Below are 72,089 nucleotides of genomic sequence, written 5' to 3' on the forward strand. Positions count from 1 at the left end.
AAATCTCGACATGCTCGACATGAAAAACGCACCATACAAGTCTATGGAGATGCATCAAAAACGCATTGCACTCTGAGACACTTGCAAGTGCAATGCAAGTGCAATGCGTTTTTCACGCATCAATTGCCATAGAAAAGATAGAGCTCAGTCCTGAGTCCATTTCACGCACATTTTCTGCGCGTGAAAAACGCATTGAAATTGCATGAAAAACTTGCGTGAAAAACTGAGACACTGAACAAACTCTGACTGAAAACTGATTGCACTCTGATGCAAAATGTGCGTTTTTCACTGACCAAACCCTGATCGCACCCTGATCAGACTCTGACGTGATCTGCAACGCAAGTGTGGAAGGGGCCATACACTTTGCATTTTTTAATACTATTGTTATTACTCATTGGGGGACATGTATCATAGTTTTGTCTCTCTGCAGTGAATTTTTGAGACATTTGGCGGCTCTTTTTTTTGTGCCTTATGTATCCTGTCTTTTTACTTGTGATACATGTTCAGTTTTTCCTATACTGGCAGGCGCAAATTTTGGCTTCTTTTTGAGACTTTTTATTGCAAATGTCTCAAATCCACATGGACACAAGCCACGTTAGGGGGATATATGTAGGAGTGGACACTACTTTTAATTTGGGATTTTAGGCTGTGTCCTGCATTTTTAAGCACTGTAGTTACAACCTAGTGAAATTATGACATATGAGGTTGCGGTCATACATTGCATTTTGATTGCGTTTTGAAACCTATTACAACAGCTGAGGAGAGGTGATTTGCCTAATTACATTGCTGTTAATGTTTGCATTTAAAAAATGCATAGTTAACACGATGTTAGCATTTTGTAAACGCAAATGTAAACAGTAATGCATTTACCTCTCCTCAGCTGTTGTAATAACTTTCGAAATGCAATTAAAGCCCAATTAAAACGCTATGTGTGACCTCACCCCTAGAAGTAACCAATAAATTAAAACAAAATTTAAATCTAAACATTTCTGAATTTTCCAAAAACAGGTTATTGTGCAAATTTTTAAACATTTAAAGCATAAGAAATAATTACAATTTACATATTTAAATAGGGTCCATGAAAAAAAATCCTTCCTTTGCACCTGCCCTGGACCAGTGGCAGATTTTCCCTAAAAAGTTGCAAAAATAAGCAAAAAAAGTGATACATAAGTGAAAAGTCGCACGGAACATCTGGGAAACAAAGATACATAAGGCACTGTACAAGAAGCAGACCAAGGCGTACTTGAAAAACGACGATCCTGCGCATGCGCAGAACAACAGGATCATTGGATGAGGGCGCGCAGCTATGAGCAGCTGCGCGCCGAAGGTGGTGAGTAGGAGGAGAAAAGAGGCTACCGGGGCGTGGAGTGTCCACGCCATGTAACCTCAGATGCGGCTACTCCGCGCCCCAGTAGCCGCATAATAAAATTTGCATAAAAGTCTAATAAAAGTTACTAAAAAAGTGCGGGGATGTGGGTATTAGCCCTTAAAAGGGCTATCCTCACGTCCCATTGATCCACCTACCACCCGATCTACCTTTACAGGTAGATTTGTGGTGGTAGGTTCCCTTTAACAGGGCCGCATCTGCCTTGAGGCAAGATGAAAGTCTCGCCTAAGGCAGCAGATGCCGAACCCTGAGGGAGGCGACAAAATATGGGGCCATAATGTTGGCGATTCGGGTGGCTATTGCCACCCATATCGCCCACATGAAAAATCAATCGTGCCTGTATCTTTAATAGTTAATAGACTAAATAGATGTTGTTTTGCATTCGTAGAGGTGTGTAGTTTCTATAGTGGAGTAATTTATGGGGTTTTAGTTTTATTTAGGCCTTTCAAAGTCACTTGAAAACTGAGTTGCATCTCAAAACGTGAGTTTTGTTGACTTTGATTCAAATGAGAAAAATCACATCTAAAGTTGTAAGCCTCATCAGTTCCTAGAAAAATGAGAGGACACTTAAAAATAATACAGCAAACATTCCAAAAATGTTAGTAATCAAGCTTTTTGGGTGGTTTAACTATTTGCGTGGAAAGCAGAACATTTTAAACTTTTTAATGTTTTTCCAACTTACAAACACAAATTGACATATCTGCTGTTTTCCATATCCTTTGTTCATGTCCCCAAGAAATACACAATGCACAGAATATAGTTGACGTGCTACAATCTGCGCTGGATTCAGCTTCCAGCCGGCTGTGGCCGGCCACGCCTACCCGTCCCTATTCACAGCATTGTGTATGCTGGGCGGATGGTTGTCGGGTCCGGCCGAAAGCTGAGTCCAGATACCGGAGGGCGCCGGAAGGTAAGTAGGACTTGTTATATGGAAATTACAACATAGTAAAATACAAGGTGAGAGTATCAAAACCAATTTTAATAAATAGATACAGCACCAGAACCAAGCATACTAAATAGATGTGTTACCAGAATCAAGCTTACTACATAAACAGCACCAGAGCCAAGATCCCTACAAAGAAACAGGGCTCAGAAATAAAGAGTCAAACAGCCTTAGGCTTCATTCACACTACCGTTGGGGGACGTAAATACGGCCACCATATATACCTCCATCATAGGCCAGCAATGGGCGCATGGAGCGGTATGGTCCTGCAAACGTGCAGCACCATAAAGCTCCGTACTCGGAGCCTTATACTGTACCAGATATTTAACAGTGTCTGATGCCAGATGATAAATCTGGTTTAGTTGAATATAGTCTCCGCCCTCATTGAAGAAGAGTCACAGCACGTAGGATAAACTGTATAATTGTGAGCTCATGGGGATACTAACACCAAAAAATCCGGTGACACACTTTGATTTTTTTTTTTATATTTTATTCTTCTAGCTCATCATCCTGTTAGCTACTTCCAGCTACAATTTATCTCTGCAGATTTGGCAACACTAAAATTGAAGGTTCCTTACTTCATCATCATCTCCTCTATCTTCTTTACACAATTTTAACACTGTTCTTTTGCTCCTCAACATATGACTTATATGCCCTCATAGTAGCCAATATAGTGGCCACAACAGTAGACAATATAGAAATGGTCCATTCCACAGTACCCTAAATATTAAGAGTGCCCCAATTGTAGCCAATATAGTAAAAATGCTCCTAATGTAACCAATATGGCAACAATGTCCCTACAATAGCCAACATAATAATAGTGCCACCACAGTAGCCAACAGTCAGTGCTGCTAGGGTAGCCAACAATCATAGCACCCCTACAGTAGCCAATAGTTGAAGTGTCTCTACAGTATTCTATAGTTGAATTGCTCCCACAGTAACCAATACTCTCAGTGACCCCCAACTTAGCCATGGGGCCCCCAGTAGCTCATAGGCAGGATACCCCACATTTTTCATGAGTTTTGCTTTGTAGCTCTGTGCTTTGGACCAACAGAGGTGTGCTGTGAGGCCGTATGTAAAGCTTTCAGCTCACATGTCCTGCTAAATGTGCCCCTGGCCAAGCCCTTTCCCCCGCACACACACATAGACTCACATACATTTAAAAAATGGCTTGGCTATGTACACTACATAACATAAACACACACTGCAATTATATATCAAAGAATGAGTAATCATAATATATTTCAATATAATTTAATGACCTATTATCACATCAATAAAATGTATTATTTTTCAAAAATTCACATAAAAGTATATAAAATATCATATGTATTGTAAGGCTGAGAGGAAGGATATATATAGTGCAGAACTATAGTGAAACCTTCATTATTTAGTATTTGATAGCAGGATGTAGATAGGTTTTTTTTATTTCATGCAGAAGTTGCATCATATTAACCTTGGAGGCAAATAGCCAATAACAAAACGCCAACACAAAGGATCCAAGGTGTAAATGATAAGAAATTCAATTTAATTTTTTTCTTCACCACCCTTGTACTTAGTGGCTTTGCTATACGATCCCATTGAGTCATTATTGCTTCTCGAGCTCCATCCCATTTGCCTGGACCAGTCAGACGGAAATGATAAGAATTGCATGGTCCAAAAACAACCTTCCATGCTAACACAGGATCTGTCAGAAATAGTTTCCATATGTTCAGACTCACTCCAATATCTGAGGCCAGATCATCCATGTATGAGACGTAATCGGTGCGACGAAAATTATTTTCAGATGCTCCAAACCTTTACAAAAGTAATTAGATGAATATTGTTTGATTTTTATATGATTGTTACAGCCATGATGTTGGATTAATGGTAGTACATCTGAATAATATTTTTTTTTTCTAATGGTGTGCTAACAAATTAAAAGTTATCTAACTTAAAAAATATATATATTTCATTAGAAAATTGGGAGGTGACATTGAGGGCATCCTTTTAGAAACACTAATCTACTTAATAAAAAAAGATAACCCAGACACTGGTGACACTATCACAGAATACATTTGTCTGGGAATTCAAAAATACAAACATTTTCAGGACACTTTCCTATACCTATTTCCTATGTATCCTGGAAACCATCACATGGGCACATGTTCCTGTCACCCACCAATAGTTAGAACCACATTTTAACTCACCATTTTTTTCTGCGCTGTTCATCCCTACGCATTTCTTTTTCCATTTCTTCAGGATCTGGAAGTTTATGTAATCCTTAAAATAAAAGTATTTATATAAATAATTGGTCACATTGGTCAAAATTGGTCAATACCAGTTTGACACCCTTCCTCCATGTATATAGTTTCAAATTTCCTTACCCTTGACAAGTCTTGTTGCCCATCGAGACTGAAGTTCACCGACCACCATAGCTGGCCCAATTGGTAGGACAAATGCAATGAATGCTATTGTGGGTTTTTCAATTCGCAGAGGGATTATTTTTTTATAAAAAGATCCTTTGTTTTCATCCTTTTTAATGATGGATTCATCTAGAAAAGGGAAACTGTAGTCATAGCCTGTGGCCAGTATAACAATGTCAAGATTCTCCACAACGGAACCATCTTCAAAATGGACTGATGTCTCAGTGAACTTTTTTACTTGTTGCTTGATCATGATTGATCCTGACATAATACAACTTGGTAGTTCTTCATTCACTAAAGGTTCTCTCCAAGCCACCCTGAAATTAAAAATCTCTTTAGTAAAAATTACATATGACACATTGACATTTGTGTGTATCCTTATGGATATGTCCATAAGGATATGGACATACATATTGTCCACAGTCTACATGTTTCAACTGGGCATCGGACTCTTGACACCGCAGATATTTGAAAGCATTGTGGCACCTTTGTGAGTGGTGGGTTTTCTGTACTCCTTCCTTTAATGGGATATACAGTATGTACAAAACATTAAAAGCCTTGTTGTACATGGCAAAAAGTGCAAATCTTGTGTGCCCCCCCCCCCAACATTAATTTACCATTGGTTTACCATTTAATGTTACTCATTTTCCACTGCTGCTCATTCTACTATTTATAAATAATGGACAGGAACGGGCAGCACTTTGTCATCAACAAATGTAACTTTATTTATGCTGAACAATGATATCTAGAGCAGGGGCTATGCTTGCGCACCTTGCATTTCATGGCAGCAAGAAACAGAAAAAAACGGTGTAACAAATGCTGATTTTGATAAATTCTTAACAATGGGTGTGTGAAGGGAATTAATCACAACTTGTCGCATCATGATATTCCCCCCACTGGCACATAATCTACCCAATATACTAAGTGAGTCAGGTGCTCCCGCGATCCATGTCACGGGTACACCCATGCTCCGCTGGCTGCCTGTCCCTGTCTCCCAGCCCACACTTACCTCTCTTGACTCCTGGCTGTGCTCCGGGTCCCGGCGTGCAGGCCGCACACTTCCTGCCTCCAGGCCGCGCGCTCCCGCTGCTAGGGCACGTGCGCGCTCTCTTCTCTGAAATTAAAGGGCCAGCGTTCTTACCATTGGCGCTGGTCACTTCCGTGTTTCCTATATAACCCGGCTGCTCCCTTCACTCCCGTCCAGATCTTCACGTCTTCAAGTGAAAGCCTCCTGTGTGTATCCCGAGGTCCCATTCCTGTGTGTTTCCCAAGGTTCCGTGTTCCTGTGCGTTTCCAGATGCCTCCATACTCTGTGGTCCGTGTCCGATGGTCCGTATCCTGTGGTCCGTGTCCTGTGGTCAATATCCTGTGGTCCGCGTCTGGTAGTCCGTATCCTGTGGTCCATATTCTGTGGTCCATATCCTGTGGACCGTTCCCGTACGACTGTGCTCCTGCTGTGCTGTCCAGGGTTCCAGCTCAGTGGTGTCCTCCTGCCTTCTTGTGCTTCTGCCGTGCCTTCCAGGGTTCCAGCCAAGTGGTGTTTTCATGCTGTACCAGTGTTACCAGTTCTCCTCTGCGTTCCTGCTGTCATCTCAGGTTGTGACTGTTTCCTGCATTTGTTGCCTTGGCTGCCACATACCATCCCCCGCAGTGGTCCAGAGGGTCCACAGACTTCCCAAAGAGACTCTCAGACGGTTCGCCCCTCATGAACTGTGACACTTGGTATATTGGCCTATTTGAATTCCAGGTAGAATTCTGTTATAACCTGTGACTGAATTCTGGCAGAACCTACAGCAAATGTGCCTTTAATAAGGTTGTCTACAGTGGGACTTTCAATTCTGTACTGCATTGCACAGTCCAGTGTTTGCTAGAAACAAGCACTGCAGTGACAGATAATCATACAGGAAAACCTACTACTGAGTGCAAGTGACTGGTGTCCCAGTACCCCGCTCCCCCCTCCGTCCCCCTTGGGGAAGCAATAAAGATAACTGTCCACCTTATTATAATCTCTTTCTATGGCTTTAAAAGTTGACCAACAACTTATTAAAGCATTGTAATAAGTGGTATAGAAATATTTTAGGGGCTCTTCACTTACAGCCAAGAAATAAAGTACAATATATTTAAATTTTATTTACCCCTCTGGTTGTATGTTGTACAGGTCATGGTTAAATTGGTCATTCATGTACTTCTTCAGCATCCATCGAGACACAGCTGGTGGCATTATATTGTGGATCCAACTGACAGAACGACGGATGAATCCCAAATCATACGGAAGTCCTTCTTTTCCAAGCCGTTGAAGAACCCATACTCCTGTTTTACAGCTAAGATATACCTGCATACATAAATAGTAGACAATAAGAGATGTATAAACTGAGATAAAAGCTACAGATAATAGTGCAAATCAAACTTTAATCCTAATTGGTCCCTGGCTTCTTATGCCGTGGATGTCAGGGGAGTAACTAAAGGGGTAGCAGACACAGCAACTGCTATAGGGCCCACAATGTCAGGGGGCCCTGGTATCTGGAGTATTGGGTGTGAATATGCTGTATGTGTGTATATGCATATGCAAGCATATGGGATGTGTATATGCTGTATGTCTGTGTATATGATGCATGGGTATATATGGTACCCTAATTACGTATACAGGCAGTCCCCTTAAGGGGATCTTGTGCAAGTGTAATCCCCTTCATGCAGCTTGACTCTCATCCAGCGCAGGCTGCAATATGCTACAAGTGGCTGCCAGGAAAGATTGCAGATATCCAAGGTAACCACAAAATCTTATAAAGATTGCCCCTCAGTACTGTCACTTCTTTGTTAAAGTGCAGCAGCTTCAGTTTTCCTCTGCAAGACACTGCCTCTGTTAATCATTGCAGCATCTTCATTATGCTCGTGAAAGCCGTTGCTATGTGCGATCCCAGGTATCCAAGGACGTGTGCGCGATCTAACTAGCACAGTGTTACTCTCTATGTATACGCTGTCCACAGTATCCTATGTCATACAAAACATAACAAAAAAGTGTCTGGAGTTACTGTACATTTACAGGATATACAGTTCCGACTTAAGTACAAACCTATAGTCCCTATCTCGTACGTAACTCGGGGACTGCCTGTATATGGTATATATGTATATATGCATGTATATGGTATGTCTATTTTAAGGGGTAAAATTAGGACCCTAATGGATATTGTATGCTTGTTATGCCATAGGAAAGCCAAACAACTGTTCATCTATAGGTAATGCTGGGCATGAATATGTTCTTGCATGTGCAGTGTGTGTAGGTGGAAGAACATCAGATCAGGACAGATCCTGGAGTCACTCGTTGCAAAAGTTACAGTAACGAAACAGAGAAAAAAAACGAAATAAAAAATCGGGTGCAGAAACAAGAACACAACCCAGCTATTCCATTATTCACTTGAATACATGGCCATTCAAGTGCACTGCAAGAATGCCTTTCTCTAGGTAAGTATTTAGAGAGTTTTGTTACCGGACTTATTTTCCTACTTTGAACTTAGATTTCCCAAGTCTTAGGAGTTAAGCTGTTCAAGTGAGCCCCTGATGTGTCAAGATTGGAAAACATAGCATCATCATTAACCTGATTCTGGCTGTCCACCCAGGTGGGAGTGAAGGTTCTTTCCTCTAAAGCAGTGTCTTCAGGTGTCACTGCAGCCTTGTGCTGCCGCCTGAAAATCATTTACATTAGTACTCTGCATGTGTTGAGCATATTGAGCCTGTTTCATCCTATATACTGGTGACTTCTTTGGCTCTTGGACTTAGATGATCAGTAGGTTAGTACATGTGATATGAGGAGTAGTGGATTAGTGGATACTTTGGGGCTCATTTACTAAGGGCCGTGCGCTGCACTTTCGGCAGGCTCTGCACCTTATTGGGGGATTGCACGGCTTGGACAGGTATTTAACAGGCATCTGCACTGGGATTGTGTCGCACACGATTGTTTCTTTTTGTGCTTACTTCCATGCAACACAAATTGGAGGCATGCCGTCGGACGATCTGACTGATTCGGACTGAGCGTGGATTTTAACTTTCAAATTGCCTCACAAGACAATGCACTTACATGCACCAGGAAGAAGAAGGTGAACTCCATCGGACCTGAGCAGGGAAGCACATTCATGATATTGGGAGCACGATATTATCGTGGAACAATGCACTTTCATCGAACTTCAGTCGCCGAGTAAGTAAATGAGCCCCATTGTGTAAGCAACATAATGGAGATACATGAACATGCGGCATTAGTGAGGGGAATGAGGGGACTAGTAAAACATTGGTGCATTAGCATGCACACTCTAGTTTAATATAGTGGAGGAAAATATACCTGTGAGGCTTTTGTGCATAACTCAGTAGCGATATCAACTCCAGTGTTGCCCATTCCAATTATTAATACTTGTTGCCCATCAAATCCAATGGGCCTCTTGTATTCTCTGCAATGTAGAACTTTACCTCTAAACATGTCAATACCTTAAATGAAACAAAGCAAAAAGAAAAACTATACAGTACATATTCTCAAGGAATTTATAACATGTATAACATCTCTCTTTTTGCATATTTTTTATTGTTTTTTAAAAAAAATAATTTTATATAATTGACAACCAGATAATAGAGGAAGTGTTTGCCTTAAGTGTCCAAAAACAGGTGGTTCAAGTCACATTCCCACCAGATGTCACCCACAGACCTAAGGGATATTGAGATTGGATGATATTTCTTTACCACCTGCACCTCAACTGTTGGGGTAGATAATAATTTTGGAATATCTGTTTTAGACCTCAAGTTCCTTTTCCCATGCTTTTATTTAACTCGATTAATCTGTGTCATCATTTAGGGAAAAAAGTTATACAATGTTGCTATCATGTGCGTGGATGGGTTAGAAGATACTATGCATTTTTTAAACCAAGTGAGGTCTCCTTGCCTAATCATCTACTCAATACTAAGCTCACAAGAAGAAGCGGCCCACAAATGGATTTGAGCAAGAACCCGGGCCAAACCAAATGGAATTAGAGTTATCTCAAGGGGGCCTGGGCTATGACCCAGGAGTAAAGGTACAACCATGATAATGACAACTAGGATGCGCACAAATTAGATAGATGAAGTAGGTGTTGACACATTTGAGCTTGGCTTGTAAAAGCAATGCATAGCTACCTGGTTAATGGGACCTAGAAGAATAGTTCAGCTAGGGTCACTTTCTGGACCTAACCCTCTGTATTTTTTTTAGATATGATATAAGTGCAGGAGTAGGAACATATTATTGCTTGTACAATTTTTGTTGTACAAAACTGTAGAAAGATTCTGTCAGGAACCTTGCTGCTCGCTGATTGGAGCTGACTGGAAGGGAGCCTACAGTTTGGTAAAATAAAAAGGGATAAAGAAATAACGTCACGTAATGTATTAAGTTATTATAAGTCTGGCGTCTGTCCACAAGGGACCCCCAAAGAATGTTAGAATCTATTTAGATAAAAGTCTAAAAATTGTCATTCACTGACCAGCCCCTCGTCCCCCTGCTTGTGATGTCACAAGGAAGCCTGGCATATGATAATTGCTTTTTATTATTACGAGGTGTAAACCAACCCTGTAAGCTTTTTAGCAGATATTGTGCCCTTTTCCCTCATAATGCCCTGCACATGTACATTCTACACATAATGATTTCAGTTGTAATAATTTTATTTACTACAACTGAACTCCCCATTCCATTAATTTTATGGTGAGCCCTATTGGGGTGTTGATTGCCCTGGCCCCTGGCCTGTGTTTACAGTAGCAGAAAACCTTTTTGAGTCTCTTTCACAACTTGGATCTCATCACTAGAGGTTCTACTTTACCGTATGTATGCCTTTGATTTTACACAGAAGTACTTTCTAAGGATTCTTAATAGAGATGAGCGAACACTAAAATGCTCGGGTACTCGTTATTCGAGACGAACTTTTCCCGATGCTCGAGTGCTCGTCTCGAATAACGAACCCCATTGAAGTCAATGGGAGACTCGAGCATTTTTCAAGGGGACCAAGGCTCTGCACAGGGAAGCTTGGCCAAACACCTGGGAACCTCAGAAAAGGATGGAAACACCACGGAAATGGACAGGAAACAGCAGGGGCAGCATGCATGGATGCCTCTGAGGCTGCCTAATCGCACCATTATGCCAAAATTATGGGCAACAGCATGGCCATGACAGAGTGACAGAATGAAGCTAGATAGCATCTAAAACATCCAATAATTGACCCTGACACTATAGGGGACGGCATGCAGAGGCAGCGGCAGCAGGCTAGAGAGTGGCATGGCGACATACCCTAATTGGACTCAGGCTTCAAACCAATGGGTGTCAGAGAGGAATCAAAGGAGGTGAGCAAGAAGCGCTCAAATAATATCGGTACATGATAAAAGTTTGCCAGTATATTTTGTGGATTTCACAGCAGGGTGGCGACAAAGTTAACATGGAAGCCATGAAAACAACCCAAAATTCTGCCTGACACAGCTCGTTTGATAAGGGGACCATGTATGCTTACAGTTCATGCCAGTCGCTGCACTGGCTGCCAGTCTCCTTTCGAATACAGTTTAAAATAATAATAACCCTCATCCATAAAGCTCTGTATAATGCTGCACCCCCCTACCTCTCCTCTCTTATCTCAGTCTATCGCCCAACCCGTGCTCTTAGATCCGCCAGTGATCTTAGATTAACCTCTACCCTAGTGCGGACCTCCCACTCGCGTCTCCAAGACTTCTCTAGAGCTGCACCAATTCTATGGAATGCTCTGCCCCGGACTATCAGACTAATACCTAACCTCCAAAGTTTCAAACGTGCTCTTAAAACCCATTTCTTTAGGCAAGCCTATAACACTCATTAACTGCATGAAGTTTTAACTCTTCTACTAACCCGTCCTGTGTCGTCCTCCCATCTGTTATCCAGCAACCAACAGGCACCAGACTTCTCTGCAGTCCCATTCACCCTGGACCTGGTATATAAGATGACGGCTGAGTGGTTCAAGCGACAGCAATTCCATTTATTATATTTTTTTCTATTCCCTAAGAAGAATGGCTTGACCATTAAATATTCTTTTACCTCGTGTTACCCCATCATCTTCATAAACCGTAAGCTCTGGCGAGCAGGGACCTCACTCCTGTTGTTCCATACAAATGTTGTGCTCTGTTACATTACATTTGTATTTGTTTCCTATGATTTGTAAAGCGCTACAGAATATGATGACGCTATATAAATAAAGATTATTATTATTATTATTATGGAGGCAGTGAACTAGTAGTAGATTAAAGGTGCTGCAACTATGTTAGTTGGATCTTGGGATGGAGCTGGCGCTCTGCAGCCAGGCGAGCTTTCGCCAATCCAAGCCCCTGTCTCTAGGCTACTCCCCAAACAGCACTTCTAAGAACCTTTTCTATAAGATCAAGTGTAGTAGCGTTCTTATAAGTTTAGGATATGGCGGGTGAGGGGAATGTAAACAGATGCGCAAGAAGCGCTGAAATAATATCCCTAAATGGTAAAAGTTTGCAAGTATATTTTGTGGATTACACAGCAGGGTGGCGACAAAGTTAACAACTTTGATGTGGAATGCCCTGTAATAGCTCTTGGGCGGTGTGCCTTTTACCGCCTAGGCTCAGCAGTTTCAGCACCGCCTGCTGTCGCTTTGCGACGGCACTGCTGCTGTGCCTAGAGCTACCGACTGATGGCACCATGCCCACGGATGGTAATTCGGAGGAGGAGGAGGTGGAGGAGGGGTGGGAGGAGGTATAGTAGGCATTTGAGACCTGGACCGAGGTAGGCCCCGCAATTCTCTGCGTCGGCAGTATATGACCAGCCCCAGGGTCAGACTCGGTCCCAGCCTGCACCAAGTTAAGTGTAGTAGCGTTCTTATAAGTTTGGGATATGGCGGGTGAGGGGAATGTAAACAGATGCGCAAGAAGCGCATGATGCGCATGGAGCTGGCGCTCCGCTGCCAGGCGAGCTTTCGCCAATCCAAGCCCCTGTCTCTAGGCTACTCCCCAAACAGCACTTCTAAGAACCTTTTGTATAAGATCAAGTGTAGTAGCGTTCTTATAAGTTTAGGATATGCCGGGTGAGGGGAATGTAAACAGATGCGCAAGAAGCGCTGAAATAATATCCCTAAATGGTAAAAGTTTGCCAGTATATTTTGTGGATAACACAGCAGGGTGGCGACAAAGTTAACAACTTTGATGTGGAATCCATGAAAACAACCCAAATTTCTGCCTGACACACCTCGTTTGATAAAGGGACGATGTATGGAGGCAGCTATATGGACGACTTTTGGAGGTAGCAATGGAGACAACGTGTGGAGGCTGCTATGGAGACAATTTAATTTGGATAGTGCCTGTATGTGGCAGTCCCAAACATTTTTCAAACCAGAGGAGCAGGTAGGTGGCCCTCCAGTAAAATGGAATAGATTGAGTGCCTGTATGTGGCAGTCCCAAAAATTTTTCAAACCAGAGGAGCAGGTAGGTGGCCCTCCAGTAAAATGGAATAGATTGAGTGCCTGTATGTGGCAGTCCCAAAAATTTTTTAAAACAGAGGACCGGGTAGGTGGCCCTCCAGAAAAATGGAATAGATTGAGTGCCTGTATGTGGCAGTCCCATAAATTTTTCAAACCAGAGGAGCAGGTAGGTGGCCCTCCAGTAAAATGGAATAGATTGAGTGCCTGTATGTGGCAGTCCCAAAAATGTTTCAAACCAGAGGAGCAGGTAGGTGGCCCTGCAGTAAAATGGAATAGATTGAGTGCCTGTATGTGGCAGTCCCAAAAATTTTTCAAACCAGAGGAGCAGGTAGGTGGCCCTCCAGTAAAATGGAATAGATTGAGTGCCTGTATGTGGCAGTCCCAAAAATGTTTCAAACCAGAGGAGCAGGTAGGTGGCCCTGCAGTAAAATGGAATAGATTGAGTGCCTGTATGTGGCAGTCCCAAAAATTTTTCAAACCAGAGGAGCAGGTAGGTGGCCCTCCAGTAAAATGGAATAGATTGAGTGCCTGTATGTGGCAGTCCCAAAAATGTTTCAAACCAGAGGAGCAGGTAGGTGGCCCTGCAGTAAAATGGAATAGATTGAGTGCCTGTATGTGGCAGTCCCAAAAATTTTTCAAACCAGAGGAGCAGGTAGGTGGCCCTTCAGTAAAATGGAATAGATTGAGTGCCTGTATGTGGCACTCACAAAAATTGTTTCAAACAGAGGACCGGGTAGGTGGCCCTCCAGAAAAATTAAATGCATGAAGTACTATAGCAAGAGCCAGTGGGCCCTGTCAAAAAATAGCCATTTTCCTCTGCTTTACTGTACAAAGAGGAGGAGAAGGAGGAAAATGAGGAGGAGGAGGAGTGGATCAATTATTCAGGTTGAGCTTCCTTCACCTGGTGGAGATTGGAAATTCTGAGAAATCCAGCCTTTATTCATTTTAATAAGCGTCAGCCTGTCAGCGCTGTCAGTCGACAGGCGTGTACGCTTATCGGTGATGATGCCACCAGCTGCACTGAAAACCCGCTCGGACAAGACGCTAGCGGCAGGACAGGCAAGAACCTCCAAGGCGTACAGCGCCAGTTCGTGCCACATGTCCAGCTTTGAAACCCAGTAGTTGTAGGGAGCTGTGTGATCATTTAGGACGATGGTATGGTCAGCTACGTACTCCCTCACCATTCTGTAAAGATCAGCCCTACTCTGCCGAGACTGGGGACAGGTGACAGTGTCTTGCTGGGGTGACATAAAGCTGGCAAAAGCCTTGTAAAGCGTACCCTTGCCAGTGCTGGACAAGCTGCCTGCTCGCCTACTCTCCCTCGCTACTTGTCCCGCAGAACTACGCACTCTGCCGCTAGCGATGTCAGAAGGGAAATACTGTTTCAGCTTGTGCACCAGGGCCTGCTGGTATTCATGCATTCTCACACTCCTTTCCTCTGCAGGGATGAGAGTGGGAAGATTTTGCTTGTACCGTGGGTCCAGGAGAGTGAACACCCAGTAATCGGTGCTGGAATAAATTCTTTGAACGCGAGGGTCACGGGATAGGCAGCCTAGCATGAAATCTGCCATATGCGCCAGAGTACCAACGCGTAAGAATTCACTCCCCTCACTGGCCTGACTGTCCATTTCCTCCTCCTCCAACTCCTCCAACTCCTCTTCTTCTGCCCATACACGCTGAACAGTGAAGGACTCAACAATGGTCCCCTCTTGTGTCTCGCCAACATTCTCCTCCTCTTCCTCCTCATCCTCCTCCACCTCCACCTCCTCCGATATGCGCTGAGAAACAGACCTGAGGGTGCTTTGGCTATCAACAAGGGAATATTCTTCCCCTGTCTCTTGTGACGAGCGCAAAGCTTCCGACTTCATGCTGACCAGAGAGTTTTTCAACAGGCCAAGCAGCGGGATGGTAAGGCTGATGATGGCGGCATCGCCACTGACCATCTGTGTTGACTCCTCAAAGTTACTCAGCACCTGACAGATATCAGACATCCACGTCCACTCCTCATTGTAGACTTGAGGAAGCTGACTGACCTGACTACCAGTTCTGGTGGAAGTTGACATCTGGCAGTCTACAATCGCTCTGCGCTGCTGGTAAACTCTGGATAACATGGTCAGTGTTGAATTCCACCTCGTGGGCACGTCGCACAACAGTCGGTGAGCGGGCAGTTGGAGGCGGCGCTGCGCTGCCCTGAGAGTGGCAGCATCTGGGCTGGACTTCCTGAAATGCGCACAGATGCGGCGCACCTTCGTGAGCAAATCAGACAGATTGGGGTATGTCTTGAGGAAACGCTGAACTATCAGATTTAACACATGGGCCAGGCATGGCACATGTGTCAGTCTGCCGAGTTGCAGAGCCGCCACCAGGTTACGGCCGTTGTCACACACAACCATTCCCGGCTTGAGGTTCAGCGGTGCCAGCCACAGATCAGTCTGCGCCGTGATGCCCTGTAATAGTTCTTGGGCGGTGTGCCTTTTGTCGCCTAGGCTCAGCAGTTTGAGCACCGCCTGCTGTCGCTTAGCGACGGCACTGCTGCTGTGCCTAGAGCTACCGACTGATGGCGCCGTGCCCACGGATGGTAGTTCGGAGGAGGAGGTGGAGGAGGGGTGGGAGGAGGAGGAGGCATAGTAGGCCTGAAACACCTGGACCGAGGTAGGCCCCGCAATCCTCGGCGTCGGCAGTATATGAGCAGCCCCAGGGTCAGACTCGGTCCCAGCCTCCACCAAGTTAACCCAATGTGCCGTCAGCGATATATAGTGGCCCTGCCCGGCAGCACTCGTCCACGTGTCCGTGGTCAGGTGGACCTTGTCAGAAACGGCGTTGGTCAGGGCACGGATGATGTTGTCTGACACGTGCTGGTGCAGGGCTGGGACGGCACATCGGGAAAAGTAGTGGCGGCTGGGGACCGAATACCGAGGGGCGGCCGCCGCCATGAGGTTGCGAAAGGCCTCGGTCTCTACTAGCCTATAGGGCAGCATCTCCAGGCTAAGCAATCTGGAGATGTGCACATTAAGGGCTTGGGCGTGCGGGTGGGTTGCACTATATTTGCGTTTCCGCTCCAGCGTCTGGGGTATGGAGAGCTGAACGCTGGTGGATGCTGTGGAGGATCGTGGAGGCGACGATGGGGTTTTTGTGGCAGGGTCCTGGGCAGGGGGCTGACTAGCAGCTGACACAGGGGAAGGAGCAGTGGTGTGCACGGCCGGAGGTGAACGGGCTTGTTGCCACTGAGTGGGGTGTTTAGCATTCATATGCCTGCGCATACTGGTGGTAGTTAAGCTAGTAGTGGTGGAACCCCTGCTGAGCCTGGTTTGGCAAATGTTGCACACCACAGTCCGTCGGTCATCCGGTGTTTCCTTAAAGAACCTCCAGACTTCTGAAGATCTAGCCCTCGCCGCAAGAGCCCTCGCCACGGGAGCTTCACTAGTTGACACATTTGGCGCTGATGCACCAGCTCTGGCCCTGCCTCTCCGTCTGGCCCCACCACTGCCTCTTCCAACCTGTTCTGGTCGAGGACTCTCCTCCGTCTCAGAAGCACTGTGTTCACCCGGCCTCTCAACCCAGCTTGGGTCTGTCACCTCATCATCCTCCGATCCCTCAGTCTGCTCCCCCCTCGGACTTCCTGCCCTGACAACAACTTCCCCACTGTCTGACAACCGTGTCTCCTCATCATCGGACACCTCTTTACACACTTCCACTACGTCAAGAAGGTCATCATCACCCACAGACTGTGACTGGTGGAAAACCTGGGCATCGGAAAATTGCTCAGCAGCAACCGGACAAGTGGTTTGTGACTGTGGGAAGGGTCCAGAAAACAGTTCCTCAGAGTATGCCGGTTCAAATGCCAAATTTTCCTGGGAGGGGGCAGACTGGGGGGGAGGAGGCTGAGGTGCAGGAGCTGGAGGAGTGGCGATTTCGGTGACATGGGTGGACTGCGTGGAAGACTGACTGGTGGTGGACAAATTGCTCGAAGCATTGTCAGCAATCCACGACATCACCTGTTCGCACTGTTCTGGCCTCAACAGTGCTCTACCATGAGTCCCAGTAACTTCAGACATGAACCTAGGGAGTGTAGCTCTGCGGCGTTCCCCTGCTCCCTCATCAGCAGGTGGTGTCTCACCCCGCCCAGGACCACGGCCTCTGACCCCTGCAGTAGTTGGACGCCCACGTCCCCGCCCTCGTCCTCTACCCCTAGCCCTCGGGTTAAACATTTTTAAAATGAGAGTTATAACTTTATTTTTTTTTTAACTTTTTTTTGTTTTTTTTTGTGTTTTTTGTTTTTTTTTGTGTTTTTTGTTTTTTTTTGAGTTTTTAAAACCAAACAATGCTATCCTATTGCTATGGCTATTTTCTAGCCAAGTATCAAAGCACACTACTATGCCAGATGAGATGACACTGAGTTAGTGCCTAATTGAAATCCAACCCCTACTAAATTTTCCCACTTCGGTCTTTGCTATGGATATGTGCGTCACTAAGCGCAGAACACAGCGGTCGCAAGTCTCACTACAAATTGCTCAGAATTGGCTAGTACATGCACTGCAGAAAGTACAGCCACCAGCAGATCAACCAGAAATCAAATATATAGAACGCTACTGTAGGCGTAAGTAAGCTCTTTGTATTCTCCTATGGCTATTTTCTAGCCAAGTATCAAAGCACACTACTATGCCAGATGAGATGACACTGAGTTAGTGCCTAATTGAAATCCAACCCCTACTAAATTTTCCCACTTCGGTCTTTGCTATGGATATGTGCGTCACTAAGCGCAGAACACAGCGGTCGCAAGTCTCACTACAAATTGCTCAGAATTGGCTAGTACATGCACTGCAGAAAGTACAGCCATCAGCAGATCAACCAGAAATCAAATATATAGAACGCTACTGTAGGCGTAAGTAAGCTCTTTGTATTCTCCTATGGCTATTTTCTAGCCAAGTATCAAAGCACACTACTATGCCAGATGAGATGACACTGAGTTAGTGCCTAATTGAAATCCAACCCCTACTAAATTTTCCCACTTCGGTCTTTGCTATGGATATGTGCGTCACTAAGCGCAGAACACAGCGGTCGCAAGTCTCACTACAAATTGCTCAGAATTGGCTAGTACATGCACTGCAGAAAGTACAGCCACCAGCAGATCAACCAGAAATCAAATATATAGAACGCTACTGTAGGCGTAAGTAAGCTCTTTGTATTCTCCTATGGCTATTTTCTAGCCAAGTATCAAAGCACACTACTATGCCAGATGAGATGACACTGAGTTAGTGCCTAATTGAAATCCAACCCCTACTAAATTTTCCCACTTCGGTCTTTGCTATGGATATGTGCGTCACTAAGCGCAGAACACAGCGGTCGCAAGTCTCACTACAAATTGCTCAGAATTGGCTAGTACATGCACTGCAGAAAGTACAGCCACCAGCAGATCAACCAGAAATCAAATATATAGAACGCTACTGTAGGCGTAAGTAAGCTCTTTGTATTCTCCTATGGCTATTTTCTAGCCAAGTATCAAAGCACACTACTATGCCAGATGAGATGACACTGAGTTAGTGCCTAATTGAAATCCAACCCCTACTAAATTTTCCCACTTCGGTCTTTGCTATGGATATGTGCGTCACTAAGCGCAGAACACAGCGGTCGCAAGTCTCACTACAAATTGCTCAGAATTGGCTAGTACATGCACTGCAGAAAGTAGAGCCACCAGCAGATCAACCAGAAATCAAATATATAGAACGCTACTGTAGGCGTAAGTAAGCTCTTTGTATTCTCCTATGGCTATTTTCTAGCCAAGTATCAAAGCACACTACTATGCCAGATGAGATGACACTGAGTTAGTGCCTAATTGAAATCCAACCCCTACTAAATTTTCCCACTTCGGTCTTTGCTATGGATATGTGTGCCACTAAGAGCTAAACACAACGGTAGCAAGTCCCCCTGCTAATTCCTCACAAAATGGTACTAGATGCAAATTAAAATAAAAAAAGTAGAACGTTATTGTAGCCCTAAGAAGGGCTGTTGGGTTCTTTGAGAATCACTCCTGCCTAACAGTAAGCTAATAGAACACCCTAACGCTTTCCCTGACCAGCAGCAGCTCTCTCCCTAGCGGCATCCAGACACAGAATGATCCGAGCAGCGCGGGCAGCGGCTAGTCTATCCCAGGGTCACCTGATCTGGCCAGCCAACCACTGCTATCGACGTGTAAGGGTACCACGTCATGCTGGGTGGAGTGCAGAGTCTCCTGGCTTGTGATTGGCTCTGTTTCTGGCCGCCAAAAAGCAAAACGGCGGGAGCTGCCATTTTCTCGAGCGGGCGAAGTATTCGTCCGAGCAACGAGCAGTTTCGAGTACCCTAATGCTCGACCGAGCATCAAGCTCGGACGAGCATGTTCGCTCATCTCTAATTCTTAACCATCAGTAAAAAAATTTTTTAACTGCACTATTTCGAGATGCATTGAAGGGTCAGTCTAGGGAAAAGACACCTGTTATACAATGATATACATATCAGATTTCAAACCTTAATGCAAGCCCAACACTACATGATTACTTTAGACTAGACAGCACATTTTAATTCAGACCCAAAAATTAAATACAAACCCTGGTTTAAACCACATTAAACCTTTTATCCCACAACCTTATGCTTAGTGTTCCCTCAACTTCTGGGCCAGTTCCTCTATAGCTCAGTGTAAGTCATCACCAGGTTCTGATATTGAACCAGTTTTGATATACAGTGTGAAGCTGACATGAACCCAGTCAATAGGCAAAGGCTAAGATGGACTACTCTTATTCACTGTTACAGTGGTGTCTTTGTAACCTAGCAGAAGGAAGACAGGTCACATGTAGTCAAATATTTATAGGTCAGAATCTACCCACATATTTACCTATGCAATTTTACTGTTTGATATCTCCATGAACTTCTTCTTACTTAAAATAATTTCATTGGTTTCCTTCAATAGCCCATGTGTTGGAATATGAGGATAGAATCAAAGGGACTTGGAGGCATTGTATGGATGTGTAATTTAGAAGGACTGTGTGCAAGCAGTTGGTGAAATGTGTAAGAATGGGACTGGTGTACACATATCATTGGGAGTTAAATCTAAATATTCAGAGGTTTCCTGCACTAGATAATAAATTCATCCTTTACCATAACTAACCAATTTCAACATTAATAAAAAGAAAAGATGACATAAAAGCAATTATTTTACCTGGAATGTTTTCCAAGTCCATTGCAGGTTTTGCATGCTGTCCAGTGCAAACCATAACTGCATCAAAGATGTCTGTCTTCTTTACTCCATTACTCTCTGTAGTTACCAACCACTGTCCATTAACTGGGAAGTCAGTATGTTTCTCCAATCGGCAAACACTTGTCTAAGTCAAAGACACAGACTAATAGGTTATTTATCTCTGTAATCTATTCTTCTCAATATAGGACAACTGACATCCTCAAAATCATAGCTAATGGTTTATTGGCTTTTAAATAATTTAGCTCACTTCCCGTGCTATAATAAAACCAGTTTTACCGATTTTACATTTTATTTCTGTCAGCAGTTAATACTTCCCCCCTCAAAAACCTCAACTTCAACACACACTTGGCTACATTGACTAAAATAACAGCATTTTGTGGTAGCAATTTATATTCTTCATAGAATATCAGGCCCTTTCCTGATTTTTCATGTCCATTTTTCACTCCCCACCTTCAAAATTCTATAACTTTTTTATTTTTACACGTAAAGAGCTGTGTGACGGCTTGTTTTCTGCGTAACAAATTGCACTTCATAGTGATGGTATTAAATATTCCATGCCATGTACTCGGAAGCGGGAAAAAAATTCCAAATGCAATGAAAATGGTGAAAAAACGCATTTGCGCCATTTTCTTGTGGGCTTGGATATTACGTCTTTCACTGAGCGCCCCAAATGACATGTCTACTTTATTCTTTGGAGAATGCAGCGCGACCCGAATACACGGCGGGTGGTCGCGAACCGGTTAAATATATAAAATCAGTGATGTTTTAGGGATTAATAGCCTTTTAATTTATTGAAACAATTAATGACATCATGGCAGTCTAAGAATTGATGAATATAAAGGTATATGTATTATGAGTGGCAATCGTCAGATATATATCTGCAGCCAATGTTTTAGTCCAATAGTTACTCCAGGAGGTGGATTAAGACTGCTATGCGCCCTGGGCTGTATGAGCATTATAGCCCCTACAAGTCTGGAAACACTTCCAACATATGGTACTAGAATCAACTTCTTGGGTTATGGAGGTTGTATCCCTTCTGCCTGCTTTCAATCTGGGATTTCAGGACCTGATGTACAAGGATTTCAACGGTGAAGACCCTTCTCAGTATAAATTTGGTGGATGGTTATGGCCCCAAGTTACTGCTCAAACGGCTGTGGAAACACAAGTAACAAAACATTCTCTGTCTTGTTCTATTCCTTGAATTTCAAGGCTGCTATTCTTGATTATTGATTCTCCGATTTTGAAACACTGGCCTCATATGTACTTACATTTCTTAATGTAGTGCCAGGGTTTTTGTACATAGAGGCGGTCCTCTACTTAAGGACACCCAACTTACAGATGACCCCTAGTTAAAGACGGACCCCTCTGTCCACTTTGACCTCTGGTGAAGCTCTCTGGATGCTTTACTATAATCCCAGACTGCAATGATCAGCTCTAAGGTGTCTGTAATAAGGCTTTATTGATAATACTTGGTCACATTACAGCAAAGTTGAAAGTCCAATTGTCACTGGGGCAAAAATGTTTTTGCCTGGAACTATTATTATAAAATATACAGATTTGACAAATTCAACTTAAGAATAAACCAATGGAACCTATCTTGTACATAACCCGGACTGCCTGTTTTCTTAAATTATCTCTACCAATGAGCACTGAAAAATTATTGGAGCGCCAATTAATCTTTCTAACTACATGTTAACCAGTAGCTTCGTCTATGATCACCAATTAATACTATTACATGGGATTACATTTTTTTCTTGTGTGATTTGTAAAAATAAAAGCTACATAAAAATCAAAGCCATTTTACTACCTATATGCAATGTCATGTAATTTATTTAAATAAAGATACACATACATTTTAAACATTTTACAAAGTACTGTATATACTCGAGTATAAGCTGACCCGAATATAAGCCTAGACCCATAATTTTACCACCAAAACTGGAAAACTTATTGACTCGAGTATAAGCTGAGGGTGGGAAATGCATTGGTCACAGCCCCCCAGTATATAGCCTGCCAGCCCCTGTAGTATATAGCCAGCCAGTCCCCTGTAGTATATAGCCGGCCAACCCCCTGTAGTATATAGCCTGACAGCACCCTGTAGTATATAGCCTGTCAGCTCCTCTAGTATATAGCCTTTCAGCCCCTCTAGTATATAGCCTGTCAGCCCCTCTAGTATATAGCCTGCCAGCCCCTCTTTTATATAGCCTGCCAGCCCCCTGTAGTATATAGCCTTCCAGCCCCTGTAGTACATCGACTGCCACCCCCTGTAGAATATAGCCTGCCAGCCCCCTGTAGTATATAGCCTGCAGCCCCCCCCCTCCCAGTATTTAGCCTGCAACCCCTGCCCCCAATATAATTGCTGTAGGAAAAGAAAAAAAGTGTACTCTAAGTCAAGAAAAAAACGAAATGTGTACTCACCCTCCAATGCCCCCTGGCAGGTTCTCATCTATCCATCGTGGCTCTGGCATCGATTCCATGTCCCGGCGGTCCGTTGCAGGCATCGCAATGGGCCGCGGGGACACGGACCCGATGCCAGAGCCACAATGGATAGAAGAGGAACTGCCAAGGGGGCATGATTGTAAGTAAACAGGACCACACCAGGTGAAGGATAGGTGGCTCTCTTTATACTTGTAAACCTTCCCCTGTCGACCAGTGGGTTCTCTGGTTAGCTGAGAAAACCCGTTTCATGAATAACATTGCATTCCACACATTATTTGGGCTAGTGTTAGCATCTAAAATAGAAGTATGTCTCACCTTTAATTTGATGTATTTTACCAGTTTGAAATGATCTGCATAAAGTCTGATGTATTCAAAGTATTTGTGGTTTGGCAAGAAGTTTGGAAAATCCTCCGGCATTGGAAAATCACTATGACACATGATTTCTTTGGAAGCATTGGTAACTAAAGATTTGTAGATACTGCCTCTTCCATCTTCTACTTCATCCTAAAATAGGTACATTTTACTAAACATAGTTAGAATACTCAAAATTTCAAAAAGGCTCAACCACTGTAGCTACAGGTAAATACCATACAAATCAAAATAGATGGGGGGACGGCGCAGGGGAACAAAGGTGAGAAAGTCCAAAAAACACCTAAAAGTCCAACAGGAAATAAGCATCAAATGGTCACCGCATCTACGTCCTTGCCAGCTCTACATTTAATCCCAAGTGCATAAAATGCACGGGGATAAAACCAGATTCCACAGTACCTTTCACCGATGAAAGAAATATATACTCGGCGTCCTCTCCAAGTTGGCGTTTCTCCGACTTTGCTGGATGAGACACTCGGGTAGTGGCTGATTCCAGGTGCGTAGGTTCAGTCTTCCAACTAGAAACTCGTACCACCTTACTGTTGGTTCCGCTAGTCTCTGGGTTACTCCAGTTCACTCGCCAAAGGGAAGAGCCCCGGAAGAAGCCGTGGAGGCGAAACTCTGAGTCGGGCAAGGAGGACCGAACGTGCGTTTTAATTTTACTGAAGGCCTTTTTTTTATTTCATGTTTTGTGAGTATATCGAATAAATTATTCAAATATTCAATAGAAAAACCTGTCTGCACTATCGCGTCTTGCTTTCTCTTCCCTTTGGCGAGTGAACTGGAGTAACCCTGAAACTAGCGGAACCAACAGTAAGGTGGTACAAGTTTCTAGTTGGAAGACTGAACCTACGCACCTGGAATCAGCCACTACCCGAGTGTCTCATCCAGCAAAGTCGAAGAAACGCCAACTTGGAGAGGACGCGGAGTATATATTTCTTTCATCGGTGAAAGGTACCGTGGAATCTGGTTTTATCCCCGTGCATTCTATGTACTTGGGATTAAATGTAGAGCTGCCAAGGACGTAGATGCGGTGACCATTTGATACTAAACATAGTAAGCCTTTTACCAGAATCATCCAGATATTCTCATTAAAATGGGTCTTTCCATGATAAATTATTACAATCTCTGTTGTATAAAACAAAACATTAATTGTTCAGAAAATGTCATGATCCCTTTCTCCACTCTAGTTCCACCTATAGCCATATCTTCTATATCAGAGCTATAATGGGATTGAGCCAGTACAGAAGGACAAACAGGGTTGTCCGAGGATGTAAAAAAATTGTATATGGCCGGGAGGGCTTAAAAAATAATAAACCACTTATACTCACCTCCTCTTGTACTCCCATTCTCCCACAGCGCTGCCTGTCTCCGGAGGGTCTATGTTTGTAAATCAGCACGGCCCAGCATTTCTACTGTACATCTCAGCAGTGTCTACTAGCATTATCAGAGGTTTCCGATAACTCTAGCAGTGTAACATTGCTGTACCTGTTGTAGCACTAGGAGCTGCTACTCTAGTGCCATTTTTACAGGTGACAGCTCCTCTTTAAGAGCTTGTACACTCACTGTGAATCTCCAGAGGCCTCCAATATCATCACTTCTCTCAAAGCAGGTTGGCTCAAGACCTTCCTCTAGACAAGCTTTAATAGATGCCAAACCACAAATCCCTGCTCCAATCATAGCCACAGTCTTAACCATGGTTTTATCTGAAACACAAAGAAAATAAATTAAAAATCAATAGGATACTTGTCTAAAAGAATAAATGAGTTTCCCATGTTTTTTTAATATACAAAAAAAAAATAAAAAGTAAAAAAATATTTTTGTGCAAATTCAATAAAACATATCAAACTTTATCAATTTGGTTTTGTTGTAAAAGCAAAATTAACAAAACTGACCTAAAATGTAAGAATTTGCTTGGGGCTTTTTGAATGTCATTTTCTCCCCACATCTTCTCTGAGACCAGATGAGCATTTTGCCTCAGGAGAAAGATGACAGAGCTTTGAGGGGAGTGGCAGAATGTTGGATAATAATGTGGGTGATTCGAGCAACCGGATGTATTTAAGACACAGTTGCCATTGATATGCAGATTGGTAAAGGGCAGAGCTTTTTGCAACCCAGCAGAAGAACTGGAAGAAGAGGAGAGCAGATGAGACCTTGGAGTGTGACTGGAGGTAAATAAATGGCCTGTATATAAATTGCATAGTGTTGTACATAAAATAATTAAGTACAGAAAAATACAGAAAGTTTGATGTGGGCAAGTAAACCAAAGCCGAGGATACTGACCCTCCATTACAAAGAATGCATAACAAATTATATATTCAAGGATGACAACTGGGAGAAAACACAGTTAAACAAAACAAACCATTGATTCCCTAGCTAACCTTCAAATAAGGCAATCTCAAAGCAGGTAAGGTGCACCATATTAGAGGTTATGTAAATAATGACAATTACCTTGCAATTCTCCTGGAATCTAGTTTCCCTGTAGTACAAGACATTTTGCTTTGACATAAAATCAGCCATTTGGCCCAGGTACTTGTGTAATGTAACAATGTGCCTGATCCTAAGGAAATTGGTGTTCCATTGTAGAGTTATGTTAGATTTCCCGGATAATGGCCTTAATGTTGAGAATGTCCAATGATTTCCAAGATCTAGCTATGTTCACCTTAGCAGTATACCTTTTCTTACATGGTCTAACCCAAGATTAAGTCGCGCTACATGAGGACCTCATGGGGGAGGGTACAGTAGTATCTTAGTAAGGAGATTGTAGACAGCGGTCCCCAAGGGAGCAATATTAACACATGTCCAGCTTACATGCAGGAGCGACCCCTTTCCAGTAGAACACCTCCCACCTTTGGGTGAGCAATTTGGAAATATTTTAGAAAGTCTGTCGGGGGTTAGTTACCACCTATATAAAAGTTTTGGGGCAGTCTGAAGGTGGTTAACACACCTGGACGCCTTTGAGCTGATGGAGAGCGCTAAACTCCACTGTGAGTCTGTGAAATATTGTTGTGACTCATTTTCCCCTTTTTCTCTGTAAGGTGCTACCGGAGGGTTGAGTAGATCTGGGAAGTAAGAAATAATTGATATATTGTGTCATTGGCTTGAGAAAGCGCTGTCTGACACAAAATGACACGTTGCTGTTGTGGTACACACCTCCCTGTGTGTCCTGCTATCAAATAAAGATTTTTACTGTCCTGGTGAGTGCCGCTGTTTTCTTCTTTGGATTGGACTGTGTTTCTTTACTCACTATAGCTGAGCACTACCAGGGGTGTACACTACCATCCGCCCCTACCACTCTGCCCCTCGATGGACTGTATTGACCTAGACGTTGGCAGTGCTTGTGCTATTCTTCTTTTTTTGTGAATAATTGATATTTTGTGTGGGTGGCCGGTAGAGGGGGCCTATGCTAAGCCAGCTTTCAGGCTGGCGTCAGCTTCTAATGCTGAATGAAACTCCTGGCTGGGCAAGAATAGAAGAGACTGCTATGTCTTGTACCATTTCCCTGGGGTCTGACTGCTGGCCTCCATCTGCACCTGAGGGGTCTCAGCGCTCCGACTACGTGTGACAGTGGCAATGGTTTCTGCCACCGCAGGTAGCGCCCATTTCCTCTCCACTTCTGATCCAGTCTCCAAGGCAATCATACTGGCCCTGTCCTGAGACAGCCCGGTTGGGTTTAGATTCAGCACGGAGTCCGCACCTGCAAACCTTTTACCCACAGCTGTCTCTCCCTACACTAGGGGTCCCAGAGGACAACAGGTATCGATAGGCTGACAGGCCACTCCCTATATTGGCCTTCCCCTCTGCTTGGATTATCCTCTCCCCAAATACAAAGTGGAAACCATGACCCTACCCACCCCCACATTCCTGGCAGTCGGTATGTCACATACATCAGTATTATCATTGACAATATCAACATCACTGTCATAACAAACACTCACATTATCAGCTACAGCGGCAGGCTGCTTATTGCTGGTTGTGGGCTCAGTCCTTGCATATTCTGGGGTTACAGTCTGTTCCCAGCAGGACACTCACAGGAATATCAGAGGATACCCCCAGCACCCTTATGCCCCTCACTACCCCCCAGTCCAAACACACCTTGGCAATGGGCAGTGCCGGCTCTGTTCCTCCAATTCACAGTAAGGGTTTTCCCGGGTATCAAATCCTGTGGGTACACCAGTTCTGGTCAAACAAGGGTTAACTTAGCCCCAGTGTCTCTCAGTCCCATGGCCACGGTCTGGCCTATGGTGACGGGCTGCAAGTTATCATGGGACCTCCCACCACCCCACCCACACACAAAACAGGGGATGGTTTTAGAGACATTAATGGGCCCTTGTGGTGCTGGGGACAATTGTCAGTGTCCCGGCTGTTTACACAGATGACATCCGCAGGGTTCACCAACCGGCATGGAGAGGGAAGGATGGAAAGACGCCTCCTTGGACTTAGGGGCAGGGATAGTGCTTGTCTTACCCCCTCTCCAGCCTGCAGGTCTCCTGGCCTCCAGAGTCCGATTGTTGCTGTACTCAACGGCCAGGCCAGCTTTTTTCCAAAGCCTCCTTTGGTTTCCGGTCACGAATGTGCTTCTGTAATTCCTCCAGGCAATTCCACAAAAACTGCTCGATGGTGATTTGCTCCTTCAGCTACTGGAACTCCGGAGCTTCTTCCGTTCGGTCTCAGGGGTCAGGTTGTACTGACGGACCAGAGCCTGCTTGATGTCCTCATAGGTCAGGGTGGTCTCACTAGTCAAATAGCCAAATATCTCCAGGGCCTTCCCTCTAAGACGAACCCATTGGTCTGCAGGTACATTGTTAACAAGTTTTTTCAAAAGCCAGCAAAAAAGTGTCCAAGTCAGTACCTTGGAAAATTGTCCAGCAGGGGAAAGTCTTCAGTCCGCAGCTTTGGTACGTGGGTCTTGTATGCAGCATGGTTGCCCTCCTGTAAACTGGTCAATGCAGCTTGAAAGATGGCCACCGAGCCCATCAGACCATGTGGGTGGGCGGGCAGTGGGCGGTCCAATGTGAGACTGACCACTGGCGACTAGCTCCTTGGGGAGTCTGGGCAGAGCTCCCCCTTGCCTTGAACAATAGCCCCCCCCCACCTTCTCCTGGTCCAACTGCTGTACTGCATCGTCTTCAGTAATATCCACAGCTGTGGCAGCATTCTTCCTGCCTTTGTTCCTTCTAGCTATTGTCATAGCTGTTCGTAACTAACAAAGAACTGCAACTTGATGTACTTCACACCTTACTGTAATTGCACTCTGCCTGTGTATAGTGCTGAATTGGTCTTAAGATCCCATCACAAACGCTGCTGTTGGTAATCTTTAGTGTCTGAAAGTATGGATGACACACTCAAATACACTATTATCTCGATTATCCCACCGCTTGCCACCAATGTGTATGCAAGGTCACTTAGTTATGCTTTTATAGACACTCCCAGAATGGACAGGTTCTGAGAGGCGCAGGAAGTGATTTAAAGTTGTCCACACAACTTCCGGATATGGCACAACAATAAATCACAGCCCTGAATGGCTATAAGATCCCTCTCACTAGTCTCACTGGATATTATCAGTCCTGGTGAAGCTGCCACCACTTCTCCCTTAAAATAAGCCCGGTCCGTAACAGGATTTTATAGGGTGAGGAACCAACCCGGTAGCATGTATATGCGAGACTCGGGGATTCGTGGATTGAGATAAAAGAGCAACACAGGTTAAATTTTATATTTAATTGCCTTAATGGCACACTAGACAAAACAATATATACAGTTGGGATATATATGGTTACACAGAATACAAAATACAAGGTAGCACTACAAATAACAGCAGTTCAATAAGTTAGTTACCTGTGTGTGGCTAATGGAACCTGATAGACTCCACCTTAAGATCCTTCTCTGCTTTGATGGTAAAATGGTTCCCAGACAAAGACGATGTTGGCTGAGAGATACCTGAATATATCAGGTGTGGACACAACTCTGCCAACCCAACAGGAGGAGTCATGGGTCCCTCCTACCTGGTACTATAACCAGAGCCCTGGAAAAGCCATAGCTTCTCAAGGTGAAGTCGTAGGGTCATGATTCTTGAATCATTGGATCTGGATGAATCCCTGGATCGCATTGATACCAAACCCAACCCATTTGCTATGGTCCTATCCAGAGATATTGATATCTCTGGAACAGAGTATTCTAGAGCGCCCAAAATTGAATTATTATGATCTCCTGAAAATAACAAATACAAAAATGTATTTGTTCTACTGGTGAGATGGACCATAACTTCATAACTGTCCCTATTCAACTTGGTGGTTTTGGAGTTTATGGCTCTTTGTTTGAGACTTGGGGGGGATATGCCTGCAGTCGATCTGACTGCAGAAGGCTATTGAAGTATGGACACATGCTGTGGTAACGTGAACAGCCTAGCTCAATAAGGCCAATTAAGCTGGGGCTGGGGGAAGGTGGTGTGTGCAAACTAGAAGGCTTCCCCTCCCTCTGTCATGTTTATCACAATGGGATATTAATTTTGATTCCAATTGATCATTCTTATGTTTTATCCTTCATAGCACATTCCACTTTGTAATGAATGGACAATTGCAAAGCGAATAACAACGCGAATCAGGAGTAAGCGAAAACAACGTGAAACGCACGTTAGGGAGATATTGACCACAGCCCAGGACCCAGGAGTCTTTCTTGAATGGGTAACTAATCTATATGTTGATGTATACTGAGCACGATTTCAACATGGCCATGGTGCCATAATGATTTTTATGTTGAAAGAGTAATCTTTACCCATTAGTATTTATATATATTTTGCACTTGCACTTTTTTCTGCAATATATTCCCTGGGTTTCAATCAGGCTATACGGCAATATAGTCTATCTTGGAGTACGATCACTGATGTTTTTTAATATGTGTGTTATTCATATGTATTTTTTTGTCTTGCAATATTGGTGGCAATTTCCACCAATATTATTTAAGCCTGACTCTTTCTGCACTCCCTATCGGATCTGTGTGCCTATGCCTTAGAGAAAGCTCCCAAGTGAGTCTCCTGCGTTCCTGTGTCACCAGCATCTCCATCGTTCCCGTGTCTCCAGCGTTCCTGTGTGTTCCCATGTCCTGCGTTCCTGTGTCCCGTGTGCCTATGTTCCCGTATCCATCTGCTTGGACCTCCCATTGCTAACCCCGGATTGGACTTGATGTTGCATCTTTGCTGCCTGTCCTGACCCTGTGCATGGACCCTACCATGAGACTGTCTCTTGCTAACGTACCTTGACCTCGGCTGCCACCGGGAGCTAGTCGCCCCTGTGGAATGACCTGGTGGTACCCTGCCGCAGCAAGTCCATCCTGCATTGCGGCGGGCTCTGGTGAAGACCAGGTGCCACTTAGACTCAGGTCCCTGGTGTCGGCTAGTACCACCTCCCGTGGTTTTCCAGAGGGTGCACTGATCCTGAATCCTGACAGCTATTTGCTATTAAAATAATCATATACATGGCCACAATTTCTCTATGCTTTTTTCCCTCTAGATATGTTACAACTGGTATTATCTAGGAGAACATAAGAAGTAGTGTCCATAGGTCCCCGCATCATTGTTGTATATATGATGAATATGGTGGTCTTGTCATTGTATCATGTATCACCTTTATGAGTTTTATGTGGCTATTGTTTTAGCTTTAGTTCTTCTCTAAGTAGTATTTTCTATTACATGCTGTGTATATTCTATAATAAAATTTGACCTTTTTTATGATATATGGGTCATTGCTTTCTGGTTTGTTGGCTTTTGGTTGATGTGTTACCAAGGTGCCAGGCCTTGGTGATGTAAAAACCCAGTAGCTGTATGCCAGTCATGTTAAGTTACTGAGCAGTTTTCCTGCAGAAGTCACCTTTCTACATTGGCACATCAGAAGAATATTGCAGCAGATCATCTCCTGTAAGTGCTGGTGTTGGGCTGTGTTATCTGATCTCAGGTGTTTAACTCCTTATACAACACGGCATGGACATGTATCCTGCGTGAATTACCCGCCCGGTGAGCTTACCTGGAAAACCGATCTATAATGCTGCAGACCTGTGGTCCGCCATATGCCCCAAGGCTGCTGTCTCTTGTGCACGCCGGGTTCTGACTCCTGACAGGACCTGGCTGTAACTAACGGAGCATACTCATCATGATGTTATTTACATTATACACTGTAATACATGTGTATTGCAGTTTAATCCCTTAACTACCTGTCCCTCTTTTGTTTTTTCTTTTCCATTTTCACTCCTCACCTTCAAATACCTATAACTTTTTTTATTTTTAAACATAAAGAGCTCTGTGATGGCTTGTTTTCTGCGTAACAAATTGCACTTCATAGTGATATAATTAAATATCCCATGTCATGTACTGGGAAGCAAGAAAAAATTCCAAGTGCATCAAAATGGTGAAAAAACGCATTTGCGCCATATTCTTGTGGGCTTGGATTTTACGTCTGTCACTGTGCGCCCCAATTGACATGTCTCAATAAGCAGCAAAGATTTACTGATATGGAGAGGACTCAGCCCGTGTACTATTACGGCGCACATCGTTAAAGGGATTAAGGGCTTGAACAAGTGCTCGGACAAATGCTTGTTCAAGCCAAGTGTGGAATAAGTTAAAAAAAGTAAAAATCATTTTATAATAAAAAATAAATAAATACATAAAATTAAAGTCCCCCTAGTTAAATTAAAAACCAAATAAAGTATATAAAATACAAAAAAACATGCATATTTGGTATCAGCACATCTATATCAATCTGTACAATAAAAATAAAGCACTGTTGAACCCACATGAAGAACAGTGTAAAAAAAAACCCACAAAAAATGTCCTGTAATATACAATTTGTTATCAAATACCCCCACAAAAAACGTTCTAAAAAACGATCAAAAGAAGTTATGTCTCCCAAAATGGTAGCACTAAAAAAAACAAATATAGCCCTAAACCAGCTCTGTCAGCAAAAAACACACAAAAGTTATGCCTATGAAGCTATGAAAAGTTGTTGATACAAAAACAAATGTGATTTTTTTTTCTAATATTGGTTTTGCTCATATATGAAAGATATATGAAAGATGGTTTAAGCAAAGATAAGAAAAACTATAAAAATGAGGTATCTCCGTACTAAAAATGAAAAAAAAAATTTATGTTACGGCGAGCTGCCAAATAAAGGGCTAAAAATCCAAATCCAAAATTGATGATTTTCTTTGAGAAATAGTTAATAAAATCTCATGAATAAGCTATAGACCCCCAAAATTAATTAACTATACAGTTTATCTCAGCGCGCAAATAAGACCTGATATGCTTATATTATAAAAAATAAAAATGTGATAGCCCGTATAATGTGACAATACATATCTGCTGTGAATGGCGCTGCTTCCATTCTATGCCCGGTCAGGTGCCAATACACCAGTTCACCATCACATATTGCGCATCGGTACTCAGGAGAAATTTTCTCAGAGTAAACTTTGCAGAGCATTTCATCATTTATGATGAAATTACATCCAAAATGAATGTAATGAAGATACATAAAAAAGCATGTTTTCATAAAGCAGACATTCCCGAAATGTTAGTTATCAAGCTATTTGGTTGGTCTAACTAAATGCCTAGAAAGAAGAACATTTAAAACTGTGTAAATTAAGAATTTTTCTGATTTTGTTTTCCAAATTTTCATTTTTCTCAGGACAAAGCACAAAACATATCACTTAAATTGTTTAACTAACATGAAGTACAATGTGTCATGTGGGAGGACGTGGGATACTTATATTCCAGGTAATAACAACCATCTGAGAACATATTTGTTGGATAAGCATATAATATTACTTAACCTTTCATGTATTTTCTGAAATAAATTGCTGGCTTTTGTATCAGATCTTAACATACAATACTTTACATTAGATCCATAATTGGGCAGTAGAAAGCAATCAATTGGCCATATTTCAGAACCAGAATTATTGTTAGCGGTCATACACCGTCCTGGTAATACCCATGCCCCTCGGATGTTTGTTATGCCCCTCCAGCACAGTCTGATATTTCTGGAAATGTCTGTTTCAAATTTTAATGTGATTTAATAAAATTATGATTTTTTTAGTAAGCACTAGTTGTGGAACTCTGGCCTTCTTTCTTCAGGTTTTATTTCAATGTTGCCAGAGGAACATTGAGAAGCAATTAAGTCCCCTCTTATAAATACATGTTCTACTATTGTTATTGGGTCTAACTAATTGCCTAGAAAACAGAACATTTAAAATTTTCATTTTTTTCAGGACAAAGCACAAAAGTTATCCAGCTAACATGAAGTACAATGTGTCACAAGAAAACAATTTCAAAATCACCTGGATATGTTAAAGCTATAATCAATTATCCTGACACATGTCAGATTCTAAAAATCAAGTCTGGACATAAAGCTAAAAACTAGTGTCGGCGATAAGAGGTTAAGAAACAATAAACCTCCATTTACTTTTGAACCCTTAACTGTGTATGTGCTGAAACCACAGCCTTTGAGAAACCTGAAACCTTTGAGCTACAACCCCACAATATATATACAGTTATGTATATATGGTAAAACACATAACATCTGGAATATCTGTATGTACATGTATAAAGTTTACTGTATTATAATTATTTATACAGTTATATCTATATACAGAAAGAACACACAATACAACCTGCTTCCTTGGGCTAAGTGCTCTTCATCCAGGAGGTGTCAGGAAGCAAGATAGAGATTTCTAGTTTCACCAGCCTTAATATATCTGTGGGCAGCCCCTGCCCTTCCCTGACTCCGCCCTAAGACCACTCAGGATGGACCCCAGTGTGTGCAGAGAACCTCACACCTGGTTATTTCTGCTGAAGGACTTTGCTTTACTAATGACCAAAAGACCTCTGTAACTACTTACATCTCGGAAAATAAAAGTTAGGAATAATGTTCTAAAAATCTAAATAAGTTTTATCTCTAAAACTGAAATCTACAACTCATGACACAATAACTCCTCTTAAGGCTACATTAATGTGATAACATGGGACATTTAAAACAAAAAAAGTCTCCACTAGTATTAAACAAGGCTGTCCAATGTTGCTGAAATGTTTGAAGTTTCTTTGCATACAGAACACTCTTGATTGAGTCATTTGAATCGAGATATTTTCTTACATTGAGAAATCAACAATTGTATTTTGTAATGTGAGATGCAGCAGTTCAGCAGTCACACTTCCAGTTTATTAGTTATTGGATACAAGCTTAATAGAAAAAAGTTACAGTAAAACTAAAAATGACACCAAATATCAAACACTTGCATTTTGATAATATAACATGAAGTATCCTACAACTATAGTAAGCAATTAGACATGATGGAAGTTATTACTGTTTCAGTATACAATTACTACTTGCTTTTGGCAGTACAAAACATAATAATATATGTATATCTAATACAGAATTTTTATAGTACACATACTCACCTGAAGGCACAATAACATGGAATATTCCTGTAAGCCCTTTCTTCTTCTGTTTATTCTTAATGGTTTACATCAAGTTAAAAGGGGTTATCCAGGTTTAAAATTTTTTTTATGGCCGGGCTGGGGATGGCTAGTTAAACATAATAAACATGTACTTACCTCCTCCGGCGCCGCCGATGTCCCGCGCTGCGGTCCCTTCGATCCGTGCCCCTGTTTGTTTACAGGGGCACGGAAGCCGCGCACAGGGAGCTTCCGGTCCACGATGTGGATGGCTCTTCCCATCCGTCCCTATCTCTCAGCGTTGTAAGCGGAAGCTCCCTGTGCGCCCTTGTACTGAAACCGGCGCACGGAGAAGACGGGCCGCGGCGCGGGACATCGGCAGCACCGGAGGAGGTAAGTACATGTTTATTGTGTTTAAATAGCCCTCCCCAGCCTGGCCATAAGAAATTTTTTAAACCCGGATAACCCCTTTAAATTAAGTCAAAACGGGTTACATAACAATGTTATGGCTGAATGAATTTAGAAAACATGAGAATTAAATAAATATAATTCAGATTTTTTTTTTTTGGCAAGTCAGTCACTTTTAGTTAGCATCAAGGGTGTAACTGAAAACTGCTAAAGCCCTTGTGCTCCTGGCAAGGAGGCTACTAGCTCTATGTGGTTTCTGCAGAGATGTCCCATGTGACCTGGTAATCATGCATACTGCAACAATGGTATCATTCAAACTTCCACATGCACACATGTGAAGAAGGAGATGAGAGCTCCTCATCCCTCCCCTCCCTGTAGGAGTTGAGCGGCCATGCCACAAATCCAGGCAGGAATAGGACCCGTTTATTATTTACAGGGCGAGTGCCCAGCTTGGCCATGGGGGAGGGGAGAAACCGTGTGCTCACCACACCATGACCGGGTGTAGTAGACCTCTGTCTCTGTAATCAAGCTGCATTTTGACAGTAGTCATACAAGTGGGAAAATGATGCATTATTAATCAACACCGTCTTTATATAAATATTACTTGGCAACCGATTTTGAGAAAAAAGTGGAACAAGCTGGACTCCCTATTCAGTCCAGAAGCATCAATATATAATCAAAAACACGAACCACTTGTAATAGTTTTCTTTAAAATTTCTTTGCTTTATATAATTCTTGACAAAGTGATTACAAAAAGATACAATCTATAGAAACAACTAGTTATTGTCAACAACTTCTTGGGGATATACCTCCAAATGCAGTCCTTAGATTTCTTTATGATGGTTGCATAAATGCAATTCCACTTTCGAGATTCACTGTACCGTGGCTTGTAGAGACATCTCACAGGTATTCTTTAGCAGAACATTGGGTCATTTCATTAGTCACTCCTTAGCAGAGACGGCGCTCGCATGATTCTTGTGACGTTTCGGAGGTCACGCCTCCTTCCTCAGACAGTCTGAGGAAGGAGGCGTGACCTCCGAAACGTCACAAGAATCATGCGAGCGCCGTCTCTGCTAAGGAGTGACTAATGAAATGACCCAATGTTCTGCTAAAGAATACCTGTGAGATGTCTCTACAAGCCACGGTACAGTGAATCTCGAAAGTGGAATTGCATTTATGCAACCATCATAAAGAAATCTAAGGACTGCATTTGGAGGTATATCCCCAAGAAGTTGTTGACAATAACTAGTTGTTTCTATAGATTGTATCTTTTTGTAATCACTTTGTCAAGAATTATATAAAGCAAAGAAATTTTAAAGAAAACTATTACAAGTGGTTCGTGTTTTTGATTATTTATTAATCAACACCATCACCTTAATTAACCAAACTTTTCAATTTGAAAATTGTTCTTTGATGATTTTGCATGTTTTACCACCTAGAAAAAATGGAGAATAATTTTTATCGTAATTACACTTCAAATGTAAGAGACAGTCTTAAAAAATCCAGAAAATTATACTATTTTATATTATATTTTTTTAACAATTAACTTTCATTTTATTACATAAAATAAGTATTTTATCACCTACCAATAAGCAGAATTTCTGTCTCTCACAGACCCAAGTTTATCTTATAGAAGCTCCTACTACTCTGCACTAATTAGCTGCAGTAATTGCACCTATTTAAACTTATAACCTGTATAAATTACACCTGTCCACACACTCAATCAGTCACGCACCAACTTCCACTGACCAATACCAAAGACCTCTTTAAGGACACCAGGGTCAAAATTGTAGACCTGCACAAGGCTTGGATGGGCTACAGGACAATAGGCAAGCAGATTAGTAAGAAGGCAACTGTTGGCAAAGTTATTAGAAAATAGAAGAAGCACAGGATGATTGTCAATCTTCCTTGCTCTGGGGCTCCCTGGAAGATGTCACTTCAAAGTCTCAAAGATTACTGTTAGTGACATATTATCTCATTGGAATTAAGGCCTTCAGGGCATGCAATGTTCCCCTGCTTATAAAAAAGCACGTTCATAAATGAAGTTTTCCAATAACCATTTAAATAATCCAGAGGAGGCATAAAGGAAGCTCCAGAGGAGGCATAGAAGAAGCTCAAGTGGTCAGTTGAGACCAAAAATAACTTGCTATGTTTGGAGTAAGTAAGATGGATGGGGACAACCCCTATAACACAACCATGAAGCAATGGGGTACAAACATCATACTTACAGGGTGATTTTCTGCAAAGTGGACAGGACAATTGAACTGTATTGAAGAGAGGATGGATGGGATCATGTATGAGATTTTTGACCAACAACTACCTTCCTTTTGAAAGAGCATAAAAGGTGGGTCATCCAGCATGACAATGAGCCAAAACTCATAATTAGGGCAACTAAGGAGTGGCTATGTAAGTAGCATTTCAAGCTCCTGAAGAGGCCTACCTAAGCTGCAGACCTGACCCCAATCAAAGGTATTTAACCGGAACTGAAAAACAGTATTTCCATCCTTGAAACCTGAAATAATTAAAGATCTCTATAGAGGAGTGGGACAAAATCCCTACCACAGTGTGTGTAAACTTGGTCAAGAACAACAGACATATCTGACATATATAATTGTAAACAAAGGTTTCTGTACCAAATTAGTCATGTGACTTAGAGCTTAGCGTCCGATATATCGGACGCAGCGCTGATGCTGGTTCAGCTCACCCCCCGCGCCTTCTTCAGGGGGCGAGATCGTTACTCGCAACTCTTGGGTCTATGCAAGTGCATGGGCTGACACTGCTAATACCCTGCACTACATCAGTATTGCAGAGTATTATCATGAACAAGCAAGCAGATGATTTCTTGTTCACTTCCCATGGTGGAAATAGTAAAAAAGTAAAAAAAAAAAGGTTATTCAATAAAAAATAAAGTAATAAAATCAAATAAAAATGCCCATAATCCCCATAACATATAAAGAGACATATAATGCTAAAAAAAGTCTATATCATAACACAAACCCCACATATATAGTATCACCGCATCAGTTACAACCCGTAGAATAAAAGTAAATAATTATTAAACCTGCATGATGAACGCCGTTAAAAAAAACTTTTAAAAACCCACCAAAAATTATGATTTTTTACCTATTGAATCCCACAAAAAATGCAATAAAAAGTGATCAAAAAAACATATGTACAACAAAATGATACTGTTGCAAAGTACAACATGTCCCACAAAAAAGAAGCCATCAACCAACTCCATAGCCAAAAAAGTAAAAATGTTATGCCACTTGGAAGACGGCAATGCAAAAATGATAGATTTTTCCCCACATTAGGTTTTATTTGACAAATTTAGTAAAACATAAAAAGAAAAAATATTCATGTATGGGATCCCCGTAATCGTATTGACTAGAGATGAGCGAACATACTCGTCCGAGCTTGATGCTCATTCGAGCATTAGCGTACTCGAAACTGCTCGTTGCTCGGACGAATACTTCGCCCGCTCGAGAAAATGGCAGCTCCCGCCGTTTCGCTTTTTGGCGGCCAGAAACAGAGCCAATCACAAGCCAGGAGACTCTGCACTCCACCCAGCATGACGTGGTACCCGTACACGTCGATAGCAGTGGTTGGCTGGCCAGATCAGGTGACCCTGGGATAGACTAGCCGCTGCCCGCGCTGCTCGGATCATTCTGTGTCTGGATGCCGCTAGGGAGAGAGCTGCTGCTGGTCAGGGAAAGCGTTAGGGTGTTCTATTAGAATGGTGTTAGGCAGGAGTGATTCAACAAGAACCCAACAGCCCTTCTTAGGGCTACAATAACGTTATACTTTTTTTTTTTTGTTTGCTTGTGGCTGGGCTTGCTGGCACTAGTAGTGCAGCTAGTACTATATTGTGAGGAATTTGCAGGGGGACTTGCTACCGTTGTGTTTAGCTCTTAGTGACACACATATCCACCTCAAACACCAAAGTGGGAAAATTTATTAGGGGTTTAATTTCAATTAGGCACAGTCTGCCATTTACTTTTTATTTTACGTTTATTTTTTTAATAACTCAGTGTCATCTCATCTGGCATAGCAGTGTGCTTTCATACTTGGCTAGAAAATAGCCATAGGAGAATCCAAACGGCTTACTTACGCCTACAGTAGCGTTATATATATTTGATTTCAGGTTGATCTGCTGGTGGCTGTACTTGCTGCAGTGCATCTACTAGCAAATTGTGAGCAATTTGTAGTGAGACTTGCGACCACTGTGTTTTGCGCTTAGTGACGCACATATCCATCGCAAAGACCGAAGTGGGAAAATTTATTAGGGGTTGGATTTCAATTAGGCACAGTCTGCCATTTCCTTTTTTATTTTACATTTATTTTTTTAATAACTCAGCATCATCTCATCTGGCATAGCAGTGTGCTTTCATACTTGGCTAGAAAATAGCCATCGGAGAATCCAAACGGCTTACTTACGCCTACAGTAGCGTTATATATATTTGATTTCTGGTTGATCTGCTGGTGGCTGTCCTTGCTGCAGTGCATCTACTAGCAAATTGTGAGCAATTTGTAGTGAGACTTGCGACCACTGTGTTTTGCGCTTAGTGACGCACATATCCATCGCAAAGACCGAAGTGGGAAAATTTATTAGGGGTTGGATTTCAATTAGGCACAGTCTGCCATTTCCTTTTTTATTTTACGTTTATTTTTTTAATAACTCAGCGTCATCTCATCTGGCATAGCAGTGTGCTTTCATACTTGGCTAGAAAATAGCCATCGGAGAATCCAAACGGCTTACTTACGCCTACAGTAGCGTTATATATATTTGATTTCTGGTTGATCTGCTGGTGGCTGTCCTTGCTGCAGTGCATCTACTAGCAAATTGTGAGCAATTTGTAGTGAGACTTGCGACCACTGTGTTTTGCGCTTAGTGACGCACATATCCATCGCAAAGACCGTAGTGGGAAAATTTATTAGGGGTTGGATTTCAATTAGGCACAGTCTGCCATTTCCTTTTTTATTTTACGTTTATTTTTTTAATAACTCAGCGTCATCTCATCTGGCATAGCAGTGTGCTTTCATACTTGGCTAGAAAATAGCCATCAGAGAATCCAAACGGCTTACTTACGCCTACAGTAGCGTTATATATATTTGATTTCTGGTTGATCTGCTGGTGGCTGTCCTTGCTGCAGTGCATCTACTAGCAAATTGTGAGCAATTTGTAGTGAGACTTGCGACCGCTGTGTTTTGCGCTTAGTGACGCACATATCCATCGCAAAGACCGAAGTGGGAAAATTTATTAGGGGTTGGATTTCAATTAGGCACAGTCTGCCATTTCCTTTTTTATTTTACGTTTATTTTTTTAATAACTCAGCGTCATCTCATTTGGCATAGCAGTGTGCTTTCATACTTGGCTAGAAAATAGCCATAGCAATAGGATAGCATCGTTTGGTTTTAAAAACTAAAAAACACAAAAAAAAACAAAAAACACAAAAAAAAGTTAAAAAAAAATTAAAGTTATAACTCTCATTTTCAAAATGTTTAACCCGAGGGCTAGGGGTAGAGGACGAGGGCGGGGACGTGGGCGTCCAACTACTGCAGGGGTCAGAGGCCGTGGTCCTGGGCGGGGTGAGACACCACCTGCTTATGAGGGAGCAGGGGAACGCCGCAGAGCTACACTCCCTAGGTTCATGTCTGAAGTTACTGGGACTCGTGGTAGAGCACTGTTGAGGCCAGAACAGTGCGAACAGGTGATGTCGTGGATTGCCGACAATTTTTCGAGCAATTTGTCCACCAGTCAGTCTTCCACGCAGTCCACCCATGTCACCGAAATCGGCACTCCTCCAGCTCCTGCACCTCAGCCTCCTCCCCCCCAGTCTGCCCCCTCCCAGGAAAATTTGGCATTTGAACCGGCATACTCTGAGGAACTGTTTTCTGGACCCTTCCCACAGTCACAAACCACTTGTCCGGTTGCTGCTGAGCAATTTTCCGATGCCCAGGTTTTCCACCAGTCGCAGTCTGTGGGTGATGATGACCTTCTTGACGTAGTGGAAGAAGTGTGTAAAGAGGTGTCCGACGATGAGGAGACACGGTTGTCAGACAGTGGGGAAGTTGTTGTCAGGGCAGGAAGTCCGAGGGGGGAGCAGACTGAGGGATCGGAGGATGATGAGGTGACAGACCCAAGCTGGGTTGATAGGCCGGGTGAACACAGTGCTTCTGAGACAGGGGAGAGTCCTCGACCAGAACAGGTTGGAAGAGGCAGTGGTGGGGCCAGACGGAGAGGCAGGGCCAGAGCTGGTGCATCAGCGCCAAATGTGTCAACTAGTGAAGCTCCCGTGGCGAGGGCTCCTGCGGCAAGGGCTAGATTTTCAGAAGTCTGGAGGTTCTTTAAGGAAACACCGGATGACCGACGGACTGTGGTGTGCAACATTTGCCAAACCAGGATCAGCAGGGGTTCCACCACTAATAGCTTAACTACCACCAGTATGCGCAGGCATATGAATGCTAAACCTCCGGCCGTGCACACCACTGCTCCTTCCCCTGTGTCAGCTGATAGTCAGCCCCCTGCCCAGGACCCTGCCACAAAAACCCCATCGTCGCCTCCACGATCCTCCACAGCATCCACCAGCGTTCAGCTCTCCATACCCCAGACGCTGGAGCGGAAACGCAAATATAGTGCAACCCACCCGCACGCCCAAGCCCTTAATGTCCACATCTCCAGATTGCTTAGCCTGGAGATGCTGCCCTATAGGCTAGTAGAGACCGAGGCCTTTCGCAGCCTCATGGCGGCGGCCGCCCCTCGGTATTCGGTCCCCAGCCGCCACTACTTTCCCCGATGTGCCGTCCCAGCCCTGCACCAGCACGTGTCAGACAACATCATCCGTGCCCTGACCAACGCCGTTTCTGACAAGGTCCACCTGACCACGGACACGTGGACGAGTGCTGCCGGGCAGGGCCACTATATATATCGCTGACGGCACATTGGGTTAACTTGGTGGAGGCTGGGACCGAGTCTGACCCTGCGGCTGGTCATATACTGCCGACGCCGAGGATTGCGGGGCCTACCTCGGTCCAGGTGTTTCAGGCCTACTATGCCTCCTCCTCCTCCCACCCCTCCTCCACCTCCTCCTCTGAACTACCATCCGTGGGCATGGCGCCATCAGTCGGTAGCTCTAGGCACAGCAGCAGTGCCGTCGCTAAGCGACAGCAGGCGGTGCTCAAACTTCTGAGCCTAGGCGATAAAAGGCACACCGCCCAAGAACTATTACAGGGCATCACGGCGCAGACTGATCTGTGGCTGGCACCGCTGAACCTGAAGCCAGGCATGGTTGTGTGTGACAACGGCCGTAACCTGGTGGCGGCTCTGCAACTCGGCAGACTGACATATGTGTTAAATCTGATAGTTCAGCGTTTCCTCAAGACATACCCCAATCTGTCTGATTTGCTCACGAAGGTGCGCCGCATCTGTGCGCATTTCAGGAAGTCCAGCACAGATGCTGCCACTCTCAGGGCAGCGCAGCGCCGCCTCCAACTGCCCGCTCACCGACTGTTGTGCGACGTGCCCACAAGGTGGAATTCAACACTGACCATGTTATCCAGAGTTTACCAGCAGCGCCGAGCGATTGTAGACTGCCAGATGTCAACTTCCACCAGAACTGGTAGTCAGGTCAGTCAGCTTCCTCAAGTCTACAATGAGGAGTGGACGTGGATGTCTGATATCTGTCAGGTGCTGAGTAACTTTGAGGAGTCAACACAGATGGTCAGTGGCGATGCCGCCATCATCAGCCTCACCATCCCGCTGCTTGGCCTGTTGAAAAACTCTCTGATCAGCGTGAAGTCGGAAGCTTTGCGCTCGTCACAAGAGACGGGGGAAGAAGATTCCCTTGTTGATAGCCAAAGCACCCTTAGGTCTGTTTCTCAGCGCATATCGGAGGAGGTGGAGGAGGATGAGGAGGAAGAGGAGGAGAATGTTGGCGAGACACAAGAGGGGACCATTGTTGAGTCCTTCACTGTTCAGCGTGTATGGGCAGAAGAAGAGGAGTTGGAGGAGTTGGAGGAGGAGGAAATGGACAGTCAGGCCAGTGAGGGGAGTGAATTCTTACGCGTTGGTACTCTGGCGCATATGGCAGATTTCATGCTAAGCTGCCTATCCCGTGACCCTCGCGTTCAAAGAATTTATTCCAGCACCGATTACTGGGTGTTCACTCTCCTGGACCCACGGTACAAGCAAAATCTTTCCACTCTCATCCCTGGAGAGGAAAGGAGTGTGAGAATGCATGAATACCAGCAGGCCCTGGTGCACAAGCTGAAACAGTATTTCCCTTCTGACAGCGCTAGCGGCAGAGTGCGTAGTTCTGCGGGACAAGTAGCGAGGGAGAGTAGGCGAGCAGGCAGCTTGTCCAGCACTGGCAAGGGTACGCTTTACAAGGCTTTTGCCAGCTTTATGTCACCCCAGCAAGACACTGTCACCTGTCCCCAGTCTCGGCAGAGTAGGGCTGATCTTTACAGAAAGATGGTGAGGGAGTACGTAGCTGACCATACCATCGTCCTAAATGATCACACAGCTCCCTACAACTACTGGGTTTCAAAGCTGGACATGTGGCACGAACTGGCGCTGTACGCCTTGGAGGTTCTTGCCTGCCCTGCCGCTAGCGTCTTGTCCGAGCGGGTTTTCAGTGCAGCTGGTGGCATCATCACCGATAAGCGTACACGCCTGTCGACTGACAGCGCTGAAAGGCTGACGCTTATTAAGATGAATAAAGCCTGGATTTCTCATAATTTCCAATCTCCACCAGGTGAAGGAAGCTCAACCTGAATAATTTATCCACTCCTCCTCCTCCTCATTTTCCTCCTTCTCCTCCTCTTTGTACAGTAAAGCAGAGGAAACTGGCTATTTTTTGACAGGGCCCACTGGCTCTAGCTATAGTACTTTATGCATTTAATTTTTCTGGAGGGCCACCGACCCGGTCCTCTGTTTTAAACAATTTTTGGGAGTGCCACATACAGGCACTCAATCTATTCAATTTTTCTGGAGGGCCACCTACCTGCTCCTCTGGTTTGAAAACTTTTTTGGACTGCCACATACAGGCACTCAATCTATTTCATTTTTCTGGAGGGCCACCTACCTGCTCCTCTGGTTTGAAAACTTTTTTGGACTGCCACATACAGGCACTCAATCTATTCAATTTTTCTGGAGGGCCACCTACCTGCTCCTCTGGTTTGAAAACTTTTTTGGACTGCCACATACAGGCACTCAATCTATTCAATTTTTCTGGAGGGCCACCTACCTGCTCCTCTGGTTTGAAAACTTTTTTGGACTGCCACATACAGGCACTCAATCTATTCCATTTTTCTGGAGGGCCACCTACCTGCTCCTCTGGTTTGAAAACTTTTTTGGACTGCCACATACAGGCACTCAATCTATTCCATTTTTCTGGAGGGCCACCTACCTGCTCCTCTGGTTTGAAAACTTTTTTGGACTGCCACATACAGGCACTCAATCTATTTCATTTTTCTGGAGGGCCACCTACCTGCTCCTCTGGTTTGAAAACTTTTTTGGACTGCCACATACAGGCACTATCCAAATTAAATTGTCTTCATAGCAGCCTCCACACGTTGTCTCCATTGCTACCTCCAAAAGTCGTCCATATAGCTGCCTCCATACATCGTCCCTTTATCAAACGAGGTGTGTCAGGCAGAAATTTGGTTGTTTTCATGGATTCCACATCAAAGTTGTTAACTTTGTCGCCACCCAGCTGTGTTATCCACAAAATATACTGCAATATCAGCTCGCCAGTCACCAGAACTGGGTAGAAAGAGCCACAAAGACTTAAATCAAATCCATATGTTTCATTGGTTCAAATGTAAACATAAGCAAGATATTGATTACTGACATTTTATCAGGGACCAGCAATAGAGTAATTAAATTGGATCTCACCAGTCTTGTGTGCGATGGTTCTTGATCCAAGGAGATATTCCAGGAACATCGGGCCTAGTAATCCCTACACTTGTGTAATCGCCTGGTGTCCCCGTTGCTCCTGTCCTAACAAGGACAGTCCCAAAGCTGTCCCTAATAGCAGCTATTAATCCCTACTTACTTACTGAGTTTTATATGCTCCCTACGCGTTTCATGTATCATAGGATACAATCATCAGGGGATAGATAAATTCATTGGTCCCCATCTGCTGCTGTATCTGTTAATGTTGTGCTGAGCTAGACAGGGATCAGAGAGGGAAGAAGCACGAGCGTGGCTCGTGTGCTTGATTTGCAAGAATATAGAAAGGCAGTGGCTCCTATATTCACTAGCGGTCCAGTGTGGTAACTAGACTGTGTGGCGTGAGCTGATATTGCACTTTACCTTTTGAGAATATTTTTACTTGATAAAGAATAAAAGTTATATTTTAATGTACACATCCTGCTAATAAGTAATTTCTGTATTGTGGATGAATTATTGGTTTGGTGATTGCATCCTGACTGGGACATTACCAGTTCAGATCTCACCTGTCTTCTATCTTACAAAATATACTGGCAAACTTTTATCATTTACCGATATTATTTCAGCGCTTCTTGCGCATCTGTTTACATTCCCCTCACCCGCCATATCCTAAACTTATAAGAACGCTACTACACTTGATCTTATACAAAAGGTTCTTAGAAGTGCTGTTTGGGGAGTAGCCTAGAGACACGGGCTTGGATTGGCGAAAGCTCGCCTGGCAGCGGAGCGCCAGCTCCATGCCAAGATCCAACTAACATAGTTTTAACTGCAGCACCTTTAATCTACTACTAGTTCACTGCCTCCATACATGGTCCCCTTATCAAACGAGCTGTGTCAGGCAGAATTTTGGGTTGTTTTCTTGGCTTCCATGTTAACTTTGTCGCCACCCTGCTGTGTAATCCACAAAATATACTGGCAAACTTTTATCATGTACCGATATTATTTGAGCGCTTCTTGCTCACCTCCTTTGGTTCCTCTCTGCCACCCATTGGTTTGAAGCCTGAGTCTATTTAGGGTATGTCGCCATGCCACTCTCTAGCCTGCCGCTGCTGCCGCTGCCTCTGCATGCCGTCCCCTATAGTATCAGGGTCAATTATTGGATGTTTTAGATGCTATCTAGCTTCATTCTGTCACTCTGTCATGGCCATGCTGTTGCCCATAGTTTTGGCATAATGGTGCGATTAAGCAGCCTCAGAGGCATCCATGCATGCTGCCCCTGCTGTTTCCTGTCCATTTCCGTGGTGTTTCCATCCTTTTCTGAGGTTCCCAGGTGTTTGGCCAAGCTTCCCTGTGCAGAGCCTTGGTCCCCTTGAAAAATGCTCGAGTCTCCCATTGACTTCAATGGGGCTCATTATTCGAGACGAGCACTCGAGCATCGGGAAAAGTTCGTCTCGAATAACGAGTACCCGAGCATTTTAGTGCTCGCTCATCTCTAGTATTGACCCATAAAATAAAGATAACACGATTATTAGGCTATACGGTGAACACGAAATAAAAAGAAAAAATCCAGTACAGAATTGCTGCCCCCATAAAAATATTCCTAAATTTTAAACAATAGGGGATACCAACCCCAAAATGGTAACACTGGAATGGCATCTCATCCCGCAAAAAAAAAAATGCTGTCACATGGCCCCAATAACGAAAAAATGAAAAATGAAAATTTTATAGCCTACAAAAGGGGCCAATGAGGAAATTAAAATCCTGGCATCTGCAGGACGCTCCTTCTGTTCTGCGCCTTGCCGTGCACCCATAAAACAAGTAACGGCCACATGTGGGGGGTCCCTGTACTCGGGAGAAACTTCATAACAAATTGTAAGATGAGTTTTCTCTTTTTATCTTTTGGAAATGTGTAAATTTTAGGGGTAAATGAACGTCTAACTGACACAATTTGACCATTCTAAATTTCACCTCCATTTTTATGTAATTACTATGAAGATCTCAAGGGGTTAACAATCTTCCTAAAAGCTGTTTCTGATAGCTTGAGGGGTGCAGATTTGAAAATGGATTGGTTATAAAGGGGGGGGGGGGTTGATGTTAAATATGTAAAATTTCATTCAAAACTGTATTTATCCCCAAAATGGTCAATATTGAAAATACAGAAAACCGATATTCGATTTGTAAGCCGCGTGACATCAAAATAAATTATACAGACATTTCAAAAATGCAATGCCTGAAAACGCAATGATTTTGAATTTTAAAAAATGGCAAATTTTTCAAAAATTTCATCTTTTTTTCTTTTTTTTTTTGTAAATAAAGGCAAAACTCATCAGCCAAAATTTACCACTAAAATGAAGTACAACATGTGGGGAAAAAACAATCTCAGAATCGCTTTGATAAGTGTTCAAAAGTTATAGCCATATAAAGCGACACAAGTCAGAATCCAAAAAATTGGACTGAGCCTTAAACTGTAAAATGGCTGCGTTCGTAAGGAGTTAAGTTCTGTTTTATTATTGTATAAAATACTTCTTTCATACAATTAAATAAAAATTTACTATTTAAAAATTATACAGTGGAGTTTTTTTCAGTTTCTGTCTCTCACAGTTGAAGTGTACCTAGCAAAAAATTACAGACCTCACCATTATTTGAAGGTGGAAAAATTTGCCTGGCATCAAATACCTATTTGAGTAACTTTCATTTACATCAATCTCTTGATTTGGAAAAGAAAATATGACATAATAGAGTTCATACTCTGATGTTAGGTACAAAAATCAGATTTTTCATCCAATTGTTTTGGGTTATCTGGGTAAGTCTTTGCTGCATAAGGAAAATATAAATATCATATTTTGTGAGTTAAAAGGCCACTCACATACAGACTACTTACACATTGCACTTTAAATAACAGTTAACTCTTTCCTCCTGCTGCCACACAACCCAAATTGTGGAAATAGTTTTTCACTATTTGTTATTTTACTATTTTTTCCTAAATTTCTGTCCTTATGACTATATTTATATTATTTGCTGATCCCATTAGGGCGAGGTTAAAAGGGCCAAGAAAAATATTTTGACCAACAACAATTAAAGTCTATGTGCGCCTAAAAACTGCTATATCTTAAGACTGGCACATTACATGCCGCCAGACATTCTTGGACCTTATCTTGCAGTGCTCCAAATTTGGTTGATAAACCCTCTTCAAGATAAAAAGATAAAAAAGTAGTTCAAACTGTTTGAAGCAAATATTAAGAAACTGTAGTTTCTTTCTCTGTATATTTGTCACAAGTAAATCAGCTGCTTTTCCTCAGTTCTGTAAAAAATATTTGGCTAAAATCCTTAATTTTTCCTTATTTGAATGACTTAAATAATCAAAGTCTACCTTTAATGATCTAAAACATGAACCTATGGAAAACCCAGGCACGTGACAATGTTGTGTGCATTGAATCAGCATAATGGCACAGGGACACCACACTTTAACATAGGGAAGTGCGACTTCTCTTGGACTTTGCATGATAAATGTGGCACACGGTCCGACTGTGCACCGGAACGCCCCATTCAGTGACTAAATATGTAAACACAATCCTAACTCCCTTTACCAACTACAGATCCCCTTTAACCCCTTAAGGACGCAGCCATTTTACAGCTTAAGGCTCAGCCCCATTTTTTGGATTCTGACTTGTGTCGCTTTATATGGTTATAACTTTTGAACACTGTTACTTATCAAAGCCATTGCCGTCTTCCAAGTGGCTCAACATTTTAAATTTTTTGGCTACGGAGCTGGTTGATGACTTGTTTTTTGCAGGACATGTTGTACTTTTCAACTTTATCATTCTGAAGTACATTTGTTTTTTGATCACTTTTTATTGCATTTTTTGTGGGATTGAATAGGTAAAAATCATAATTTCTGGAGGGATTTTAGCAGTTTTTTTTACGGCGTTCATCATATGGGTTCAATAATGATTTACTTTTATTCTACGGGTTGTTACAGATGCGGTGATACTATATATGTGGGGTTTGTGTTATGATTTAGACTTTTTGTGTTATATGTCTCTGTATATGTTATGGGACTTATGGGCATTTTTATTGATTTATTACTTTATTTTTAGTGAAAAACATTTTTTTAAAACTTTTTTACTTGTTCCACCATGCAACATGAACAAGCAACCATCTGATTGCTTGTTCATGATAATACTCTGCAATACTGATGCATTACTGACACTCTGCCTGTAAGATGAAGTCACTGCGCTCTGTGGAAAATATATCTGTCACAGAGCACTAAGGGGTTAAAATATTCATGAGCAGTGGTAAAATGAAAGCTGAGTAGTAATTGGTTGCCACAGGCAACTAAGCACATTCTTACTCTAGGCAACTAGGCAGCTTGATAACGTTGCCCCAAAAGGGCAAAAGAGGTGCTGAATAGAAAAGATTGATGTAAACAATGTTCGATATAATGTGGTGTAGTGTTAGATAACTATGGAGAACAACTTTTTAGAAATATTTCTTGGATCTTAGTAGCTGCTCATAGGACACAAAGCCAGGCAGTAACTACACAAGACACTCACCTATTTTAGCCCTCCCACCATGGAGGAGGCAGGAAAGACTTAGAGCAAGGCCTCTTCCACACTAGCGTTGCGTTTCACGTCAGGGTGCAATGCGTGAAAAACTGACGTTTTTGGCTGCATTTTTGTTCCATTTTTCCTTGGAGTAATTAGCGTTTTTGCGTTTTTCACGCGCGTGTTGTTAGCGTTTTTTTTGCGTTTTCGGCGCATTTTTACGCGCGAGTCAATGGGAGAATCGAGCATTTTTCAAAGGGACCATGGTTTGGGATTAAAATGGGTTATTTAATTAAAAAATAATGTCTTCTGATAAGTTGCAAACATCTGCAATCTATTCTTCACTGTTCCCCGTGTATATTATCTCCCGACAAGTTAGCAGATGTGAAGAACAGTGAAGAATAGAATAAAAACAGTGAACACAGTGAACACAGTGAACACAGGATCATTTAAGAGAAAAACACAGTGCAGAACACAGTGCAGAACAGATTACAGATGTTCGGCACATCTGCTTACTTGTCGGGAGATACGCGCGGAACGGTGCGCCCAAAATAGCATGTGAAGAACAATATATATGTGTGTGAAGAACAAATTGCAGATGTTCAAATACATCTGCAATGTGTTCTTCACACATATATATTGTTCTTCACATGCTATTTTGGGCGCACAGTTCCGCCCGTATCTCCCAATGGGGGCGTGAAAAACGCGCGTGAAACGCAAAAATAGAGCATGCTGCGATTTTGATGCGCGTGCAAACGAACGCAAGCACGCGCGTGAAAAACAACGCTAATGAAGAAAGAGCCATTGAATACAATGGGACAGAGTGCAATGCAAGTTCTGCGCGTCAAATGCACGCGCAGAACTCGCGCGTGAAAAACGCCAGTGTAGAAGGGGCTTCAGACTACATCCCTTCCCACATCACTCACACCAAAGATAACTATGTACCTGCACTCACAAGCAAGATAGGAACAGTTAATACTTTCAGTGAAAGAGCTTTTAATGAGGTTGTCTAGCAGTGGGGCTTTCTGCACTGGATTGTACAGTCCAGTGTTTGGTAGAAACAAGCAGTGACAGATAATCATACGTGAACACCTGCTACTGGGTGCAAGTGATCAGGAATTATTGTGACTCCTGGTCCCCCTACTGGCTGGGCCTACAACCGGAGTCCCAGTATCCCCCTGTTGTCAGCAATTTAGCTAACTATCCACCTTATTATAGTCATAATACAACAGTTTTTCTATTACATTATATTTTTTCATGATAATACATATCTAAGTTAGGTTGACAGTTTTTTTTAAATAGTAGACAATTAAAATAAATGTATATATTATTTAGAATATTTTAAAAATCGCATATAGAACAAAAATACTTCTTAATGCAGTCTTAACAAATATTAAAGAAATTTCAAATATACTTATTTATATATGTTACCCAGGGCCGCATCTGCCATGAGGCGAGATGAAAATCTCGCTTCAGGCGGCAGAATGCGGGTCCCTGTAAAGGGCGGCGAAATTCGCCGCTCTAAAGTGGGCGATTCGGGCGTCCATTAACGCCCGAATCGCCCACCAGCTAAATAAATCGCGCCTGTCTCTTTAAGACACAGGCGCGATTTATATGCGGAGCGACGCAGCGCCTTTCCGGCAGCTGCGTTGCTCCGTTCTAAGCAGTGACACAGGCGCCATGACGTCATGGCGCGGCGCCTGTGTCACTGTGCGGAGCCGCGTCTCACAGGAGAGCCGCTCGAACACCGGAGCCGCGCCGAGGGAGCAGCTGCCTGCAGGTGAGTATGATTTTTATTATTTTTCATGTATTTAATTAATTGTGGCTAATAATTAATACTGCGGGGGGGGGGGGCTATATATATCATATGGGGCCAGAATTATTTTAAACTGGGGTTTATTTGGGGCTATAATTATTTCTTTATTACTGGGGGGGATGCAATATATATTTATATTATTTGGGGCTATACCGTAATTATTTTATACTGGGGGGATTGCTATATATATATTATTTGGGGCTATGATCGTTTAATACTAGGGGGATGCTATAGATATTATATGGGGCCAGAATTATTTTATACTAGGGGTGGGGGTGGGGGTGGGGGTTCTGTATATTTTATTTGGGGATTTGGAGCTATAATTATTTTATACTGGGGGGGATGCTATAGATATTATTTGGGGCTATAATTATTTTATACTGGGGGGATGCTATAGATATTATTTGGGGCTATAATTATTTTATACTGGGGGGGATGCTATAGATATTATTTGGGGCTATAATTATTTTATACTGGGGGGGATGCTATAGATATTATTTGGGGCTATAATTATTTTATACTGGGGGGATGCTATAGATATTATTTGGGGCTATAATTATTTTATACTGGGGGGGGGATGCTATAGATATTATTTGGGGCTATAATTATTTTATACTGGGGGGGGGATGCTATAGATATTATTTGGGGCTATAATTATTTTATACTGGGGGGGTGATGCTATAGATATTATTTGGGGCTATAATTATTTTATACTGGGGGGGGATGCTATAGATATTATTTGGGGCTATAATTATTTTATACTGGGGGGATGCTATAGATATTATTTGGGGCTATAATTATTTTATACTGGGGGGGGATGCTATATATATTATTTGGGGCTATAATTATTTTATACTGGGGGGATGCTATAGATATTATTTGGGGCTATAATTATTTTATACTGGGGGGATGCTATAGATATTATTTGGGGCTATGCTTATTTTATACTGGGGGGATGCTATAGATATTATTTGGGTCTATAATTATTTTATACTGGGGGGGATTCTGTATATATTATATGGGGCCAGAATCATTTTATACTGGGGGGTGCTGTATATATTATATATCACTATATCACTAAGCTGGGGGGATGTATATGGGATACAGTATATTACTAAGCTGGGGGGGGGGGCTGTATATCGGGTACTGTATATTACTAAGCTGGGGGGGGGGCTGTATATCGGGTACAGTATATTACTAAGCTGCGGGGGCTATATATGGGATACAGTATATTACTAAGCTGGGGGGATGTATATGGGATACAGTATATTACTAAGCTGGGGATGTATATGGGGTACAGTATATTACTAAGCTGCGGGGGCTATATATGGGATACAGTATATTACTAAGCTGGGGGGATGTATATGGGATACAGTATATTACTAAGCTGGGGATGTATATGGGATACAGTATATTACTAAGCTGGGGGGATGTATATGGGATACAGTATATTACTATGCTGGGGGGGGCTGCATATCGGGTACAGTATATTACTTAGCTGCAGGGGCTGTATATGGGATACAGTATATTATATGTATATAGATTTTATCCCTATATAATGAAGGGATGTGTTATATGTGGGGTAGAGTGCGGTCAGTTGTGTTGTGAGGGGTATATATTATTAAGGAGCGCAGTGTTGTTTTCCAGGTGACTTTATACTGTAAGTGACTGTGATATTTTTAGGGGCGCCGGGTGGAGATGCTGCACGGAGCTGAAGATATCTGCCAGTGAATTCACCTTTGATACGTCATGGATTGGAGAACCTGGAATAAAGTCGTCCTGATGGAAGAGATTGAAATCTATAAGGTACTAGATGTCACTAATGTCTCTCAGATCCTGTAGTCAGTCACACAGTGTCAGGGAGCTGCCTGTAGGGTTGTTAATTGTTAGTAAAGTTTTCAGCATTTACTTAACAGGTAGCGGGGGGGGGGGGGGGCAGCATTTTAATATTCGCCTCAGGCAGCAAATATGCTAGAATCGGCCCTGATGTTACCCATATATGCTCTTCATGTACAGGACATTATATTTAACTTTATTTTACCCCTTTGCTTGTATGTTGTACAGGTCATGGTTAAATTGGTCATTCATGTATTTTTTTACAACCCATCGAGGCAGAGCTGGTGGCATTATATTGTTGATGCAGTTGAGGTAAAAACTCCTGTTTTACATCTAAGATACACCTGTATATAATAAATAGTAGACAATAAGAGATGTACAAACAAAGATAAAATCTACAGATAATAGTGCAACATCAAACTTTTAATCCCAACTGGCTTCTTATACCATGGATGTAGTATGCTTAAATGCAGGATTTTGAACCTGCTGTTACGACACAGGAGAGCCAAACAACTGTAGATAATGCTGGGCATGAATATGCTCCTGCATGTGCAGTGTGCGCAGGTGGAAGAACATCAGATTCGAACAGATCCTGGAGTCACTTGTTGCAAGTTGCGTGACCAAGCAACAACATTGCAAGCACAGTACTGAAACAAATGCACATAGAAAAACCATCTGGTGCATGCAAAGAATACAACCCAGCTATTCCCCTATTCACTTGAATACATGTCTATTCAAGGGCACTGCAAGCTTTCCTTGCCTTAGGTTAGTACTTGTCCTAGGTTAGTGTTTTGTGACCAGACTTATTTTCCTACTTTGAACTTATATATCCCAAGTCTTAGGAGTTAAGCTGTGCCTTGTCTGTGTTACTCACTCCTCAGAGCTTGGCCCCCACCTTTGTGCTCCTGTACAGCTCCACATCCTGCTCCTTCTCAGAGGTCACAGCCTTGTCAGCCTGACATCAGTGGGGGAGGGACAAAAAGGGACAAGCTGTACAGGTGCACAAAGATGGAGGCAGCCTGCAGCTCAGATAAATCACAAGTTGTTTTTTGAAATGCATCCAAACCAAAGCCCAGCCTCTGTGACTACCCCAGGATTTCGTCAGGATGCAAGAGAAAGTTATAACACACAATTATATTGTAATGCAAATACTTAGAAACGGCAGAGAGTCATTTTTGCACTGCAGGTGTCAAGGGCTTTTACAATCTGTCTTTAGTGAAAATGAGGTCCCTGGTGACAGGTTCCCTTTAAAAGCCATACAACTGATAACCATTAAAACAATTAATGACATCATGGCAGTTCAAGAATTGATGAATATAAAGGTGTATGTATTGTAAGTGGCAATAGTCAGATGTGCATCTACAGCCAATGTTTCAGTCCTATAGTAACTCCTGTTCATGGTAAAAGCTGTGGAAAAACAAGGAACAGAACATTCTCTGCCATGTTTTGTTCCTTGTATTTGATGAGTGTAATTATTTAACGGTTTCTGGATCATATTGAAACATTGGCCTCACATGTACATTGGATGTTTAGATTTCTTCCTAGAGTGCCAGGGTTTTCTATATATGATTTAATTATCTCTACCATTGAGCACTGAAAAAATAGCAACATATAACTACTTGAATGATCACTAATACATATTACTGAGTGGGATTACATTTTTTCTTGTGTGATTTGCTAAAATATAATCTACATAAAAATTAAAGCAATTTTACTACTGAAATCCAATGTAATGTAATTTATTTAAATAAAAGTATACATAAGTTTTAAACATTTTACAAAGTTAATAACAAACCATATGGTTATATCTCTTACTGTATCTCCATTAACTTTTTTTGCTTCCGCATGCAGGCCAATGTATTACATTGCAAAACATGCATTGCCCTTATCCTAAAACAACAAAATACTGTACCTAGTATCTAGAGAACCACTAGTCATACTTCACTATTAGGACATTAACTCTTTGTTTACCTGCTGGAACAGAGCCCGGAGTCTCTCATCTTCCCCCAGCAGTGAGGTGTAACATTGTCACTAGAGATGAGCGAGCACTAAAATGCTCGGGTACTCGTTATTCGAGACGAACTTTTCCCGATGCTCGAGTGCTCGTTTCGAGTAACGAGCCCCATTGAAGTCAATGGGAGACTCGAGCATTTTTCAAGGGGACCAAGGCTCTGCACAGGGAAGCTTGGCCAAACACCTGGGAACCTCAGAAAAGGATGGAAACACCACGGAAATGGACAGGAAACAGCAGGGGCAGCATGCATGGATGCCTCTGAGGCTGCTTAATCGCACCATTATGCCAAAATTATGGGCAACAGCATGGCCATGACAGAGTGACAGAATGAAGCTAGATAGCATGTAAAACATCCAATAATTGACCCTGACACTATAGGGGACGGCATGCAGAGGCAGCGGCAGCAGCGGCAGGCTAGAGAGTGGCATGGCGACATACCCTAAATGGACTCAGGCTTCAAACCAATGGGTGGCAGAGAGGAACCAAAGTAGGTGAGCAAGAAGCGCTCAAATAATATCGGTACATGATAAAAGTTTGCCAGTATATTTTGTGGATTACACAGCAGGGTGGCGACAAAGTTAACATGGAAGCCATGAAAACAACCCAAAATTCTGCCTGACACAGCTCGTTTGATAAGGGGACCATGTATGGAGGCAGTGAACTAGTAGTAGATTAAAGGTGCTGCAGTTCAAACTATGTTAGTTGGATCTTGGCATGGAGCTGGCGCTCCGCTGCCAGGCGAGCTTTCGCCAATCCAAGCCCCTGTCTCTAGGCTACTCCCCAAACAGCACTTCTAAGAACCTTTTGTATAAGATCAAGTGTAGTAGCGTTCTTATAAGTTTGGGATATGGCGGGTGAGGGGAATGTAAACATCTGCGCAAGAAGCGCTGAAATAATATCCGTAAATGAAAAAAGTTTTCCAGTATATTTTGTGGCTTACACAGCACGGTGGCGACAAAGTTAACAAGTTTGATGTGGAATGCCCTAAAATAGCTCTTGGGCGGTGTGCCTTTTATCACCTAGGCTCAGCAGTTTGAGCACCGCCTGCTGTCGCTTAGCGACGGGACTGCTGATGTGCCTAGAGCTACCGACTGATGGTGCCATGCCCACGGATGGTAATTCGGAGGAGGAGGAGGTGGAGGAGGGGTGGGAGGAGGAGGAGGCATAGTAGGCCTGAAACACCTGGACCGAGGTAGGCCCCGCAATCCTCTGCGTCGGCAGTATATGACCAGCCCCAGGGTCAGACTCGGTCCCAGCCTGCACAAAGTTAAGTGTAGTAGCGTTCTTATAAGTTTGGAATATGGCGGGTGAGGGGAATGTAAACAGATGGGCAAGAAGCGCTGAAATAATATCCGTAAATGGTAAAAGTTTGCCAGTATATTTTGAGGATTACACAGCAGGGTGGCGACAAAGTTAACAAGTTTGTTGTGGAAGCCATGAAAACAACCCAAAATTCTGCCTGACACAGCACGTTTGATAAGGCGGCCATGTATGGAGGCAGTGAACTAGTAGTAGATTAAAGGTGCTGCAGGTAAAACTATGTTAGTTGGTTCTTGGCATGGAGCTGGCGCTCCGCTGCCAGGCGAGCTTTCGCCAATCCAAGCCCCTGTCTCTAGGCTACTCCCCAAACAGCACTTCTAAGAACCTTTTGTATAAGATCAAGTGTAGTAGCGTTCTTATAAGTTTAGGATATGGCGGGTGAGGGGAATGTAAACATCTGCGCAAGAAGCGCTGAAATAATATCCGTAAATGGTAAAAGTTTGCCAGTGTATTTTGTGGATAACACAGCAGGGTGGCGACAAAGTTAACAACTTTGATGTGGAATCCATGAAAACAACCCAAATTTCGGCCTAAAACACCTCGTTTGATAAAGGGACGATGTATGGAGGCAGCTATATGGACGACTTTTGGAGGTAGCAATGGAGACAACGTGTGGAGGCTGCTATGGAGACAATTCAATTTGGATAGTGCCTGTATGTGGCAGTCCAAAAAAGTTTTCAAACCAGAGGAGCAGGTAGGTGGCCCTCCATAAAAATGGAATAGATTGAGTGCCTGTATGTGGCAGTCCAAAAATGTTTTCAAACCAGAGGAGCAGGTAGGTGGCCCTCCAGAAAAATGGAATAGATTGAGTGCCTGTATGTGGCAGTCCAAAAAAGTTTTCAAACCAGAGGAGCAGGTAGGTGGCCCTCCAGAAAAATGGAATAGATTGAGTGCCTGTATGTGGCAGTCCAAAAAAGTTTTCAAACCAGAGGAGCAGGTAGGTGGCCCTCCAGAAAAATTGAATAGATTGAGTGCCTGTATGTGGCACTCCCAAAAATTGTTTAAAACAGAGGACCGGGTCGGTGGCCCTCCATAAAAATTAAATGCATAAAGTACTATAGCTAGAGCCAGTGGGCCCTGTCAAAAAATAGCCAGTTTCCTCTGCTTTACTGTACAAAGAGGAGGAGAAGGAGGAAAATGAGGAGGAGGAGGAGTGGATAAATTATTCAGGTTGAGCTTCCTTCACCTGGTGGAGATTGGAAATTAGGAGAAATCCAGGCTTTATTCATCTTGATAAGCGTCAGCCTGTCAGCGCTGTCAGTCGACAGGCGTGTACGCTTATCGGTGATGATGCCACCAGCTGCACTGAAAACCCGCTCGGAGAAGACGCTAGCGGCAGGGCAGGCAGGAACCTCCAAGGCGTACAGCGCCAGTTCGTGCCACATGTCCAGCTTTGAAACCCAATAGTTGTAGGGAGCTGTGTGATCATTTAGGACGATGGTATGGTCAGCTACGTACTCCCTCACCATCTTTCTGTAAAGATCAGCCCTACTCTGCCGAGACTGGGGACAGGTGACAGTGTCTTGCTGGTGTGACATAACGCTGGCAAAAGCCTTGTAAAGCGTACCCTTGCCAGTGCTGGACAAGCTGCCTGCTCGCCTACTCTCCCTCGCTACTTGTCCCGCAGAACTACGCACTCTGCCGCTAGCGCTGTCAGAAGGGAAATACTGTTTCAGCTTGTGCACCAGGGCCTGCTGGTATTCATGCATTCTCACACTCCTTTCCTCTCCAGGGATGAGAGTGGAAAGATTTTGCTTGTACCGTGGGTCCAGGAGAGTGAACACCCAGTAATCGGTGCTGGAATAAATTCTTTGAATGCGAGGGTCACGGGATAGGCAGCCTAGCATGAAATCTGCCATATGCGCCAGAGTACCAACGCGTAAGAATTCACTCCCCTCACTGGCCTGACTGTCCATTTCCTCCTCCTCCAACTCCTCTTCTTCTGCCCATACACGCTGAACAGTGAAGGACTCAACAATGGTCCCCTCTTGTGTCTCGCCAACATTCTCCTCCTCTTCCTCCTCATCCTCCTCCACCTCCACCTCCTCCGATATGCGCTGAGAAACAGACCTAAGGGTGCTTTGGCTATCAACAAGGGAATCTTCTTCCCCCGTCTCTTGTGAGGAGCGCAAAGCTTCCGACTTCATGCTGACCAGAGAGTTTTTCAACAGGCCAAGCAGCGGGATGGTGAGGCTGATGATGGCGGCATCGCCACTGACCATGTGTGTTGACTCCTCAAAGTTACTCAGCACCTGACAGATATCAGACATCCACGTCCACTCCTCATTGTAGACTTGAGGAAGCTGACTGACCTGACTACCAGTTCTGGTGGAAGTTGACATCTGGCAGTCTACAATCGCTCGGCGCTGCTGGTAAACTCTGGATAACATGGTCAGTGTTGAATTCCACCTCGTGGGCACGTCGCACAACAGTCGGTGAGCGGGCAGTTGGAGGCGGCGCTGCGCTGCCCTGAGAGTGGCAGCATCTGTGCTGGACTTCCTGAAATGCGCACAGATGCGGCGCACCTTCGTGAGCAAATCAGACAGATTGGGTATGTCTTGAGGAAACGCTGAACTATCAGATTTAACACATGGGCCAGGCATGGCACATGTGTCAGTCTGCCGAGTTGCAGAGCCGCCACCAGGTTACGGCCGTTGTCACACACAACCATGCCTGGCTTCAGGTTCAGCGGTGCCAGCCACAGATCAGTCTGCGCCGTGATGCCCTGTAATAGTTCTTGGGCGGTGTGCCTTTTATCGCCAAGGCTCAGCAGTTTGAGCACCGCCTGCTGTCGCTTAGCGACGGCACTGCTGCTGTGCCTAGAGCTACCGACTGATGGCGCCATGCCCACGGATGGTCGTTCGGAGGAGGAGGTGGAGGAGGGGTGGGAGGAGGAGGAGGCATAGTAGGCCTGAAAGACCTGGACCGAGGTAGGCCCCGCAATCCTCGGCGTCGGCAGTATATGACCAGCCGCAGGGTCAGACTCGGTCCCAGCCTCCACCAAGTTAACCCAATGTGCCGTCAGCGATATATAGTGGCCCTGCCCGGCAGCACTCGTCCACGTGTCCGTGGTCAGGTGGACCTTGTCAGAAACGGCGTTGGTCAGGGCACGGATTATGTTGTCTGACACGTGTTGGTGCAGGGCTGGGACGGCACATCGGGAAAAGTAGTGGCGGCTGGGGACCGAATACCGAGGGGCGGCCGCCGCCATGAGGCTGCGAAAGGCCTCGGTCTCTACTAGCCTATAGGGCAGCATCTCCAGGCTTAGCAATCTGGAGATGTGCACATTAAGGGCTTGGGCGTGCGGGTGGGTTGCACTATATTTGCGTTTCCGCTCCAGCGTCTGGGGTATGGAGAGCTGAACGCTGGTGGATGCTGTGGAGGATCGTGGAGGCGACGATGGGGTTTTTGTGGCAGGGTCCTGGGCAGGGGGCTGACTATCAGCTGACACAGGGGAAGGAGCAGTGGTGTGCACGGCCGGAGGTGAACGCGCTTGTTGCCACTGAGTGGGGTGTTTAGCATTCATATGCCTGCGCATACTGGTGGTAGTTAAGCTATTAGTGGTGGAACCCCTGCTGATCCTGGTTTGGCAAATGTGGCACACCACAGTCCGCCGGTCATCCGGTGTTTCCTTAAAGAACCTCCAGACTTCTGAAAATCTAGCCCTCGCCGCAGGAGCCCTCGCCACGGGAGCTTCACTAGTTGACACATTTGGCGCTGATGCACCAGCTCTGGCCCTGCCTCTCCGTCTGGCCCCACCACTGCCTCTTCCAACCTGTTCTGGTCGAGGACTCTCCTCCGTCTCAGAAGCACTGTGTTCACCCGGCCTTTCAACCCAGCTTGGGTCTGTCACCTCATCATCCTCCGATCCCTCAGTCTGCTCCCCCCTCGGACTTTCTGCCCTGACAACAACTTCCCCACTGTCTGACAACCGTGTCTCCTCATCGTCGGACACCTCTTTACACACTTCTTCCAGTACGTCAACAAGGTCATCATCACCCACAGACTGCGACTGGTGGAAAACCTGGGCATCGGAAAATTGCTCATCAGCAACCGGACAAGTGGTTTGTGACTGTGGGAAGGGTCCAGAAAACAGTTCCTCAGAGTATGCCGGTTCTAATGGCAAATTTTGCTGGGAGGGGGCAGACTGGGGGGGAGGAGGCTGAGGTGCAGGAGCTGGAGGAGTGCCGATTTCGGTGACATGGGTGGACTGCGTGGAAGACTGACTGGTGGACAAATTGCTCGAAGCATTGTCGGCAATCCACGACATCACCTGTTCGCACTGTTCTGGCCTCAACAGTGCTCTACCACGAGTCCCAGTAACTTCAGACATGAACCTAGGGAATGTAGCTCTGCGGCGTTCCCCTGCTCCCTCATCAGCAGGTGGTGTCTCACCCCGCCCAGGACCACGGCCTCTGACCCCTGCAGTAGTTGGACGCCCACGTCCCCGCCCTCGTCCTCTACACCTAGCCCTCGGGTTAAACATTTTGAAAATGAGAGTTATAACTTTAATTTTTTTTTTAACTTTTTTTTGTGTTTTTTTTTTTTTGTGTGTTTTTTAGTTTTTAAAACCAAACGATGCTATCCTATTGCTATGGCTATTTTCTAGCCAAGTATGAAAGCACACTGCTATGCCAGATGAGATGACACTGAGTTATTAAAAAAATAAACGTAAAATAAAAAAGGAAATGGCAGACTGTGCCTAATTGAAATACAACCCCGGGCCCTAATAAATTTTCCCACTTCGGTCTTTGCGATGGATATGTGCGTCACTAAGCGCAAAACACAGTGGTCGCAAGTCTCACTCCAAATTGCTCACAATTTGCTAGTAGATGCACTGCAGCAACTACAGCCACCAGCAGATCAACCAGAAATCAAATATATATAACGCTACTGTAGGCGTAAGTAAGCCGTTTGGATTCTCCTATGGCTATTTTCTAGCCAAGTATTAAAGCACACTACTATGCCAGATGAGATGACGCTGAGTTATGAAAAAAATAAATGTAAAATAAAAAAGGAAATGGCAGACTGTGCCTAATTGAAATACAACCCCGGGCCCTAATAAATTTTCCCACTTCGGTCTTTGCGATGGATATGTGCGTCACTAAGCGCAAAACACAGTGGTCGCAAGTCTCACTCCAAATTGCTCACAATTTGCTAGTAGATGCACTGCAGCAACTACAGCCACCAGCAGATCAACCAGAAATCAAATATATATAACGCTACTGTAGGCGTAAGTAAGCCGTTTGGATTCTCCTATGGCTATTTTCTAGCCAAGTATTAAAGCACACTACTATGCCAGATGAGATGACGCTGAGTTATGAAAAAAATAAACGTAAAATAAAAAAGGAAATGGCAGACTGTGCCTAATTGAAATACAACCCCGGGCCATAATAAATTTTCCCACTTCGGTCTTTGCGATGGATATGTGCGTCACTAAGCGCAAAACACAGTGGTCGCAAGTCTCACTCCAAATTGCTCACAATTTGCTAGTAGATGCACTGCAGCAACTACAGCCACCAGCAGATCAACCAGAAATCAAATATATATAACGCTACTGTAGGCATAAGTAAGCCGTTTGGATTCTCCTATGGCTATTTTCTAGCCAAGTATTAAAGCACACTACTATGCCATATGAGATGACGCTGAGTTATGAAAAAAATAAACGTAAAATAAAAAAGGAAATGGCAGACTGTGCCTAATTGAAATACAACCCCGGGGCCCTAATAAATTTTCCCACTTCGGTCTTTGCGATGGATATGTGCGTCACTAAGCGCAAAACACAGTGGTCGCAAGTCTCACTCCAAATTGCTCACAATTTGCTAGTAGATGCACTGCAGCAACTACAGCCACCAGCAGATCAACCAGAAATCAAATATATATAACGCTACTGTAGGCGTAAGTAAGCCGTTTGGATTCTCCTATGGCTATTTTCTAGCCAAGTATTAAAGCACACTACTATGCCAGATGAGATGACGCTGAGTTATGAAAAAAATAAACGTAAAATAAAAAAGGAAATGGCAGACTGTGCCTAATTGAAATACAACCCCGGGCCATAATAAATTTTCCCACTTCGGTCTTTGCGATGGATATGTGCGTCACTAAGCGCAAAACACAGTGGTCGCAAGTCTCACTCCAAATTGCTCACAATTTGCTAGTAGATGCACTGCAGCAACTACAGCCACCAGCAGATCAACCAGAAATCAAATATATATAACGCTACTGTAGGCGTAAGTAAGCCGTTTGGATTCTCCTATGGCTATTTTCTAGCCAAGTATTAAAGCACACTACTATGCAAGATGAGATGACACTGAGTTATTAAAAAAATAAACGTAAAATAAAAAAGGAAATGGCAGACTGTGCCTAATTGAAATACAACCCCGGGCCCTAATAAATTTTCCCACTTCGGTGTTTGCGATGGATATGTGCGTCACTAAGCGCAAAACACAGTGGTCGCAAGTTTCACTCCAAATTGCTCACAATTTGCTAGTAGATGCACTGCAGCAACTACAGCCACCAGCAGATCAACCAGAAATCAAATATATATAACGCTACTGTAGGCGTAAGTAAGCCGTTTGGATTCTCCTATGGCTATTTTCTAGCCAAGTATTAAAGCACACTACTATGCAAGATGAGATGACACTGAGTTATTAAAAAAATAAACGTAAAATAAAAAGAAACTGGCAGACTGTGCCTAATTGAAATCAAACCCCTAATAAATTTTCCCACTTTGGTGTTTGAGGTGGATATGTGTGTCACTAAGAGCTAAACACAACGGTAGCAAGTCCCCCTGCAAATTCCTCACAATATGGTACTAGCTGCACTACTAGTGCCAGCAAGCCCAGCCACAAGCAAATAAAAAAAAAAGTATAACGTTATTGTAGTCCTAAGAAGGGCTGTTGGGTTGTTGTAGAATCACTCCTGCCTAACAGTAAGCTAATAGAACACCCTAACGCTTTCCCTGACCAGCAGCAGCTCTCTCCCTAGCGGCATCCAGACAGAGAATGATCCGAGCAGCGCGGGCAGCGGCTAGTCTATCCCAGGGTCACCTGATCTGGCCAGCCAACCACTGCTATCGACGTGTAAGGGTACCACGTCATGCTGGGTGGAGTGCAGAGTCTCCTGGCTTGTGATTGGCTTTTTGGCCGCCAAAAAGCAAAACGGCGGGAGCTGCCATTTTCTCGAGCGGGCGAAATACTCGTCCGAGCAACGAGCAGTTACGAGTACGCTAATGCTCGATCGAGCATCAAGCTCGGACGAGTATGTTCGCTCATCTCTAATTGTCACAGCTTCTCTCTCTGCCCCAGCGTTGTGGGAAGATGAGAGACTCTGCAACTGTATGTGCTGCCTGCTCTCTGATCCCCTGCACTCCTGAGGCAGAGGCTGTAATCAGTGACAGTCCTGCTGGGGTCACTGTCTGTGGCTGCTCTCATCCAATGAGCCGCCCAGACCTAGCGACGGAGAGCAGACTGGCTGACATTGATACTTGCCTAAGCACTGCATATGATAACGAGGAGGTGGAGCCATAAGCTGTCGGGGCCCACCATGGGTTTTCCCGGCTTCCTGGTGGCCCAGTCCGAGCCTGCCTGTGGTAATTATACATTCCTGAAGTAAAAACCGTCTCATATTTGCATACCTTGCAACATTTCCGGAAGAGAAAGAGGGACAAAATGGCGGCACGATTCCCTCTAAGCCACACCCCTAATCATGCCCTGGCCACACCCCAAAATTTGTATTACTAATAATCATCTTCATTACAATAATAATAATCACCATAATAATAAAAAAGCATGGGATTTGAACTCAAAGACTCTACATGTAGCAGAGATGGAGGCTCTATCCACTAGGCTATTGGCCCTTTGGTCACCTATCTCTAATGCAGAAGGTCTGGAGTACGAATCCCAGACTGGGCAAAAATTTATTTAATTAATTAAAATAAGAGCTTGTGTCTGGGGAAGCCCTAGGAGACCAAATATGGACAGATGCTGATCTGAGCCATTCAGTATCACAGGTTCAGGCTTTGAAAGTATATACTAGGCGGGACACAGAGCCGAGACGACCCCAGCCAGTGCGGGACCTGGAGGGAATATCCGGGACAATCTGACAGCAGTACGTGACACGGGTCAGAGGTAAAAAAAATCGGGACTGTCCCGGACAAACCGGGATGGTTGGGAGCTATGTATATGATGTAGAGGAGACCTTAGTACCTAAGTCTACCTTAGTACCTGATGTGTGAGTCTACCTTAGTACATGATGTGTGAGGTGCATGTGGTGACAGCAGAGGGATATAGCATGGTAACCCCAGTGTTATACCTTGTGAGTCTACACTAGTAAATGATGTGTGAGGTGTATGAGTTGACAGCAGAGGATATAACAGGGTAACCCCAGTGTTTTACTTGCTGAGTCTGTCAGACATGTTTCTTTCTGTGCTTCTAGGGAGAAAAAGAGAAAGAGAGATAGAGTGACATCTACTCCAGAGCCCCGGCCTTCTTACATCACTACACTATACACCACCTACTCTGTTCTTTTTTTTAAATTGGACCATCATCTTACATCTATACTATCACATAAAATGCAGGCATTAAAGTTCCCCCCTTTACCACCGTCATGTTCCCCCTTTGCCTATGGCTCCGGAGTTGCAGATGAAGGCTCTCTGTATATTTGTAACCCTTCCCCCTTTTCATGAATAACATTAAATTCCACACAGTATTTGGGCTAGTGTTAGCATCTAAAATAGAAGTATGTCTCACCTTTAATTTGATGTATTTTACCAGTATGAAATGATCTGCATAAAGTCTGATGTATTCAAAGTATTTGTGGTTTGGCAAGAAGTTTGGAAAAATCCTCCGGCATTGAAAAATCGCTATGACACATGATTTCTTTGGAAGAATTGGTAACTAAAGATTTGTAGATGCTGCCTCTTCCATTTTGTACTTCATCCTAAAATAGGTAAATTTGACTAAACATAGTTACCCTTTTACCGGAATCATCCAGATATTCTCATTAAAATGGGTCTTTCCATGATAAATTAATCGCTGCTGTAGAAAACAAAACATTTATTGTTCGGAAAATGTCTAGATCCCTCTCTAGTTCCACCTAGAGCAGTGGTGGCGAACCTATGGCACAGGTGCCAGAGATGGCACTCAGAGCCCTCTCTGTGGGCACCCAGGCCATTACCCAGCCATTCAGGACTCAAGACACAGGCAGTTCCATAGGTATATCCATAGGTACATATTCAGCGCTATTTTAAAATGACTTGAAGTGCAAGAGGAGCAAGGAGGTGTGAACAGATTATCAGTGTAGCCCCTTCTCTGGCCCTTTGATTCATGCTGTTAAGTAGACCTTAAAGGGAAGCTACGATGATAATCCGAATATCTCCTTCTTTCTACTGTACTGGTGTCCTTATCTTTCTTCATAAAGTTAATCTCATAGGCAAAATCAACACCCTGAATGTTGATTCATGTAAATACAAATTCCCTCCATATTATACAACAGAATCTTTATTTGCTCATTTAAGGAATTTTTATGATTTAAAATGTAATGTCCTGTGAACTCTAGATAAAGGGGTTCTCTATGGAATATATATAAAAATGATATATGGCTGGGATGACTTAAAAAATAATAAACCACTTATACTCACCTCCTCTTGTACTCCCATTCTCCCACAGCACTGCCTGTCTCCGCAGGGTCTCTGTTTGTAAACAAAGGCCAGTGGTGTCTTCTCGACTATTGCTACGCGTATGCTACTACTTTAACTCCAGTTGGTAACACCATCCTTCGTAACCAGATACCCTCCAGTGAAAGCACCAGCTCCAGGGGGATAAATGTCCTTTACGTTGAACCCCTGTTAGTTATATACAGTAAGTACCTGAAGAGCTTGTATACACTCACTGTGAATCTCCAGAGCCTCCAATATCATCACTTCTCTCAAAGCAGGTCGGCTCAAGAACTTCCTCTAGGCACGCTTTAATAGGTGCCAAGCCACAAATCCCAGCTCCAATGATAGCCACTGTTTTAACCCCTTATGGACGCAGCCACTCTGTAGCTTAAGGCTCAGCCCGGTTTTTTGGATTTTGAAGTGCGTCGCTTTATATTGTTATAACTTTTTTTATACACTGTTACTTATCAAAGTGATTCTATGATTGTTTTTTCCCCACATGTTGTACTTAACTTTAGTGGTAAATTTTGGCTGTTTTTAAGTTTTCGTTTATTTACAAAAAAAAGAAAAAATTATGAAAAATTAGATTTACCACCTAAATAAATTGCTCAATAACATTTCCCATATGTCTGCTTTACATTTTCATAATTTTTGAAATGTCTGGATAATGTATTTTGACGTCACGCGGCTTACAAATTAAATATTGCTTTTCTGGATTTTCGGAATTGACTATTTTGGAGATAAATACAGTTTTGAATGAAATTTTACATATTTAGCATCAAAACCCCCTATATAATCAACCCATTTTCAAATCTGCACCCCTCAAACTATCAGAAACAGCTTTTACGAAGATTGTTAACCCCTTGAGATCTTCATAGTAATAGAATCAAAATGGAGGTGAAATTTAGAATGGTCAAATTGTGCCTGTTATACGTTCAATTAGCCCTACAATTTACACATTTCCAAAAGATAAAATGAGAAAACCCACCATACAATTTGTTCTACAATTTCTCCTCAGTACAGAGACCCCCCACATGTGGCCGTTACTTGTTTTATGGGGACACAGCGAGGTACAGAAGGGAAGGAGCGTCCTGCAGCTCTCAGGATTTTAGTTTCCTCATTTGCCCCTTTTGTAGGCTATAAAATTTTAGCTTTTGCATTATTGGGGCCATGTGACGGCATTTTTTTTGCGGGATGAGATGCTTTTTCCAGTGTTACCATTTTGGGGTTGGTATCACCTATTGTTGAAAATTTAGGACCTTTTTTTGAGGGCAGGAGTAGAAAAGCATCAATTCTGTACTGGATTTTTAACTTTTTTTTTTTTGGTGTTCACTATATAGCCTAATAATCATGTTATCTTTATTTTACTGGTCGATACGATTATGGGAATACCATACATGAACATTTTTTCTTACGTTTTACTAAATTTGTCAAATAAAACCCTTATGTGGGAAAAATCTATCATTTTTGCATTGGCGTCTTCCAAGTGGCATAACATTGTTACTTTATTGGCTATGGAGCTGGTTGATGGCTTGTTTTTTGCGGGACATGTTTTACTATGCACCAGTATCATTCTGGAGTACATATGTTTTTTGGTCACTTTTTATAGCATTTTTTGAGGGATTGAATAGGTAAAAATCATAATTTTTGGAGGGTTTATAACAGTTTTTTTTAACTACGTTTATCGTGCAGGTTCAATAATGATTTACTATTATTCTATGGGTTGTTACAGATGCAGTGATACTATATATGTGGGGTTTGTGTTATGATTTAGACTTTTTTTTGGGTTATATGTCTCTTTATATGTTATGGGGATTTGGGGCAATTTTATTGATTTCTTTCTTTATTTTTTATTGAACCTTTTTTTTTTTTACTTTTTTACTTTTTCACTTACTTTTTCACCATGGGAGATGAACACACAATCATCTGAGTGCTTGTTCATGATAATATCCTGCAACAATGATGTATTGCAGGGTATTAGCAGTATCAGCCTATGCCCATGCAGATCAAACCCAAAAACGGGGGGGGGGGGGGGGGGAGAGATCGTGTGGGAAAGAACCCCCAAAAACAAGTTAAATGCCGCGGACCGTGGCATTTAACGGCTTAAACATCCGCAATCGAAGACTTTTATCAAAATGAAAAGTCACTTGGTGAATGTGAACTGTGTATGAGGTTTGGTTGTATTTCTGATTCAACAACAGTATGACTCAATGGGGGTCATTTACTAAGGGCCCGATTCGCGTTTTCCCGACGTGTTACCCGAATATTTCCGATTTGCGCCGATTTTCCCCGAATTGCGCCGGGATTTTGGCGCACGCGATCAGATTGTGGCGCATCTATGCCGGCATGCACGCAACGGAAATCGGGGCGCGTGGCTGAACGAAAACATGACGGATTCAGAAAAACCGCGGAACTTGCACATACCTTCACCAGGAATTGGCCGGTGTACTTCAGTGCATTCCAGCAGGCCTCGGGGAACTTCAGCGCAGCAGCGCCACCTGGTGGACGTCGGAGGAACTGCCTTAGTGAATCTCGGCCAGACCCGAATCCACTGCAGACAACTCGCCGCTGGATCGCAAATGGACCGGGTAAGTAAATCTGCCCCATTGTGTTTTATGTTCCACTTGTAACGTCTAAAGCCATCACTAGATGTCAGCAGCAGGTTGGATCATGATAAGTGCCACTAGCACAACACTACAGAGTGTCTATATGCATTTCGTCTGTCCTTATCTGCAACAGAGTCATCAGGAGACTTAGAATATAGAGTGGCAGATATGCTAGGAAGTGTATTAAACTGAGTATCCTACAGGGCTGGCCCTTTTAGTTAAGACCACCTCTTGATGGTGGAGAAGGTTCTAATACCCTCACTGCCTAACAAAAGAAGCAAATCAGTAAAATAGAAACACAGTTATTTGTGGTGCACAGTTTGCCCGTTAAGGAGCTACTCACGGTATAAGACTGGTCCACACAGTCTTAGAAAAAATCCACAGAGATAGAGAAAATAATTTCACTATGACCGGAGCTCCCAATATTACTCTTCTCCCTCGTTATTCCATCTTTAACCACCGATGAATGGCACTAATCCTCAGTTTCTCCTGCTGAAAGTATGTCACCACTCAAACTAGCACCATCACACTTTCATTACCCTCCTTTAATTATATTGTAGCTGGAAGAAAATATGCAGGCAGTCACTTGCAGAAAATTTTGCAATGGATGAAACCGTTCCAGTTGCCTGCAGTAGTAATAGTGACTGCTGTGATATAGTGAGTCCTCCAGGGCCTTCAAGTGATAACATTGCTGACCTTTGTCAAAAAAAAAGTTAAACACAAAACAAATTCTTATCTACTTGAATTCGTATGGCTTGAATACAATGAAAAATGTGGCTGGGCTTTTTCTTGCGAATGCCGCCAAGCAAAAATGAAAGTGGTAATGAAAGCAGCAGAAACAGTGACAAGTGGTGCTGTTAACTTGAAGCAATCTACATTTTTACAGCACAACGAAATACTGTGCCCAAAAAATTCATTGTAGCATCCTCGGAAGCAGCTCCTGGATAAATGGACATATTTAGAAAATTGTATACTATGAGAAAAGTAGAAATGCCCCAGTCTAAATTCAAGCTCATTATGACCTCAATAAAATCAATAGGGAATAATGATATTAAAGAAAAGTTTATTAAAGGGCACCTACCACCACGATTCTACCTATAAAGGTAGAACGGGTTGTAGGTGGATGAATGGGACGTGAGGATAGCCCTTTTTGTGGTAATCCTCACGTCCCGGCTATCCTTTAGTAAAATTTAATGCCTGTGTATGCAAAATTTAATGTTCGGCGCGCCGCTCCTCGCAACTGCGCCCTCGTCCGAGTACCCCGCGTGTGCATGCGCAGTAGCGCTGGCCTCGGAGCTACGGCCGCGCACCAGTAGGCCTGCGTTCTGCGTAGGGCCGAAGATTAAATGGTAGGTGGAGGAACTAGGCTACTGGGGCGTGGAGTATCCGTGACTAGTAGCCTCATGTCCGGCTACTCCACGCCCCAGTAGCCGCTTAAAAAACTTTGCATATACAGGCATTAAAGTTTACTAAAGGATACCCGGGACGTGAGGATTAGCCCAAAAAAGGGCTATCCTCACGTCCCATTCATCCACCTACCACCCGTTCTACCTTTATAGGTAGAATCGTGGTGGTAGGTGCCCTTTAAACTTCATCACTGTATCCTTACAGAGTCTGTATTGTCTGAAACAATTGCATCAAACATAGAAAATTAAATACAAAGAAGTCTGTGAGAGATATCATATTTCTTTCCAGACACCATCTTGTACACTGTCATCCATATCATGATTTAGCCACCATCTGTAATCTGCCTGCTTGTCCTTGACTTCTATTATTCTGTTCTTTCTACAGCGTCTGCAATATGTAATTTTGATTAGTGATAACATTCCATTTCCCTTGTGAAGCAGTACTTTTTGCAACGAACGAAACACGGAGTTCATTTGGGAAAAATAGCTTTAGAGAAGGTCCTGTCCAGTTATGAATCAACACTGATGGTGAATCATATTATCATGCTGCTGTGCAAATGACACAGACAACAGTTGATAGGAAATTAGTAAGACAACCCAATATAAAGGAGTGGTTCGACAGATGATGACCACAGACCATTTCTCATCCTTTTTGACTGCTGTTTTTGTCATTTTGTTATTGCCCTTCCCCCTAGAGGTAGCATGAAGCAATGTCTACAACCTACAGAAGTTACTCAGGTAGTTCAGTACATCCAGATAGTATATCAATGTGAGTTGTGGCAAGAAGGTTAGCTGTGTCTGTCAGCATAGTGTCTAGAGCATGGAGCAGTTACCATGAGACAGGCCAGTAAACCTGAAGACATTGAAGGGGTCATAAGAGGGCAATAACCCAGCAGCAAGACTGTTATCTCCGCCTTTGGACAAGAAGGAACAGGATAAGCAGTGTCCAGAGCCCTCCGAAAATTACTCCCAGCAGGCGACAGGAAACAGGGTCCATGAGCGTGGTATGAGCGTCCGATACCTACAAGCTGGTGATGTGCTTACAGCCCAACATTGTGCAGAACAATTGGCATTTACTAGAGAACAGAAAGTCTGGTGGATTCTACATTGTTACTCTGGTTCACACTGAGCACCTGCGGAGAACGTTCTGCTGCCCTCAACATGCTCCAACATGACCTGTTTGGCAGTGGGTCAGTAATGGTACAGTATGGGTCAGTATGGATGAGATCTTCAGACCCATTTTAAGACTTTATGCAACTGTAGTGGGCCCCGGGTTATTTCTAATGCAGGACAATGCCAGGCCTCATCTAGTTGTAGTGTGTCAGTAGTTCCTGCCTGATGCTATGGACTTCCCTGCCTGTTCCCCAGACCACATTCCAATCAAGCACATCTGGGGCTTATTTACTAAGGGTCCCTGGACCGCACTTTTGGCGGGAATTCTGACTATTTCCGATTCACGACACATTTAAAAGGGGTTTGTGTCCCACTTTGAATTTCTGTATTATTCCAAATCCCAACTTTCATTGGATATTAATTATGATTTTTATTGTTCATTTTTATGTTTTATCCTTCTTAGCGCATTCCACTATGTAATGAATAAAGCATTGCAAAGGGAATTTTTCATTCATTGAGATCCAGGATCTTGTATTTTAATGTTTACTGGATTCATATACAGGATATTTACAATATTATAAATAGTGCATGTCACTGCACAAAGTATTTTATACTTTATCCGTGCAAGGAGTTTATCACCAATTTTTAAGCTATCTTTCCAAAGGGCTCTTTTTTAGTGTAAACTTAGTTGATATTATTATTTATTTAGAACTAGAGAATGACATTATGCCAGGCTCTGATTTAATCTGTTAATCCTTTAATTTTGTAGTTGGTTAAATTAAAAAATGGCTTCACTTACAGGAAAA

General features: G+C 43.4%; 1 protein-coding gene across 2 annotated transcripts; it reads right to left on the reverse strand.

Annotated features, from left to right (window-relative positions):
- Positions 1–3,570: 3,570 nt before the first annotated feature.
- On the reverse strand, positions 3,571–33,928 carry LOC140105260 (flavin-containing monooxygenase 3-like). 2 transcript variants are annotated; one of them, XM_072129205.1, is made up of 9 exons: positions 33,887–33,928; positions 24,803–24,942; positions 23,183–23,371; positions 20,390–20,552; positions 9,066–9,208; positions 6,871–7,067; positions 4,697–5,052; positions 4,520–4,592; positions 3,571–4,127 (listed from the first exon to the last, which is right to left on the reverse strand). In XM_072129205.1, exons 2-9 carry the CDS (start codon positions 24,932–24,934, stop codon positions 3,782–3,784), a joined length of 1,599 nt encoding a protein of 532 aa, XP_071985306.1. In that variant the 5' UTR covers positions 24,935–24,942; positions 33,887–33,928; the 3' UTR covers positions 3,571–3,781. The 2 variants fall into 2 exon arrangements, with proteins under 2 accessions (XP_071985306.1, XP_071985307.1); XM_072129206.1 differs by lacking the exon at positions 24,803–24,942 and having other exon boundaries at positions 33,887–33,927.
- Between the last annotated feature and the right edge of the window lie 38,161 nt (positions 33,929–72,089).

This window comes from Engystomops pustulosus, chromosome 10 (genome assembly GCF_040894005.1).
Source record: "Engystomops pustulosus chromosome 10, aEngPut4.maternal, whole genome shotgun sequence".
In the NCBI taxonomy this organism is placed as follows: domain Eukaryota; kingdom Metazoa; phylum Chordata; class Amphibia; order Anura; family Leptodactylidae; genus Engystomops; species Engystomops pustulosus.

What these genes read in the sequence shown, in the direction of transcription:
- LOC140105260 (XM_072129205.1), bottom strand. Translation starts at nt 24,934, where the DNA reads ATGGTTAAGACTGTGGCTATGATTGGAGCAGGGATTTGTGGTTTGGCA. An exon ending in GAGGCCTCTGGAGATTCACA is followed by an intron (nt 23,372 to 24,802) that starts GTGAGTGTACAA and finishes TACCTATTTTAG; the next exon opens with GATGAAGTAGAAGATGGAAG. An exon ending in TATGCACAAAAGCCTCACAG is followed by an intron (nt 7,068 to 9,065) that starts GTATATTTTCCT and finishes TTATGTATGCAG; the next exon opens with GTATATCTTAGCTGTAAAAC.